Source organism: Sipha flava, unplaced genomic scaffold (genome assembly GCF_003268045.1).
Source record: "Sipha flava isolate LNK unplaced genomic scaffold, YSA_version1 324_pilon_pilon, whole genome shotgun sequence".
NCBI lineage: Eukaryota > Metazoa > Arthropoda > Insecta > Hemiptera > Aphididae > Sipha > Sipha flava.
This window is the reverse complement of record NW_020273009.1, coordinates 1110153-1182241: the sequence shown is the minus strand read 5'-3', so window position 1 is coordinate 1182241 and position 72089 is coordinate 1110153. Positions and strand designations below refer to the sequence as shown.

The following is a 72089-nucleotide window of genomic DNA, read 5'->3' as shown; positions in this document are numbered from 1 at the left end:
ACATAACATATACCTACATAAAAAAAAATGTTTTCACTACTATTATTTCCGTATATTTTAGTGTTGACTCTTTGTTTTTTTCATTGTAGTAAAAATAAGGAGCTGCAAAAATAAAAATAAATATACCGTAAATGTGAAATGTAGTTAATATATAAATAAAAATTGTTATTATAAATATTTATAACAATATCGTTTTGTTTGAAATACTAAAATAATTTTATAATAAATATATAAAAAATAATTAAAAATCTTACAATGTGTTGCAATCAAACTACAATCATCCTATATAATCTCGTGTTGCGTTTTAATCAATAAATAATTAATACTTAACTATGGTTTATTTAATATAGATTACGATCGTTAGTTTGTTGTAAATTTTCAAACCTCATCCCCTCCTAATCGTGTTTTTATTGATTCGATTTTTCCTATACAATTTTGTGCACTTGCGCGGTTCTCTTTTGTGCAGCACTGCCTGTAAATGTCAAAATCAATTTTATTTTTTATCACTAAAGAGAAAAATCATTTTTAAGTAATTAGTCATATTACTTCTTTGCGTTTGGCTGTAGTAATTTATTCATAGTCGTAAAGTAAAAAAAAAAACATTGCCAAACAATGGGGTTAGCTCCCTCGTGGCATACGAGGACAAAAGAAAATGTCATATGTTCCCTAGTCCCAGAGACCTGTCATGTAGCGCAGTTTAGGTGGAGGCAGACCTAAAAAATAATTTGTACAACACTTAATGGCTCATCGGTTTTGCATAATGCACAACGACACCCCGATTTACAGCATAATGGATTTGGAAAATAATATATAGGTGATATATATTTATACGAAAATCATGTTATTGTATACACTAATGATATATTTTATGTCCATAATAAGTAATGACTAATGAGATGCATAAATTATTATAAAAACAATATATATTTACAGTATAAATGTACGTATATATTCATGCAAATTCCATGTCAACAGTTTACGGTGAAATGTAATCTAAAAAATACAACCTTTTTAATCGGAAGTCAGAAAATGTTATGAGAAAACGTAATTTTACTTAGGTATATTTATTTTATATCCCTTACATGTATAGCCATATAGGTGTTATATTTGTTTTTCTAATAAATTAAATTACAACGATTTTTTTTTGTATCACCGTTCAATATTAATTAAAAAACTCTAGTCTTATAGTCTGTCGACTCGACAGCAATAAAAATAAAAAATAAAAAGCTCGAAATAATAAATGTATAGTAATAAATAAATAACATTTTGATTCAGGGTCATATTTTTGATTTTTCCGCACAGGGACATCACTTTTTTCCACTTCTCATCCCTAAAGTTTTATAAGACTTATTGATAATACTTTTCGGTTTAAATTTCTCATCCTCATACAAATCAAGATTAAAACAATATCTATAACTCGATAAAATAATTTTAAATAGATATAAATTTCATATTACTTTTAAATATTAATAAAAATAATATCAAATTTCAATGTCTAAAGTTATTATATTCAGAAATGGAATATTGTTTAACTTTCACTTTGTTTTCCTTTATAAACCTTATAATTTGTTTTAATTGCCATTATTCATAATTTATATACTATTATTCCCTTAATAAATCAATTTTATAATGTTAGTATTTTATTTTATTTAAATTTTAATATTTTTATTTTACTATTTTTATTTTTTTTATTTAGTTATTTTTATTAAATATCTTTAAATCATTTTAATAAAGGTTTTTTGAAAATAACTAATTATACTTCAAATGCATACATTTATTTGTATACGTTTTAATTATATGCTACTAAATAATTTGAATAATTTTACAGTATTACATTTATATCTCATATAATTTTATTTATTATCAATAAATAATTTTCCATTTATAAAAAAAAAAATTGATTTTTATTTAAAATCACCTTAAAAATGTTTCCACCTCCATTAATATTTCAAAGAGAGATATTACCTCCCCGAACCACACCTTAAATATGACCCAGGTTTGATTACTAGTAAATATTCATAGAAATATAATTATTGTAATTTATTATAATAAATGTAAATATATTCTAGCTGAGTTACCCAGATTTACCCGGAATATAATGTTCAAGTTTAGATTTGAACAATTACTAATATTAAAAATGTTGAGTTGAAAAAACATACTATCGTCGTATATTCTAATGACATTATTTTTATACTATTTTAATTTACATATACCTCAATGGGTAATCAATATATCCAATAAAATAAAATATTTCCTAGGTTATCAAAAAGTGGAAAAATATATTCATTCAGTCCAAAACTATCTAAAATGTTTGAAATACTCTTTCTTAGACATTTAAAGTGTTCGAAGAACCACTATGTCAAATTTTAAGTTTGTTGGTTTTGTCGTTTTGGAGATGTAGTTATCGATGAGTAATATTTGAATTATATAAATAAATAGATTTAATATAATTGTTTTTATATCTGTATAAGTATGTATCGTATCCATATCGCGTTGTTTTCCATCTTGCGAAATGGACAACGGTTATATCGATTTCACGAAATAGAAATGCGATAACAATTCAATTACTATTCAATTTGCGTGGTAAATTTCTTGAAATGGACAACAGCGCAATAATAATGCAATATAAACAATAACAAGCGTTAACATAACCTACATCACAATTTTGATCAATGAATATAGTTATTTTACTATTTAATATATCTTAGTTCTAGTTACTCGATTTAAAGAAAATATAAAGTATCATAATGTATCAAAACACTAATTAAACTGTTGCAGAATATTTAATACTACATTAGTGTTTAAACATACGTGCATATATAAAATAAATAATACTACTGTCCACGTTGATATGATTATAAAATCGTCTATTATTAATTACGAAGTAAAATAAGGCAGTGTTACGATTAGTGATGAGAAAAATCATGATTTTCCAAATTTCAAAAATCGAAATTTTTTTCTAAATTAAAATTTCGGATTATAAAAATTGAATTAGATTTTTTTTTATGTATGACTCTTAATAAAGTTTTAATAAATACACGTATTTTGCAATTAATTAATTTTTTAATTTGAACACTTAAGTCCACAATGTTAAATCCAAAATTCGAATAATGTTTATTAGTTTCAATAATGACTCAATATTGTCTACAATTATGCGTTAAATATAGTAAGTATACAATTATAGATACATGAGTGTTGAAAAAGCAATTCAAAGTTGTATGTCTTTAGTATGACTTATACTAACCATACAATGTTTTATATAAATTTTTTGAATTTTATTATTAATAATATATTTATGCACTAAGACTTTAAGTTAAAATAATTTTTTTATACACCAAACTTTTAGAATTGTTCATAAAATTTAACAGAAAAACCATAGAATTCAGTTTTTAGGTCACATCTTCTATTTCTAAAATACGATAGTGCCCACGGTAAATCTCCGATCTTCTGGTCACCTTGGACAGCTCTGAGTAGATCAAAACATGACTGATAAAGATTAAATTTATTTTAAACCAAAAATTTAACTTACGTATTTAATGCATGTAAATTGTAAATTGTTTGACAGCAGGACTTATAGAACATGATTCGACAGTTTACGATTGCGATCGTTTACCCGCGATGTTAGTGAGAACATATTATTCATGACATTATTGAAAAATTATATTGTTATCGTTTTCCGTTAGACAGGAGTCTCTCTTCTCTCTCTCTCTCTCTCTCTCTCTTTCCTCTCTACGTTCAGTGACAGCAAGGGTGTATTGATACGTATACGTGGGTATACGCTATATCCCCTTCAGCAGATTTTCGATTTTCAGTGTATACCTAATTTAAAATATTATTTTAGGGGTAAACGCTTTTAAAATAACTCAAAAACCAAAAAAAAAAAGAAAAAAATAGTTTATTGGAAAAAATTGTTATAAACTATAAAGATTGAATGAAATGTTAATCTGTAAAAGATTACATTGTACGTTATGTTTAATGTATTTTAGTAAATAACATTTTGAATAATAGATGTTATTAAATATAATATGGAGTACGGACATTCAGTCCATGGTTCTTAAATGTGCATCGTGCGATTTAAAACGCGCAGCAAATGTGTATCTTGTGATTTTGTATTTTATAGTCTCATTAGAAGTCATAAACGTGTAAGGAATTCGTTTAATTTATTCGAACGTAGAGAGGAGAAAAAACTATCAAGTGAAGCAAGAACATTTTTTTGGGATTAACATCCTTATTTTTTTAGTACGTATAAATACATTTACCAATACACGACTGGATGACAGTGTGGTCAACGAGCATGCCAGGAAGAGTTTATTTGACACGATCAAATATTTCCTCCTTTCTCCATAAAGTAGCGCGCATATATACGCAAGCGTCTTCCCCGTCGTACCGGTAACCATCCCTCATCCCCCGATCACCGTCGCAGACGCGCGCTCGAATCGGAAACGTGATTTTCCGCGTATTCACCCTAATCCATCGTCGACGGTCACGGCGACGTGTCCAAGCGCAAATACACAACTCTGTACACACGGCTCGGGTTCGGCGGCGGCTAATTGTAATTCTATTGGTAAACATTCACGTGCACAACTCGCGGGAGGGTGTACACATACACACTATACATTTATGCTTATACGTATATATTTCAGAATGTACCGTATACCCGGTACGCTATACGCGGTACATTATAATATATGTAAGCGTACACGTGCGGACTATGTGACGTGCATGCACCCTTCCACTGTCCCACCCCGTACTTCGTCTTTTGCGTTCGTGATGCGCGCACGGACCGATGGTGGTGGCTGTTGTGCCCTTCGTGGTGGTGGTGGTGGTGGCTGTGATATCCGGTTAGGTCACGTGTGAGGGGATGCGTGTGTGCGTGTGTACGAATCGTGCGATGCGTATCGTATTATGTCATTACTATGCACAGCATTTGCCGGTCACGTGTCCGCAAAAAAAAAAATGAAAAACAAAAACAAAATAAAACCTAGATACGATGTTTTTTACACGTCGTTTTCCCGCCTCGATGAGTAGCACGCGCGTATGTTGCACGCGTCATCGGACTGTGTACGCATTTTGGTAGACTTAAGCTTAAGCCGCGGTTCCTCGAACGGAATCCACTGTGCACCGCGATCATCAAAATGTTTGTTTGATTACATCGGCGCTTAGGAATCGTAGTCTATTTACATCTGTACGTATGTTTACATCATGTGTACGGATTATGAGCTATAACAGAAATCGGAATTGAGTATAATACTGATGTTCGTGAAGTCGCTCTCTCCTCTCCCAAGTTGTTTAAAAATTTTGCCATTTTTTGGCCCGCCAAAACGTTTTTTAACGATATTTGCAAGAATTTAGATTTACAAACTGTTTAAACCAATTTACGATTACTTGCAATTAATATTGAAGCGATCGGGTTAAGTCGGGTGACTACGTGAAGTTGGCCTTCAAAACGGTTTTTAATGAAATTTTTAAAACTAATTTGTAATTATTGGCAGCATTTTGAAATGATTCATTCATTAAGAGGGGGAAGGGGGCAACTTCACAAATATGTAATACTGAGTACGGGCTACCTTTCTAGATAGTCCTGATTTTTTTTAGAACCCAATAGAAATAAGCAATTATAACAATATATAACAATTATATTAACAATTAAAATTAGTTTTACCTTGATGTAATATATTTCTATACATTACGGAAATTAGTTAATTAGGTGGTATACTTCAAATATCTAATAGTATTATATATACGTACAATCTACACTGAAATACATTATTCTACTGTTATTACTTTTACCTATATATTTTTAAATGGATTGTTTAATTATGAAAATAATAACATCTGATAAAATTGTTAATGATCATACAAAATTGCAGTTATTTTTACTAAATTTATATTCACGACGCAAATTTGCTTACGAATGTATCATTTTCGTATGGAATTTATTATAACATTATAATTAATATTGTTTTTTTTTAAACTATATTAAAATATATTTGACCGTATTTAAATCAAACAAAACTCAGGTCCATAATAAATCAGATACTTTTATGTGCATTTTTCAACGAATATTAAACATTATGTATAGTAATATTTGAATATATTTACTTTTGCGACACCTAATTTCATGGAGGGTTTGTTGAAAGTTTTCGCCCTTAAAATTTTGACGAGAAAAAAAATCGCGTTCTTCACTAAACTCGTTATTCACCCCGCGTCACCACCGCCGCGGTGGTGCGCGTGTGACGACGATGATGACGCTATAGTTTTGTATTGTGACCGAATTGCATTATTCATCAAATGTCCGTTTTTCGGCCGCGGAAAAAAAATAGAAGCGGTATAAAAAAAAATATTTATATATATATATATATAAACAAAAAGGCAGACAGGTCGCTCAAAGGCAATAATTCATGAGCTGCTACTGCTCCCACGAACACTGTGTCAGAATAAACAAAACACCGGCGGCAGCACATCCTTCTATCCTTCTCCCGCTACACCGTTGCTCCTCCTGCTGCAGGTCTCTATAGTCATCGCGCCGTCGTCATATTTCGCCGGGGCCGGCTTATGCGTTGTTATTATATACATTATACGTATACCGTTGTTTTATATATATATATATGTATACATAGAGAGACAGAGAGAAAAGGATAGATACAATATATACATGAACCAGGACCACCACCAAAGGTCCCTCGTCTCTATTGATATGGTAATGGTCTTCTCTCCCGCGCGTACGTATGTTATTACATACAATATATTATAGCATATCATATTATATACGGTTTATACAGAAACTGGCTGCTGCACCATTATACTCGTATAATCACGCCCACCGCCGGACTCGATGCCCGGTCACACATAATGTGATACACTGTAAACAACAGTTGTTAAATTTACTTTTTTTATATATATATATATATATATACTTAAGTACACGTAAGCTTACATAACGAAATACATAGTATATAATTGCCGGCCTATACGAAAGAGCCTGCACGAAAATTATCGGTAAAGGCGTCTTCTTTCCTTGCAAACATAATTTTTTTTATTTTTTATGCTGTTTATAAGGTTTGCCATCGCAACACGATATACCTATATTATGTCATCAGTAGGTTAAACATTTCATTTTAATTATACTATGTACATGTTGAAAAAACTTCTTTTGCACGATTTACAATTAAAAATACTTAAAATTTGAAATGATCCACAATTGATATTTATAAATAAAATTAACATCAAGTTAATTTATTTTATGATTGGTAATCATCCTTCGGTAAACTCATTACGTATGCATTGTGTACCTACAACTGATGGAAAGCATTAAATAAACGTATTAAAGTTTGATCACGTATAAAATCAATTATCGTATGTACATAAATTTGGTTGAATTCCAATAATTTTCTCCAAGTATGTAATCCATCTATAATAATGTTCACAGAGTACAATTTAATCGTTTAATTTTTTTTTTTTATCCATTTTCCATTTTATTCTGTGTACTGCATAAAAACAATGGAAATAAATACGTTTGCTGTTTAATCAACATATTAGAAACTACATAATGTTCGAAGTAGAATTTAATTAAATGATAATAATTTTATTTATTAATAAATGATAATTATAGTTAAAATATTCTTCCCCTGAATATTAAATACATATCGATGTTATTATTTATCTTGTATAATGTATTAGTCATCATTTGATACAAAAAATTTATATTTAGTGTTTTAAACTAATTTAAATATCTACTTGTTTATTTTAAACTGCTCTTACCACTATGAACAAATAATAAATACACGAACATTTAACTTTGTTGATTAACCTATTAGGTTTTAATAATTTGTCACATACGTAAAAAAAAGTAACTCCCAAGCATTTTAGTACGTTTTCTTTCCAAACCGACTATTTATTTAAGTCTGCGTACACAAAGCGATAATTTATAGATTAATTTTTTTTGCAAAGTCTAAATATTATCCAAACCTATTGTAGAACCAAATCAGTTATTGTGAAAATGTCATCACAAAAGGGACAAAATCCATTAAGCCCGGACCAGTATAACCCATTTGTTTTGTATTATTATTATTATTTTTATTATTACTTCTAGCATCAACTATTTGGTAGATCGTCAGTGAATGGATCGATTAAATTCAACTTTGTCATAATCAAACTGTCGTTATTGCAATAGTGCTCGTTTACATTATATAAAGGCTTACCAATTGGCAGACGGCAGTTTACATAGCACAAAAATAGTTATTACAAAATATAGATACGTTGAAATTGAAAAATTGATTTCTCTTTCAAAAATATGCTGAAAAATGATTATTAATTATAATGAATAAATCGATAAATTGAATAAAATTGAAATAAAAATCTGTGGTATGATACTACATTTTGGTAAATATTCATAAACCCAATGTAATTGTATTTCAGTAATCAAATTCATCATATCCTTAAAATTATTAAATGAAATTTAAATAAAACAATATCTCAATAGCTGTCGAGAGTTATTTTAAATTTTAAAATAAAATAAAATATTTTACTTGCAATATTTTTAACCATTCAAAAATACTTTTAATAATATGTATAAGTAAATTTGTATTAGGTGTACCAATATACCATTATATAATAGTCAGTGGGTAATTCTACAGTTCAACTGATCGAGTTATTGAAAACTTGTCAGTATCGAGTTATAATATAATTTTCAAAACTAAAATAAACTTCAAAGGTTTAAAACAACCTTACATGATATTAACTTATATTCCATTCTTGCTTTCAAATGGGTTTTATAGAATCATCAATCAAACGGTACTCAAAATATAGAAAAAGAAACGACCCTTCAATAAGTCAGGTATATAATATGACTTAAGTTAACTTTAATTCGTTTTAAATTGACAAAAACGATTATGTTTGAATTTTAACAAAACATTTCATCGTTATGTAACGCATAACGTACTGCCACTAACAAAATTTCATCAATTTTGTCTTAAATATGAAAAATATTCATTTTTTTAGATTGAACATACTTGGTTCTTAGATTATTTTTACATTGGTTGTATTACTTTGATCGCCTCTTTTATCAGTTTCCTTTGAGGAAAATGTCGATGCGTATATTAACGTGCATAACCAAAATTTCAAACCAAATACTCAAAACATTCTTCATCCAGGTTTTTAGTCTCGAATCAAAATATAAATTTTACAATATAATTTTTTCGACAAATATTTTACACGTACCTAGTAAATCTTCACCGAAATTTGAAAGTTATTTATCGATGGATGTTAATACTTCAATTTTCTGAGAAGTTATTTTAATCTCAATGAAAAAAATCTGCAAATTATATTTATTTATGATTATAGTTATATGTACGAACACACCTATTGTTTAATGAATATTCACGATATACATAATATTCAGTACATTATATTTTACGCGGAACATTGCTTGGAACCATTTTTTGAATACCTACGATGCTTAGTGCTTTCAATTTTCAATTTCAGATGTATACGAAAATCACAAAAAAGGCCTTACACTTAAGATTTGTATTTACTGGGCTTTTTAGGATTGTATACAACATTCGGAACAGTATAAAAAATTTAAATAGTAAAGAAGTACGTATTATATACATACTGAACTCTACGTAGGTAAACCGCAATCACTGTACGATGAGAAAGAATTCCGCACGGTGGTTAACAGGCAATTTAGTTTTAACGAGAAAATCGAATTTTAAAGAGGGTCGATGCGATATACTATGTACCATAGATTACGTACTTAATAATGATAATATGATGACGACTTGAACAGGATTCGAACGAGAGTTTTTGAATAGTAATAACACGATACCGACGTGATGTGAGAAGAAAACCGAATGAATTACAGAACCAACTGTCTATAAGGTCTTAAACGCGGTAATTATTGCTTATAATATGTATGTTAATGTGGTGGCGGCCGGTCGTAAAACCGCGCGAGAAATTACATTGTATGTTTATGTGTGTGAGTGTATATATTATTATTATTATTATTATAACGTGCGAGGGGTGTTTCTCTATTGTCACCAAGGGTCCAAAAGGCATAAATAATAGCTAGATGTCCACCCCCCCCCACCAAACCACCTCCAAAAAGTCTATTAGGACTTGGTCGGCGGGTGGGTATGTGTGAGGGAGCCGGATATATATGAGTTATAGATCTTATTAAATCGGTAACGACCTTTCCCCTGCCACCGCCGCCGTTTCACTCGTATCCGAAAGACGAGTCGGCGGGCGCGATGGCGTATGTTGTGGTTAAACAAACAAATAGCGTATGTCGGTTGGGGAAAAAAATGTATAACTGGTATAATGTAAACATTAAACATCTGATGCGCGATATTATAGCAACCGGCGACGAGACAACAATACGGGGCCCGGGAGCGAACGTTGTTTGATCATTTGCGACTGTGATTCAGCGATAAATACACGCATACGTAATATCTACTATACATATACCGAATTCTACGGACTTGATCATGTCAACCGGTTCGAACGTGGGATTTAACCCGCAGGAATCGTCGGAAACGACAGTAAAACCCAAAGGTACATTGGTGGTTAAAAATACAGAAATAATTCACGCAACATATATGTATATAAATAATCACTCCAATCAGTGGTGGTCACTGTAGAATAGACTCGTGAAGCAGATTTTTTTTTCTAACTCATCCAAAATATACAGAGAAAATTATTCAACATAAATTTTCCTCAACGTAGAAACTTGTTTATTGAGAAAAATCTTTAATTTCACATCAATACTTTCTATTTTGCAGAATTTAATTTTTATTATTAAATTTAAGTGTATTATACGACGAGGTTGCTACAAATAATTATATAATTATAATATACTAATAATTTAATAAACTTAATAGACCATTCGTGAGTGCGTTGTAAAATATAACCTATCCTAACCTAGCATTGATTATATTAATAAATAACAATTATTAAACTAAAATCCTTATCTATTAGACTTTTTATATTAGTACTACCAATTGTATGTATTTGTATGTACGTAAATCTAACTTATTTATCGCAATCTTGGTCTTCCTCTGTGATTTTTTCCATCGATTACTCTTTCAAAGATTAGTAATAATAAGCTGCTATTACTTAAAATATGACCTATTAATGCATTTTTCCTTTTCTGTATACTCTTCCACATTGATTTCCTCTCAGATAATTTTTCTAAATCTTCTTCATTAGTGATTCTATCAGTCCAAATTTTTTTTACTTTTTTTTCATCCTCCTGTAACACCACATTTTGAATGCCTCTATTCTTCTCATTTTTCTCTTAAAATAGTCCATGTTTCTCATCCATATAATATTATGCTCCAGATGTACGTTTTTAGTAAATTTTTTCTGTCAAGTCTTTTTGAAACAAAAAGGCTTATTTTTTTTAAATGCCACTTTAGCTTGGCATATTCTCTTTATAATTTTGTTTTTGCGTCTTCCATCTGAGCTTATAGTGCTACCCAAATAGTCTTCTACTTGTTCTGTAGTTTCATCATAATTGTATTTTATTCTTGTTCTTATGTTGTTTTATTTCCTATTTCATTTAAAATCTAGAAATATGTTTATGAAAAATACAATAAAAATCATAAACAACATTTATTTTTGATGTATAAACAATTTTGAAATTTTTCAATAATCTCCTGAAAACAGTTATTAATAGATATTTTAAAACATTACCGATGCTATAGCGGCTGACATAAAAAAACCTGCATATGAACCATGCCGTAATATACAAGGTATACAAGTTATGTGTTTAAACGTAGAACAATAATGATGGGAGCGATATGTTTTCAAAGAGGTAGCAAACAGAATGTTATATGGCACCCATGCAGCGTATTAAATGTAACTTTTGATTTACGACCTATTTGAAGCCTTCGATTTATCTTCAATTTACTTTCAGTCTCGAAGATTACACGTTTTAATTTAAAAAATTATCCCGGTAATTTTACGACGTTCAATCTTTTATCTGTACTCGTAATTATTTACCGATAACATTAAACGTACTCAAATAATACAAGTATTTATAATACCTATACACAGAAGTAATTTAGTCTGTTTACATACATTGTTTAGTATTATCAGGTCCATAACATCCTGTAAATATTTTACACGGGTAAACATAAAACATGGAATCACGTTGTACATGCCTCCAGACGCTCGCTCTCGGGGAATATCACGTTCGTCTAGGTCACAGCGTGAAAACGCGCATCGCAGAAGAGTATTGCGATGGGGTTCGGCTAATTTTCGCCGAGGTGCACCCGAAGCACCGGATTTTATCGTTAAACGCAAGATATCCAATTAAAACTATGCGCGTTTATCGTTTTCCTTGAGATGCGTACTAGTGATGGAAATTCAAATTCACCAATAATTCGGATTTCGAATTTCGGACTAAAAAACCGCTTTATGAATTTCAATATCCAAATTTCGAGTATTTTTTATCGTGGAACTCTGTATTCTAATTAAGATATTAATCTATTAAAAAATATGCGTGGGTTATAAAAACTTTATCATAAGCTGAACGGGAAAAAAAAAACTACAAATTCAATTTTTTGAAATCCGAAGTTCGAATTCAGAATAAAATCCGCATCTCGGATTTTGGATTGCCAGGATCCGGATTCTTTCCATTGCTAGTGCGCACCGGCTAATCATTACGCGGAACACCACGCTGGTGTAAAACGATCGTTCTATCACCGCTTACCACTATCTCGGCGGAATCCGGGTGGGGACCGACGAACATGGATGACGTGGAAAACGTTCGATTTTCAGTCGTGTGGTGCACCAGGCAGATAGCTCTGGACCGGAACGACCGGGAATCGTACGTGAAGCTGACGGTCCGGGAGCTGATAGTGTACGGCGTGTTCCTCGTGATCTTCGTCGCCTGTAAGTGTTGCCTGTACCGGCCCGCGGCGCTTTTGATTTATACTAACCGTCGCTGCCCTCGCCGCCTGCAGCCTTTTCCGGTCTGCACTCGTATGCGGCATTCGTGGTCAACAGGGAGGTGTCTTCGTTGTTCATCGACTCGAGCTTCACCACGTCCGCGGAGGACGCGGACGACGCCGACGACGTGACGATCAAATTCGACGGCATCATCACCATGGAACACTTCTGGAAGGTAGGCAGGCCGGTGCGCCCAGCGACATCCCTAGATACCCTTTTGTGGGGGTGCCGGACGTTGAGACTCCTTGCGTTTTTTTCTCGTCCGTACGTTTTCCCGGTGTGATATAGATGAGCGAACAACTTAACAGTTTAAAGAAAAACAAAAGAAAAAAAAAAGACATGAAGGTGAAGACCATCCCCTCCCCCGAGAATGCTTCCGGGTGCACGCGCTTCGAACGCTTTTCGCGAACACCGTGCGGCCGCTGCCCATCGCAGATTGCGCACCCCGGCGATCCGGTGGCGCCGAACAACAGAAGAACCGCCGCGGCAAGTACCACGTTTCGATAGCACCCGCCACCGACCGTACGCCACAGATATACCCATCCAAAAATCCCGTATTGACGTATCGCGTACGTTACGTAAACGTTTGTTTATTTGCCAGTCGCATGTGACATCCATCTGCCCACATGTATTTTCGTTCTTGGTGGTACTTCGGTACTTCGGAGGGATTGGCGCCACTGGACGGTGTATACGATAAAATAATATCGCGCACCCTTTAACATATACAAATGGTGGCATTTTCGGGATAAATCCCCTCCCCCCCAAGAACTAAAAAAAAATTTGCTAACGATTAGAGTGAAAAATATGTACATCATAAATATTTTAACGTGTATATAAAATGTAGTATTTGTCAATCACGATGGAATCGCGAAAACATTACTCTTCCGTCGGAGGAGGTAAAAGGATAAATGTTTGATATTGACATAAAACATTTTTAATCCACTCCCCCCAGTAAGATAATTTAATGTATGACACTGTGTATATATATATATATAATGTATGAGTGTGTATGTATTTAATAGTCATTGTGACGTGGTTTCGGTTTCAGTACTTTTACAACGTCCTGTGCGACAAACTGTACGAGACGCCCTTGGCCGGCAATGAAAACGGCTCCGAAATACTTCGCGAGAACAAATTTCTGTTCAGGCCCAGAGCAAGACAGGTACGTACGATCACGCAATTTTTAACATGCCCCTAGACGTGGCCCACAACAGAATTATAGTACACTGAACGAAAAATCCTGATCGTATTAAAAAAAAAACTAGAATGGTTTGACAATTATCTTGTTGCTGTTCAGCCGACAAGATATTTGTCAAACCAATAAATGTAAACAAATAGTCTGTAAAATTAATAACTATTATTTTCAAATGAAAATATAAAATCTTGTAATAACGGCAATATTTTTATCATCATAATTGTAATTAATTATTACGAACAATTTTATTGTTAAATTAACAACTGAAAATTATTAATGAGTCATTATTAAGGGGATTGGAAGTGGTGATTTTCTTTCTTTGTCTAATATACGTGCAGCATAGCAATTTAGACGTTTTCTAGTTCCAACGTACCGATCGATCTATTGATGCGATAAGGAATCTAAAAACAGATTTGCATTCGTCGTACCATATAGGTATTTGATAAAGTAAAAATTTTTATGATAAGGTGTTAGAAAATAAAAAAAATAAATTTAAGTTTAATAAGTTAATAAATATATAAATATAAATATAATTGTAATAAAAAAAAAATATTTATAACGTCTTAATTAGTTAGTAAATATGTTTTATATACTAATGAAATACCTCAAATCTAATTCCTTTTCAGTATAAATAATAAATAAAATGTTCAGCTTTGTTAAGTAAAAAATGATTATTATTGAAAAAATAAAATTTGATGTTGATAAAAAGTTGATTTATATTAAAACTAATTATTGCTTAAATCAGAAAGATTTGAACTGATTTTAAGTGAGGTTTATTAAATGGAGATGTTACACCAAAAAAGTATTTTTCAATGAATACAGTAAGTATAATACAGTAATAACAGTAAGTGACTGATATGGGGATTCCAAATCAAACAAGTGGAAAATTTTGTAACATTCTTCGATAGATCTTTGATATAGAACGCACTTAGTATTTTGTATTCGCGATTTTGGCATGCGGCACATACGTATACACCAGGAGCCGGCAAGTCTAGTGACTATTGGCGTACGGAAGATAAAAAAAATAAAATAACACAGTTCAGATTATAAATATATATATATTTTTTTTTTTTTTTGAGACAACATTAATCTAAGTTGGCTCAATAAAATAAAATATTAATTAATTTTTTTTTTCTTAATCATTAAAAAGGTCACTTAAAAAATGTGATCATTATATTCAAAGAAGATGTGATAACTGTCCAGTTATGTGTTAGTTAATTACTAATTAATTATCGCGATTCACCATTTGCCGTTTGTTGGTGTGTATAAGTACTATATCCACGTACGTGGTTATACTCGGTGGCATGGCGAACTCAAACATTTTGGGAGGCAAGTACATTTTGTCGGTACCCTTCAAAAAACTGAATTGATGGCTGCCTCTCGATTACCCACATCGCCACGCCACTGGTTACACACGCTCTGCCACCAACGTGAACACAATATCAATATGCGCGCGCGCTTGTTTTCGCCTGTTTGCTTGTGTGCACGCACTTGATTCTCAACGGAACCGTAACGGGAAACACAACAATTATCTAATAGCATTACGTCGGTTTTAAGGAGTAAACCCATCAGGATTTAAGCCGTGTACGATAGAGGATTACGTGTGGCTCTACACGGGATTGCCGCTGTGAATACAATAGTGTACCCGTACCGCATCGTATTCTCGTTGCGCGCGAGCGTACGTCCGGGGGCTTAAATCGTGAGTTTTTTTTTTATATTTTTATACACGACCCATAGCAATCGTACCGTATTGTTTTACCGGTCGATTACAATACGTATTAACGTTATACGCTATTATTATATCAATCGTTATTAATACTATGATTGTTCGGAAAAGTCGCGCGCTCGTGTTATGATATCGGAGTTCACGGTAAATTCACGTCGCGCGCGGTGTGTGCAAATATCAAATCGCACGTTCGTAACGTAACACGTGGTCCATAATACTGTCGTCATAGGTAAGAGTCGAAGAAGGTCATTGCGAAATCAGAAACCAATTCAAAGGTTTGTTCCGTGAATGCTATGCGCCGTACGAAATTCGATATGAAGACAAATCGAGTTTTGGACCAAAAAAAGGAACCCAGTAAGTTTTTTTTTTTTTAAACTTTCGTCGTAACGTAGTACGACTCGTCTGTTCACGTGTGATAAATGGTTTTTGGACCTTTGCTCGGTACTTTAAAATCAGAGATCTAAAGTTCTATCTGTGTTGTGTTTACTTCTAGTGAAGTTTTACCGAAATATTCTTCTCTTCGATCGTTTATATTAATAGTTTCACTGAATCTAGTCTAATAATCATGGACGCATATATATATATATATATATATATATATATATATGGAGACAAAACTTCGCTAGTTTTGACTTTTCAAAATAGAAAATCATTAGCAATAAGAAAAAAAATGGTTCGACATTTGGGCAAAATTTTATACGATCAATAATTGTGATGCAATACAAAGTTAAAACACAATAGATTATTTTTCTGAATATTTTAAATTTGTGCACACATTTCTCATTATTTTGTTTCTCATGCGATAAGTCCCATTACGTTTTCGTATATAGATGGTCGTACTCAAAGGATTCGGAAACTCAAGGCGTTTATTACGAAGGCGAAATCGCGTACTACGGAGCCGGAGGATATTATTTCGATTTCCCGAAGAACAAAGCCGACGCCAAAGCGTTCATTCAAGATCTCGAATACAATACGTGGTTGAACCGTGGTACCAGAGCAGTGTTTGTGGATTTTGCTATTTATAATTGCAACATTAATGTGCTTTGCGCTGTCAAGTACGAAACTATTTCTTAAGATATTTTAATTAAATTTTTTGTTTTATCTTTTTCATACCAAACAAAAATGTGTTCTTCAGTAAGATGCTAAAGATTAATTTGTCCTCGTAGGAATGTACACGTTCCTGGCGTTTGGCATTTTTCCATCTCTATTGTTTGCATTTGGTGATTTTTTTGCCCATGTTGTCACCGTTCCATGTGATATATAAAGCTTTTGAAATATTATAATTGTGTTAAATGTGTACAAATTATAAAAAAAGCAACGAGAAAAATATGTGTATGCATATTTTATATTATTGTATGTATAAAGAACATAATCATGTACAAATAAATTAAATATGTATCGTTTTGGATGTCTTTTAAGTTTCTCGATGAATTTTCAAAAAATGTTCGTTTCATAACAAATACATTTAGTGTTCATTAAATCCATTTCTAAACAACAGTATGTCCCCCCTCCCCTAGCGTAAACACCTTGCCCGGGAAGCACAAGCAATCTTCACGGAATATTAGAATTTTTTTAATATTTATGTAACCAGGGAAAAAAGATAAAATATTATACATGAACAGATTATTTTTTATTTTTTTTATTAATAGATACCTCTTAAAACTATATATTAAAATATAAAAATAAGGTTTTTCAACTTTATAACTTCATTTGCACCTATTTAAATCAAAAAAAAAAAAAATAAAATAAATAAGATGTTGCTTTACATATGCAGAGATTTCAAAACATACTACTTACGTGAATTCGGTGATTTCTTAGATGAATTTTAATTTTATATAGCATACATAGTTCTCCATCAACGTGTATGTAATTCCTATAACGTATTTGTAGGTTAGGTATCTTGCATTATTTCAAGAATTCAGATAAATAAAAAAAATAAATAAATAAATAAATGCCTCATTAAAATGATAAACATTTTGTCGTCATTCCAAATTAATTGAAAAAATAACATACATAGATCTTTTGCGGTATATATGAATAAATATTACAAAATATAAGTTTTTTAATTTTTCGTAAATCATATATTCAATGCTTGAAGTTAAATAATAAAAGTGATCCATTTCGCAACAGTCTACATATTATTGTTAGCATAAACATTTTACCCTCACAAATTATACCGATTTTATAAGACTGACGAAATGATAATAAATGCGTTAATCAAAAAAATAAACCTAACTGTTTGTCACAACGGTAAAATATAATACAATACTGGTCCAATACATTATAGACGTGTGATTGATATAATGTCGATTCACGTTAGGATGTAAAAGATACATTTTTTTTCACGTTGAAAAAAAAATAAGAGAAAATTCGTAAATTCTACACATCGTATCATCAGTATCATCAGTATAGAATACTGTGTATGCGATATAATTTACATATAATCCTAGACGAATTTACTCATACGATTGGTTGGTATTATCTTAAAGGTTAGTGTTCGAGTTTCCAGCGTCGGGCGGTATCGTACCATCGTATTCGTTTCGGACGGTCAAGTTGTACAGGTACGCGGTGGCCGACACGATACTCTCGCTGGTCGGAATGTGTACGGTCGTCATGTTCATCGTATATTTCACATTGGAAGAAATACTTGAAATCTCGTACTTTCGACTGCGATACTTTACCAAGTTCTGGAACGACGTCGATTTCGGTATCTTGCTCGTAAGTCGTTTATATTTACGGGCGTTAGACCAATCGTATCACCTCGTTAAGCATAATTTTAACTCTGAACTTGGCCATGAATTTCAAAGTTTATATCTGAGTTCTGGTAATAGATTTGTAAATCTTCAGGAATCGAGTGTTAAAATACCACGTGAAATTGGCCCACTCGTCTGTTGTGGGACAGAAATTGAATTGGATTTGAAGTGTTTTTGGTGAACTGGCAAATTCTTAGAAAATCGTTTACATATAAATTTGGAATTATTAGTGATAATACGGTGGGCCAAATTCGTGGATTGCAGTCGTACTGCAACTCTCGACAAAACCCATATAAACCTTCGAGTTAATCGAAATCGCATTTAATAATGTGAAAAAGTAATAATTTCCTCCCCCCCCCCTGTCGAGAAACGTACAATTATTAAGACATCTAAATGAGATGTGGACATTATTCATTTCTAATCAACGTCTGCTGCAGTTGGGATGGTGCAATTTCGGGTTGGCGTTAGTCATCGCGCTGAAGGAACGACCATCGTCGAAGCTCGAAGACACGATGTCCGCGCCCGAGGAGGGCTACAAAGTCGTCGAATACCTGGTGGCCAGACACGAGCTCCTTGGGCAGTTAACGGCTTACATGTTTTTCTTGGTCTGCATCAAAGTCATCAAGTACACCGATTTAAACAAATCGATGACCATCATATACTTGAGCGTCGGACGGGTAAAAACACGACGAAACAGTCGATATATTAATTATAAATCATTCAAATAGTAAACTGCAAGAAAAAACTGAATTTTCGAAAGACAATAGGGGTAGTTGTTAAAACGAATCCAAACTCCCTAAGTGCTCCGAAGTCTTCCTGCAACCCTTCTTTCTGTCCCTCTTACTGTTTTTCCTAGTTCCAAAAACCCGGTTCTGATATTACTATAACGATCGTTACATCATAATTAGCTTATGCGCAGAAGCGTGTTTACGAGAGGGGCTGGGTGGGCGCTGGTATCCTCCGATGAACTATGCCTCCAATAAAATCACACCAGGATAAAAAAAAAAAGTACGGTTTGTACCGAGTATCGATAGTAGAGTAGTATTATGTTTTAACTCGCCAATGGTTATAATTGTTGGTCTTAATTAAAAAATATTCCTATCATGGCGAGTTATTTAATTAACATAAAAAATAAATATTTCTTCGTGTCTAAAAATAAAAAATAAAATTAGGTATCACAATTTAAAAAAATGTTAAGTCCCCTCGGCCATCATAGTCTGTCGCATAGTGAAACACGAGTAGGATTTATAGCAGGACAAAATATGATAGTTATTTTTTTTACATAATCATTTGTTCATGCTGTATTCACTACAAAAAAGTTAATAAAATCTGATATTCAGATTTACACAAAGATTAACAACATATATTACTGAAACTAAACATAATAAACTAATATTCTTTGGAGTAATTTCAACTTAATTTATACCTAGTTACTACAATTCTATAAGGTATCAGAATCATAATTCATTTTATCATAATTTGAGAAATGTTCTGAATCTTCAAAGTTTTATAAATATAAAATAGTCTTTAAAATTTTCATTTAATAAGCTCAATACAAAACTTTTTTCGATATCAAAATACATTTTTGAAGTCATTACAGGATCCAAAGTTATAAGAAGCATATGTATTAGATCTTTATTGTTATCAATTCTCGAGGTTTTTCATGTGCGGTATCGCCTGAATCTAAAATAATATTTATTCTTGGCTTCTTGAGACTCCTCAGATTACATTCCCAAAAGTGAGCTAATATTGCTTTACATCCATGAATCAATTATTTATACAAATAAAAAAAATTTATATTAAACATCACATGTTAGATAATAAAATAATACCACAACTCACAAGCTTAACTTTTAATTATTTATTATTTATATGTATACAAAACAGTCTTAACATTCATAACTGTAACAAAATTAAAAATTAATAATTTCTAACCTTGCTAACCTACAGTTTTTAGTCAATAAAACAGTAACAAATATACACAAAATAATAATATATATGTATTATCATTGATTAGGTATAAATACTATTACTAGTATTTATAATCAATGGTATTAACAACTAAATAAATATATATATATATATATATATATATATATATATTTATGCAACTGAAGGGTAACTTTTAGTTTTATATTTATTTATTATAGTTATTTATTTGAGTTTTTAGAAAAAATATTTATTTTACATGTTTCAACATATTTTGGAGATTAGAGAATATTATACTATTTTTCAAATTTTAAAATGTGTTGTTGTCTGTAGCAGTGGCGTAGATACAATTTTTTTCTGGGGGGGGTTGTTTAAGAGTAAGTTTTTAAGTGTTCTTAGTATATCTTAAAACGAGGTCATATGTAATAATATTACATTTAAAATGGTATTATTATTATGTCCCGTATTTAATGAAAATTATTTTGTTACTCAATTTTTTATATATACCTAATCATAGTAAAATCAAAATATTTTACTATAATATGTAAATATTAATAAATAATAATCAAATATCAATAAAAAAAATTTGTGTGGGGAGGGTGGAAACCCCTTACACCCTCCCCGTAACTACGCCACTGGTCTGTAGAAAAAATCATATTTGTTCAATTCATAAATTTGGACTTAAATATCACAGAAAAAAACATAATATGAAAAATGGATTAAAATAAAAACAATAATAATTATTTTATTTTATTATTTACAATATGATCACTTGACATAAATTTGTTGTTTTATTAAAAATGTTGTGATTTTTTTTAATTTTACATATGAAAAAACTATATGTAAATGTATGCTATCTTGATTTTTTTACTGGACACATTTTTTTTTTTTTTTTTGTTACATAAAATATGTAATACCTATTTTCAGTAAATAGGTACATTTTTACAAGTGTAAATAACAATTAAAACAACATTTAATATAAATGAAAAAATATACATTATATTTATAATATTATACATAATTAAATAATTAGCATACTTAGGAATATTTGAAGAAAATAAAATATTCCTTGGATTTAAGCATTTTTCAAACAAATTTTACCAATTTTTAAGGGAATATTTAGGGAATATTTTCAGGTTTTTTCCGTGCATATATTATACTTTAAAAACCCTGAGAATGCGCCTTTTAATTATAACTTAAAAACTTACCCTTTTATTGTAACTTGTTTACACCATAACTATACCGCCAAAAACAGAAAACAAATATTTTTAACTTACAATTTGCTGTAATGTGCGAACAAATGCAAATTAAAAAAAAAAAAAAAAAAACTTACAATTATTAAATGCTGCTGTCCATCATATATCACTACAGTTTTGGAACAGCCATTTTAATAGTAAACTATGCGTTGGTGTCGAGTGTCGGACACAGGGTGACCTATGTTTACGGTCCGTGTACGTGTTAAAATGTTAATTGTTATATACACGAGCGACCTAACCGGGTATCTGTTAACGATTAGACACAGCATCTGTTAAATTAACCCACGATTACGAGAATATTATACTTATTTCTTACATATCGCATTATATTATTTCATTATTAATATTTTTTTTTCGAAGTATTAACTTTTTCTTCCACTTGTTCAAATATATTAATCAATAATAAATTTCTTATTATGATATATTATGTACTTAACGTGATAATTACTAACGCCGTTTAGTGTTACATTCCCTCCGACTTTGGAGATTTAAATTAAAGGAGACGCATAATCTTACTATAAGAAGCAGGACTCCGTCCTCTTCCGTCCCCCTACACTTTAACCACTGGCTTATATGTGTACCTTTTGTACACACTATGTATTCTATGTTGATTGCAATAAGCATCATTGTGTTTTTACGTTTCAGTGCTTCAAAATCGTCGCGGGATACCTGGTGATAATGGCTATCGTCGTAACTGCGTTCGCCGTACTCGGATATTGCGCGTTCGGCGCACAGGTACATTTGTAATGTTATGATAATTATACGTACACGAGAAATAATTGAAATAATAATAATAGTCAAATCTTATTCGCGTTGAGGAATTCATTTCGGAGTTCATGAAATGCTTTGGATTTCTTATTAGTTTTCATCCGTTCCCGAAACCGCGGAATCCTCGGAAACATCTACACCACGTTTTACATTGCAATTGTGTAATTTTTCGGGTCGAAGACGTTCAAAATTAATTTCGCGTTGCACGTTTCACAATTATTTTAACGTTCAACTAACGGAATGCAATTATTACGTGTGATATTCATAATAATTATTTGCGTTTTATACTCGTTTATTATCCATCGCCATCGATTGTTTCCAAAAACTATCGACTATAAGTGTTTAAAATTAAAAATAAGTTACATTTTTATTTATTTTTCGTACAGTTGATCTAAAAACGGATTTTTCCGTCTGAATAAAGTTCATAAAATTGAATACCATTACAAAATAGACGTAACACACACATACACATACACGCGTGTGTAGGTGTATATTAGAGATGTTAAACTAATGGTGTCGACTTTTTTTTCGTCTCAGGTAAAAGGATTCTCCACCGTAAACGATTCTCTCTTGTCCGCGCTCAGAATACTGATGAGAGACTTCGACTTCCGGTCACTCGAACACGTGGACCAATCGTTCACTACGTTTTTCTTTGTCTTGTTTACGTGCATGGTGATTTTCGTTCTCTTAGTAAGTACATCCAGCCAATAACTCTCTCTCTCTCTCTCTCTCTCTCTTTCGTGACATGCCTACTTGTTATTGTTTAATCTGTGTTACACTCGTGTCAGTCTTAAACTTAAGTTAATGCATGATTAATATATTAATTTCGATCCCGATTCGTATCAGGATTTCTAACGTTAGTTTAATTAAACATATACACACTCATAAAAAAATAAAAAAATTCCTTAAAAATATATAAAATACGTTTCATAATATATGTAAATATTAATTAATAACGTATATTGTGAATTGTGATCGATTCCGAAGCGTTATATATACGCGTACAGGGTTATCATCAAAGACATTGATTTTAATTGCATACAGACAATGCTGGTAGCGATAGTGTTTCACGCTTATTTCGACGTGGACGTCGAAGAATTGTTGGCCGAACGGAAGGTCTACGTTTTTGATAAGATATCCGAGTTTGTAGACCACATGCTGCTGAGAGTGGGTTTGAAGGAATGGTCGACGAAACGCAAAAACGACCGGCTCAAGAGTGAACTCGACCAGCACATCACGTACCAAGACATTTACAAGATACTGAAACGGTACGGATACATCTTACAGTGTTATTATATTTCAACGTCTCATGGTATGATTGATATGGAATTATGTGTACGTGCTGTTGTTTCAGTTGTCGTTATACAGACTCCCAAGTGGAAGAGATCCTCAACAAGTACGGTATCCGGCCGCAAAATGCGGTGCACGAGGACGAGGCTAGGCAGATGTTCCGAGACGTACTGCAAAATCAACCGGGAACGAGTATGTTACACACGATGTACAATGATTCCCCCCCCCACAAAAAAAAAATTAAACTACAACGTAGCAAGTATCGTATGGACGGTTCTCAGTCCATACTGGGGCAAACAACAACGATTCGAGTAGACGAGAATTTCGGGTTTCAGGAGGGTGGAACGCTTTGACGGGATTTTCCTCTTCAACTCATCAAAATTTCACAAATTACAATATTTGAATTTTGATGGAAATTCAAGTATTATTTCGGACTATTTATTCGGTTTACTGTTACAAACACGCATTGTTTTCGCATTCGAATTTAAAGATGTGTCTGTTATACAAAATATACACTGAATTATTCATCTTTATTTAAATTTTACCTTCTTAAATTACTTAAAAAATGGCTTTTATCGTACACCAAACCCAACCGAATAAAGTCTAAGGATTATGTCCATCAAGTTAGCACCGGCACATTTTGCTAGAGTTATCCAAATGGTATCAACAATTTGCTAGACATTTGCTCAATTTTGCTAGGGCTCCTGTTGTCTCTTGGAAGGTTCTATAATTTAGCAACAGTAATGGTACGCTGTCCGACTTGCAAATTAAATCTTAATGATTCTCTTCCATTGGTGAAATTATCGGGAGTATTTGGTGTAAAATTCACAGAGACCCCCAGTTTTAGAGGGCTCCAAGATATCTTCTGATATTATCTTTTTCCCTTACAATATTCCTATTATAAACTATAATATACACATATTATATTATTTGTATTAATATAATAATAATAAATAATAATATAAGTCTGGAATTTTCAAATAGGCCCCTTATCATCAAATTGCGCCTTTTTCTGCACACTCCATTTAGAGGAAAAAAATCTGTATTCTATCTAATATTCTCTTTGATTGTCCTTCCTTACCTACCAAACGCAATATCCTTATTAGTTTCTCAATAACACATTCAATACTTTCAGCATTCTAAATTTCAAAATTTGCTCTCATTCTAATTATTTTCTTCATTCGCAGGGCTAGTTTCTGTATATAATTTTTTATTATTTTAATATTCTCATGTCATATGTTTTATCTATTGTATTTTAATTAATTAATCGATGTATTTTATCATAATTATCGAGCTTAATAGTATTTCTAAAAGCTCTATAAATACAAAAATAACTTTATAGGTAGAACAAAACAAAAAAGTTATTATGTAGATAATAACTTATCATTTTAAACCGGTATAATTTATTTACGAATTAAATTTATTCGATTGCACAAAAAATAACACGTTTTTAAATAATTGCCAATGAAAAATAATTGGGTACCCTTGCAACTTCTGCGTTTATGATGTGAAAACTATCTATCATAGACGCGTTCAAAATAAAATCGTACAACTCGATGAAGTCGATGTTCGTTTATGTTATTAATGTTATTAAATTAATTATATCAAGTAACAATAATAATAGAATATAAATGGTATATTATTGTTAATTTTTCATCTCGTCGATTTCGGGGCAAAAATAAATAACCAATACTGAAAATGAACTAGCAATACCGCCGATCAAGTCAATTATAATGATGTCGACTATGCATCGATACCATGGCGTTAAACGTGTTAAATATTTTGAGTTAAATAATATAGTTAACTTTCAGTAATATTACTTAAATTATGAAAAAGCTCTTGGCGCCCCAGTGTTCATGGCACCCGGTACACACGCACCTCTCGCACCCCACTAAGCACGGTCCTATGTCTATAGTTTGCTTATACACATCGTATGTAATTGAATACACCTTGATAAATATTATTTTTTGTAAAATCATTAATATTTTTGTAAATATGAAACAATTTATTAATAAAACGATTTGTTTATTGTAAACATATGCTATATAATGCAATATCTTTTTTTAAGCATCATTAGATCTATAATACTATCATACTTCTCCCATTTTAAATTTCTGGTTTAAAAACTAAAAATATTGATTAAGATTTCAGGTTGACAAAAATAACAATTATATAATTAAAATTATACATAACTTTGAACTATACACCAAACATTATACAATCAATTCGAAGACTGTACAAATATGAAGTACATAAATTAAAAATAAATAAAAAATCAATTATTCAAATTTTCTTATCGATATTAGTTTTTGTCAAATTGTACATACTTTAACTGTCAATCTCCCAACATTGTGCAATCGTAATAAAGGCATATTTTTTAAGACTGGAAACCTGAGCTAGTGCTGATATTAACTTTTGGAACCTATTAAGAAGAAGACAAGGATTCTAGCAAAATCTATCAAATTCAGCTGAATAATTTGACATATTTTTTTTAAAATTCGGATAATATACCGGTGCTGAGACCAAATTTGGAACATGCCCCTTAGACGGCTGGGGCTTTAGCAAAATCTAGAAAATTCAACTGAATAATTTGACATCTTGTTATTGAAAATCGGACATAGTGCCGGTGCGCTCAGAAAGGTGGCACCAGCATATTTGTCCGTGGATTTCTAAAGTTTAGGGGCCTTAGAAAAATCCAAAAATGCCATAGCAAAATCTAGTAAACTTTTTTATACCATTTACCTAACTCCAGCATAATGTTCCGCTGCCAACTAGATGGACATGTAATGGTTTTATTTCCAGAAGATCGTTCGTAAAAATGTTGATAGGAAACAATATAGGTTAAGTGTTTTATATATTTCATTTTAGCGTGCGTGGAAGATCCTTATTACTATCAAAATTTCAATCACCTTTGGTCACCATGAATCTAAATAATTTGTCATTTATTTTTTCTGTATAGGTAAGATGGACGAGGCAAAAAATACCTCTAATCCATCGGATGTCGAATGGTATAGTTATCTCAGATGTATTGAGGTGAACTAGTTTATACGATATAACCCATATTTCAGGTTGGTCAAAAGAATGAATCAACTCCAAAGTTCATTGGATGAAGTTCATCAGAAAATCGACATCGTCATAGCTCGTCTTGACGCGATCCGAGTTCAGTTGCCGCGTAATTACGCTGAACAAGCGCAAGAGGAAACTTCCTAATTATAAATAATCAAGTTGTTCTTACCTGTCGACCTAAATAAAAATGAATTACAGTCAGACCCGATCTCTGGGGTCTAATATTTTGTTTTTGTAACTGATAAACTAACAAAAGAAATATATATATATATCATAATGTATAACATAATTTTATAAAACAAAATATTAAACACATCGGTAAACATAATAATGAGTTTGTAGCTTACCTAAGTGTCAACAATTTAACTTTTCGTAGCACTAAAATCATATATAAAATAATTTTTTTTATTTCTGAGTGCTCCGTATCGTAAACATAGAAGTCGCAGTTTTATTATAACTGCTTGGTCGATTTAATAAATCGATAAAAAAAGAAAACAAATTATAACATTTTTTATTCGTATAACGAAGTGTACACAACAATAATATAAAATATAATATGAACCGATTAAGAAAAAAAAGAGCATTAAGAAGTATGACAAGTTCGGTAACACTTATTTAAAAACCAAAAATATTTCAGTTTTATCGTTCAGAACTACTAAAGTAGTTATGACACATCGTATAAAATAAATCACAGAAGTTGATATCTTTGGGCCCTGATATCCGAAACCATTTTCTTCAAAGCTCTCAAAAACCGATCGGCGTTAGCCTTGCTGAACACCATCGGTGGTTTAAGCTTAATGACATTCACGTCAGGTCCATCACTGCTGACCAAAATTCCTTCTTCGTCCTTCATTCTGAAACACAAGTTTAGTTTGCAAAATTAAAAAACTCTCTGGCATTTATGCTTTATATGATACTTTATCACGGCAAACTGTTTGTATAATTGTTAAGCTTTTTAACAAACCGCCACATAGAAACGCAATATTTTAAATATTCACCTGTTCACGACCTCTCGAGTTTCAACTGTCGCCGGCGTTTTAGTTTTTCGATCTTTTATCAGTTCGACGCCTATAAATAATCCGACGCCGCGAACGTCGCCGATAACGTCAGGAAACTTCCCTTGCATACACTTCAATTCAGATAAAATGTACTCACCGACATCTTTCGCGTTTTCCATCATATTTTCGTTATCCACTACGTTCATTACGGAAATAGCAATAGCGCATGATACGGGATTTCCGCCATACTGTAAAACGGCAAGTTTTTCGCATTTAATTTATATTAGCAACCGTGCACGATTTAATTCAATTAATATTCTATACAAAAAAGCGCACAATATTATGGCCAGTAGAAATGTTGAAAAAGCTATATCTATAGCTTATATTTCTTCTATATCATTGAACGCACATCTAACCATTTTTAAGGCGTGTATTACGTTTTTGTATGCGACAAAATATTATTAATATTTATACTTCAGCAAACACGAATATTAAATATATTATATTAACCTTTGGTACTTTTACAGTGATTAGTAAGCTGTTTCTAGTTTAATTAATTAATATTTTTATCTATGAGATTATATATTGCAAAAATATTATTTGAACACAATTAAAATTTATTGATATACTTTTAAATACGTCAGCAATCGTCGAAATATGTATATTTTGTATTCAACTAACCTTGAAATACCTTCCCCTCTACCTCAAAAGTATATGAAAAATAAACCGACCGCTCTGTATATATATATATACACACACAAAAATTCACTGAAACCAATGCACATGCACCACATTTATATACAGAGAGATAGCTAAACATTTCAAACACAAATACAATTTCATAGAATGGTACAGAGTATAATTGTATAAAATTATAATTAAAATAAGCAAAACTAATGTTGATTGATTCGCATTTAACAATAATTACCGTGTTGAAATATTGAATACCAGTAGCTTCAAAGCTACGAGCCACCGCTTCTGTTGTGATGACGGCAGCTACTGGATGACCGTTTCCCATTGGTTTTCCAACAGTCACAATATCGGGAAGCACGTCCGATCCGTCGAGTTGGAATGCCCAGTAGTGCGTCCCTGATCGACCGAATCCAACTTGTACCTCGTCCGCAATACACACTCCGCCGGCTTCTCTTACATACCTTTAATCATACAGTTCAATACAGCCGTCAACAAATGTTTACAGTATGAAATAACATCCGAAATCGTATTTTGAAAATAATTACGTTACATATTTCTAATTGTTGATCATTTTTAAAATTTTAGATTTTGAGTCAAACAAGGAATGCATTAATTCTATCAATGATATAATATGTACAATAACATATTCATTGAAACTTATATACTACAATATTAAATAAAAATTAAAATTATGTATATTCAATTATTTATACATTATAATTTATTAAATAATTTATAAGATCTTACATATACATTTTATTGAGATAGGTTTCAAAAGTATTGTAGTCGTCCCCTGAAAAAAGGTCTGCACGCGCTTATGAACATACCGGTATATAATAAAAACTTCCTAAAACATATCTCTTACTAGTTGATGAACAAATTTATCTTAATTTAAAAAAATTTTATGAACGTTTGAGTATTGCTTTTTTTTTTTACGATAAAAATCATGGACATCCACTATATTTTTGTAGTTAAGAATTAATAAAACTCAATTTTTATACTAAACATAAATTATAATTAATAATTATAATATAAATAATAAATAAAAATAAAAATAATAAAAATAAAAAATAATTATAATAGCTAAATAAATAATAATATTGGAAAGTTTCAACAATTTTATAAGCATTAAAAAATATAATTTTGATGAAAGAAGATATTTAAATGAATTTCACTTAAACAATAATAGTTATTTATTTATTATCCTAGGACTGTTAATTATTGTAGGTAACTTGAAACACCTACTGAGAACTTATATTAACATTTTAAAACATTTATAGTTTCAAAATATTTTATGAAAATTTGTGCTATTTACAGCACTTAACATTTTCAATTTTCCCAAAACATTTTATAGGTCCTTTTCTTTTCTGCAAAGTTAGAATACTATAAGTCCAACCTACTCTATTAAGAAATTTAGTTCTACGATAATAATTATCGTTAGAAATATAAACAAATCCAATTGACTCCTTTCACTCAGAATGATTTTTTTGAAGAGCGATGGTACAAATGATTTTAGTTTAAAAGACCAATAAAACATATCAATCACTCGTCCCTGAATCTCACCCGACCTAGGATTTCACCCATTTTTAATATAAATATCATTACATAAAATTGCTTACTTATAAACATTTCGTAGATAATTATGAGGTAAAATAATCTGACCACCGCAACTTTGTAAACTTTCGGCGATATAAGCACACACTTTTTGACCCCGTTGTTCAATCACATTCTCGTCAATTAATTTTTTTACCTCCAAAGCATACAATTTTCCCATGTCCTCTTCGGGATGGTCTTCAGCTCTTATTTTACCTCTATACACATCCGGAACCGGAGCCTATAAAAATAATTATTAAAAATGAAACCATCATCAGTTTGAACAATACTAGAAAGTCTCCAGTTGAGACATACACAGATACAGGATATTTGGAAATCGTATATAATTTTACTTAAAAAAAATCAGTATTTTAATATTTTTAAAAAATGTAAAACTTAAGCTAGTAAAAAAAAAGTATCATATAGTTATTAGTTATATAGTACATTATATTGTTTCAAGAAATTTCGCAATAATTTAAATACTGAGCCCTTATTGAATGAATATTACTAAATTTAACTTTTTCGATGTATTAGTTATAAGTAGGGCTAGGATTTATATGCAATAAAAAACGATTAAATATGCATTTGGCTTATTGAAAATATGCAAAAATATGCAATAAAAATATGCTTAAATAAACCAAATAAATATTATTTAAAAAACACGTTTTCTATAAATTTTTTGTAAATACCAATTAATAAAAACAAATATATTAAACATTTAAATATAAAAACATTTAATAAATTCTAAAATCTTAAGATCTCTAAAATACTAATTGATATAAAATTGATAAAGCTACTCGAATGAATTACATGAAACAATTACATGATGTTTTAAATTTTCAAAAATGATCGATCTTCTGTTTGACCTTAGTATGTTTTTATATTTGCTAAAATTCCGTTCGACATCACACGACGTTATTTTTGCATATCTAAATTTTGTAACTTCCCCAGGAGATAGATTTGGAAAATCTTCATCTACATTGTTGCCATTTAAAATATTACGTATCGTAGACAAAGCTTTTAGCCCGATATTTTTTTCTAACACTTTTTTATATTTTTTGTCGATTTTTTCAACGATCGGTCCTTTGTTTTGGCCAAGTTTAGATTTGGTGTTTTCAACGATTTCCAAATTCTCATCGAGTAAAAGTGATGCATTTTCTAATTTCAAAATAGATTGAGTGATAAAGCCAAAGTTAATTTTTATATAAGCTAAATCATTTTGTATAGTTCTATTTTCAAATAAAGCTATAGCATTCTTTATGGATTTTGCAGTATTTTCGTCTAAAGACAAAAGCACCGATTTTATGGAATTAAAATTATCAGCATAATATGATGTGGCTTCTAGCCAAGTTCCCCATCGGGTAAGTATTGGCTGTGGAGGTAAAGGTAATTCTGGAAACAATTCTCGAAATTTTAAGATAAAATTACATTTGGGTATTTTTGTACTGCGATAAAATGAATTGTAATGAAATATACTATAAAACATGCACTTTTTGTGTTTTTATAGTCAAAATGTATAAAAATATTAATTTTGTTCAAAATATGCAAAAATATGTATTTTGTCCAAAATATGCAAAAATACCACCATTTACCCCAGCTAGAGCTAATTCGTGGACATTACTTACAAAATAAGTAATCAGAAGTTGCATAAAAAATATACAAATGCATATAAATCCTAGCCTTAGTCATAAGTTTGGCAATTTATATTTATCTAGTCATGAATCTACTCTAATTATAGTTCTGAAAAATCAAATCCACAATTTCATAGTAACAAATTTTAAAAATGTATTAATTTACATAATACTAAAATACATTTTGTCTCTGGTATTATTATTTTTCAAATCATTACAAATAAACGTCAACAATAAATATTAAGTTCAAAATAGGTACATACCACGTGTACATGATCTGGCTTTTTCGGTGCTCCCGGCAAATTCAGTTTGTATGGTGAAATGTCAATAAGAGAAGTTAAGTGACCATGGTAAGCACTAAAAAATATAAATATTAATTATAATATTGCACTCTGCAGTCAAACTATAATATTTAAGCATAATACATATGAATATTACAGTTCAAAAATTAACAAAAAGTTAAATAACATTTTTTGCCATTCTACCACGGATTTATTATTTTAATAAAGAAAACAAAGTATCCATAATATATTTATTCTGAATAAATTCATCTCACCACAAATGGTCAAACAACTTACGACTTATCGGTGCAATATTAATCACAAGATTCGCTAAAAAGGCACACATTTCATACATATGGTTATTGACATTTTAATTGCTCAAATCCCTTTATAAAAATCTTGAATCTTGAATCTCTCTGTATCAAAGAAATTTTCTATAAAATCTATGGATAATACAACAATTGTATGTACAATTTTGATTTTGATTTTAACATTTGTTCGACTTGTTCATTATACTATTGTAAATTGTAGAAAAGCAAATGACATTAAAAAAATGAAAAACTAAACAAATATTTATGCAAAGAAGAAACAGAAAAAAATATAATAGTGGTTTTTAATAAATAACTTTAAAAGTAAAAACCACTAGATAATCAAATAACCATAAAAAAAACAAATCCATAATAATATAACATAATAATAACATAATATAACATTATTTTTTAAACCAATTATGTTGTTAAAAGATTTTATTAAAACCAATATGTATATACTACATGGCCGTATCCAGCATTAATTTTTTCGAAGAGGGAACGTTTAATCATTTATTTTATAGTATATGATCATATGACATGTTCCATTTTATATTTATCTATCAATAAACAACTGCATATAAACAAACCAATTAACATTTTTACTATTTGTACATCTCATAACTGTAATAAAGAATTGAAACATCGGTTCTTTTTTTCAATCAACATACCGCAAAATTAGGTCAAACTTCGTAAGCATATTTTCTACACAATAATATATACTTCATACAAATTTTTTTCATACTCAATGAAAATAGTTTTACGGTCAATGATTAATATATAATACTATTTTAACTGTCCTAAGTAAAGTCATCCTATTTTTGACAATTTTAACGAACGAATTGTCGTAAAAATCAGCGCAAGCTGGGCGGGATTCTGAGAAAGATTTACTCACTGATCTAATGTGATGATATCTGTGTTTCCAGTGTGTTGGCGAGCCAGCCGAATAGCCAGATCATTAGCTTCGGAACCGGAATTGACAAAGAAACAAACAGACAACGATTCCGGCATTTTCGACACGATTTTCTCCGCGCATATTACTAGGTTGTCGTGCAAAAATCGACTGTTGGTGTTCAACTGTTGCATTTGTTCCACACCCGCTTTCACTACATCCGGATGACAATGGCCCACTATAAAAAAAAATAAAAGATTTTCGATAAAAAAACAATTCAAATTATTAATATTGTTCAAGTGATTACTGAATTCAATATATTTATTATTCATATATAGGTAATATGGAAAAATATATAATATAATCAGTATATGAATAAGTATATAAATAAATAACCAGTTTTAGTTTTTTAATGCACATTATTTTTTCCTTAAATGTTAGAAGTTTTAACAATTCAGTGATTCCACTGAAGATATTGTACACCAACAAACCAGATAAGTATGAGTAAAATAAATATAATTTCCATCATAATTTGATAATTATAGTAATAATAAACAATAATAAATCGCGAATAGAAGAAAAATCGAAGTATTAAAAATTTAAATCAGTAATTTTTATCTTATACAAAACTTTTCTTTGATTTAAGTTTATATTAAATATGTAATACTAATATTCCGGTGTAATGAGATTTTAAAGCATGAAAACAAAGATTCCTACCTTGATCCTACTCTTCAATTATTTTCGTTATTACATTTATACTAAAACCTGGTTAGCATAAACTATTAAATACATCATTGGTATTGTATTTAAATATAAAAAAAATACTTATAGGTACTGCATATCTGTATATTCAATTCATTTTTCTTAACTCGAAATTCACATAAATATAATTTTAGAATTTTAATTTTTAACTGTAAAATATGTATAAAATGTCAAGACCATAAAATTGACCAATAAAAAACGGATCTGAGGAGTAATTAACAGTTATACCACCTTTACCCCTTCTTTAATACACCAGTGAATAACCAAAACGTAATTATGGTTATAAGAACAATTATTTGTGTCCAAGCATTGGTCAACAAAATAGAAATAGTTAAATGTAGACGACCACAGTATATGTTACTGTGCATAGTAATTGTTAGTTACCTACATAACAAGTTAGTTACCAAATAATTATTATTCATAACATAAACACATCGTTTTAATACAGTTCATCTAATGTTGTTAGAAGGAATTAAAAAACAATTATGAACAAATATAGAAAAAATTATTACAATATCTAATTAATATTTTAACGTCCAAAATAGTTATTTGATTTAAGTTATCAAGTCTACAATAATTTATCAACTATGGAAAATTATTAATTTTTTTATTATTTTCATATTAGGAAAGAAAAAAATTAAGACAAAAGAATAAACTTTTAATTGTTAGATAATATGAATTGATTACCTATATACTAAGTTTAATTGATTACTAAGGTACTAAACAACGATTAAAATGATACCAAATGAAGTATGAAAAACAAAATAAACTTAACGAAAACAGATCTTCAATACTTGACTATCTATTCCTCTCAATACTTTTCCTACTTTAAAATGGATAATTGTAAAACAGAATGCATATAGACGTGGTACAACGTTCAGGTACCGCTGTAAAACTGTATAAATTAATTTTACTTGTGATGTAAGTAAATAAAAATCGTAAATACCTGAATATAAATTGTACACTACGTAAGTTATCAACTATCCCACATTCTACAATGGTTGCATACAATCAAAGTATTTTAATACCTACAGCGATATTTCATTATCTACAGAAATAATACATTAATTCATACAATCAAAACAACAACAACTCACATTTTATTACATTTTATACAACTCCAAAATGAAACCAGAAGGATATCAATCAGAGAAGTTTTATTCTAATAATAAATATAAATTTAATTATGAAATAACAAAAAAAAAAAACAACGTCCTAATTTCTTGTGATATGGTACAACACATATTTTATCTGAGTATGACTGAAATAATTTCCAAATTAACTAAATCAATTAATATATTATTCTGAGAGATATACATAATTTATTAATAAACAAGTAATAATTGCTGCATAACACTTTATTGTTCCTTGTAGAATAGGATCCAGGGCCGTGTTAAGGGGGGTCAAAGGAGGCAATTGCCCCCGGGCGCCGTGGTTTTTTAAAAGTAAGGGGGCGCCCTTATCTTCACTTAATATGCTACCTGTGCCCAGTAGCCCCGTAAAAAAAATTTTGCCCTGAGGCGCTGAAATGTTTGACACGGCTCTGATAGGATCTATAATATAAATTCTATATAATAATTTATAATTATTATTATTATATTTATTGATATAGATGATAATAACTAAACTAATACAGAATCAAGAAACACTGTCAAAGAATAACCAAAATAATTTCAACTCCTTGGTAATAACATAAATGATTAAGTACCTACTAAATTGGATAGATTAACCTATTAAAAAAAAAAAAGATCCTAGAACCTAATGAGTACAGAGTGAGGAATAGTTTTTGAATCTAGTACCAAATTTAAGGCACATGATGTGGATTCATTATTTTTTTTAAATAGTTCATAATACTATACTAACGGGTAAATTGTTTTTTCGATTTTTTTTCTCCTGTTTTCATTTTACTTTAATATAATCAAAATACTATTATTGATATAAAAATCGTTTAAAATGAATGTAATAAAATTACAAATTTTAGATATTTTTAAACGATTTTTAGAGTTAGAACAATAACTATGTTCATTATTTAAAATATATAGTCAAGCCACCTTGAGTACGAATGGTACATCAAATTGAACCATCACTCAATATTATGTGGTAATACGGAGTACCACGTTTTAGGAATCATTACATATAAACGCGTATGGAAAAGGAAAATTATTACCTGTATCGCGAAAACATTTTGTAACAATAGCATACATTTTTTTAATTACGATTACTCTATTCGTCTATTTGTATAACATGCAATTATCCGTTTTACCTAATTAGTAATGGTTATGAAAACATAAATTCGAACACGTGTCAGCTATCCAGCGACAATTATTGTTGAACAAAACATAACTATTGCTATTGAAGACCAATAAATTGAAATTAATTAATTAATTCGAGTTGTTTGTTTTCAAATAGATACTTATTCGACAATTAAAAATCATTTTTCAAAATTATATAACATCATTCGACGAATGTCAATTGATTCTCATGAGTAGAAATAAAATGTATACATATATTATAATATATAAATTTTACAAAACCCAAAAAGTACGTTGTAGACAGGCCCGTATTTAGGGGGGAACACAGGTAGACACATGCCCGGGGGCGTCAAGTCTCAGAGGCGGCAAAATATTTTAGCAAAATTAATTTTAAAAATGATGTACTTAATGAAAAAAATAATAAGACAATAAAAAAAAGAAAATAGTATGTTTTATTACGTTATAATTTGTAAATTAAAAAAAAATTGTATTTTTATTATATTATAATTTGTTAATTAAAAAAAGTATTAAACGATTTTCATTTAAAAGTTAGATTTTAATATAAAAAATTTCGATTATGGACGAAATAATAAGTGTTATATTATTATTATTTATTTTAGAGGGCTAAATTATAAGCCCGGGGGCACAACATTTTTAAATACGAGCCTGGTTGTAGATCACATATCCAACCGATCCCAAAAACTACATACATATTATGTACAATATTAGTTTGCAACAAATATCGTTTCGAATCTTGTGTAAATTACAACAGCATAGGTACATACTCGTATACAAACATAAAAAATACAATTATAATTAATTCTGTTTTTACTAGGCCCGTAAGCAAAATCCATTCGTAGATATCATAAGATCACCCAAGTGCCAAACAAATTACGTAATTTTAAAACCACTGTAGGACCGCTCATATAGATATAGATTTAAGCCATACCGTGGGCTACGTTATTGATGCAGTCCAAGTATTCTCTTCCGTCTTGGTCGTACAAATACTGTGCTTGGCCGCGCACGATTTTCAAAGGACTCTTCTTATAAAACAATTCGCAAGATTTCCTAAAAAACATATACATAAACAAACCTATTTTTCATAGGAGACACACATTTTGATACATATATAATATTTTCTATAGTCGGAGCTAAGATGTACTAAGATAAAAGAAAAAATTATTAATTTTTCGTTATGAAACCCTGAATGACAATCGCTTGAGCAATAAACACTGTCGCCTTTCGGATGAAAATAATTAGTTAAGATTAGAATGAATGACAAAAATAGTAAGTAATAAACAAAATAAAAAAAAAAAACAATTAAATTAAATTTTAAAAAATACTATCGCTAATGCCCAATACCACAACAAACATGTAACTTCATTATTTGTATAAACATTTCAGCAATAATATAATAAGTAATATATTGTAGCGTTTCAAAATCTGTGGTAAGCAAAAAACTCATAAGTGATATGCAAAAAAATTTCGTTCTCTATACATGTTTGATGTTACATAAGTGGTTTGTGAACATTTTTAAAGCTGGTACTAGGATATAAAGAGGTTGAGAACCATTACTGAACTGCATGTGATAAAAATTATGTTAAAAATAATAATAACGGACTTTTGCCGAATAATTTAAAAAAATTACATGATATAAAATAAATGTGGGCACAAGGTAGGTACAGCAAAAATTAAAAATTAAATATTAACCATAATGTTAAACAGATAGGCGTGTGCACGGGGGGTGCTAAGCAGGGGCGGCTCCAATTGGGAGGGGCTTGGGGCAAAAATACATATTATAATATGGACTATCATACGACACGTACAAATATGTAGATAGAGCCATAGAGGTATGAAGATTAAAAGGAGTTTCTCCACACTTCGGAGACTAAAAACCTCGATTCGTTCAAAGATGACTGAAGATACGACTATCAGCATTATGTCTAATAATGTATGTCATAAAGTAGATATTCTAGATCAAATAGATTATGTTATTGATATATTTGCCTATTTTATAAATAGACAACTTGAATTTGTGTTGTAAAAATTGTTGTTTTCTTTTTGTTATAAGATTCTGTAAAATTATAACTTGCCCCCCCCCCCTAACCAAAGTTCTGGTGCCCCTGGTGCTAGATATGCCTAGATACTCCACGAAATGTTGTAAATAAGGTCCTAAAATGTAAATTTAAAAAAGTAAAAGTAAGGGATCTATATTTTAACTGATTTTGCTCAAAAAATGTAATGTTATTTATTCCAAAATATTTAGTAAAAAATTAATAAAGTTTCGTAATCAAAAAAATAAAACAAAATGTTCTAAATATTCGTGCAAAAACTTATGATTATATAACATCTACAATAGTCAACAAAAGTACATATCATGAATAATTGAAGCTATCTGAAAAAAATATATGTGATTCAAGGAAAACATAATCATTAGGACTAATATACTACAAAATTAAATAAAAAATTAAAGTTATGTTTACTTAACATTATTTACATCATAATTTATTAAATATACCTACACTTTTTTTTAAGATAGAGCCCAAAAATATGGTAGGCATCCCTTGAAATACAAGTCTACACACAGCATAGTGGTGGAGAACTCACTGGGATACCGTATAATTTTTGATGACAAAAAAATTGTTTCCAAATATAAAAGGTCAACAAAATAACTTGTTTCATACTTCAATTTTAATTTTACTAATAAGAATCCATTCGATATCACAACGAGTTACGTCAAAGAAGTAAAGGAAAAAACTATTTTTTTTTGTTGTTATCATTGACATGTACCAACACCCAATATTAAGTCAAAATATTCACATTGTGAATTAATTACGAGTATAGTTGTTATGTAGATTTGACATTTTAAAAACCGTTCATACAAATAAATAGGTAAACACATTTTAAAATAATATGTAAATTCTCTTGATTTATAAATCACAGTGAAATAACCATATCTATATAACTATACCTACCTATATTAATTCATTGAACAATTAAACAATATCAATGATAATTATTAATTATATTACTTATAAAGAATACGTGAAGATCGTTGAATATTTATTTATAGATACGAAAAAATTGGATCTTGGTCAAAAATAATTGAATAAATTAAAAATAGAACTTACCCAACATATTTGTTACGTAGATCAATTGTTTGAGTAAAAGTAAGTTTTTTAATTTCCATAATTGTTTGAGTAACGGTAAGTAATAAAATACCAACAAAATAAACAACAGCAGAGATCTAACACAGTTCCGCTCGCGAGCGTTTTAATACTAAACTATAAGTAGTAAGTGCATAAATTAGAAATACAAACATACTCATAGGTTTACAAAATTGTGACGGAGTGGATGACCTTCATAACATAATCAAAACAAGTTATCTACACGATTGTCTATATATATATATGTATATATGTGTGTGTAAATGGGTTTACAATCACAAAATAATAGTATAAATCTGTTAATTGATGGTAATATTAAATATTTATTTAATCATGTATTTAAAAAAATATATATTGTTTAATATTTTAACCTGCGTGGTTATGTGGATAGACTCGATAATATTATTAATAATAATAATAATAATAATAATAATAATAATAATAATAATAATAGTATTAATAATAATCATATTAATAAATATCATAATTATAAAAAAAAGCTAAAACATTTAAAATACTGAGTGGTAGACATGATAATTATAATAATTAAAAATATTAATTTAAGGTCAAGTGGAGTTGATAATTTTTCTTCGAGCACATCACTTTCAGTTTTACAAAAAAAAATTTACAATTATGTAAAGTATAGGTATAACTTTTTCATTGTAATTAATAATAATAAGGCATTGGTGGAAAAATATGTAAGTTACACTTACAACTCCACTTTACCATAAAAACATGGCTTATTCATACACCTAAACATAGATCACAAAAATTTCCAATCATTTGTTTTTTTTTTCTTAGACCTTGATAAAATGATAACAAAAATCATAATTATAATAACTAAAAAATGATTAAATATAAGAGTTTCATTATTTATAACAAATGCTGATATCAAATTATATTATTATTACTATTATACAGAGTGTATAACGGAATATTTAATATGCAGGTACAGTGTTATTTTTATATATACCTATTCAAACCAAAAAAATATATATTTTAAAATGATTAGATAGCATGGAAAAATGTAAATTATCACTTGTTGAACACTCCATACAACTGATGGAGTAAAATATTAATAATGACTGAATAAAAAAAAAAAAAATCTAACTTAAAAAAATGTCTTTTGATAAACATAATAAATATAATGTAATGATAATAAAAAAAAGGAAATAATCATCTGAAATATTGTAGCCATTTAAAATCAACATTCAATATTTTAACAATTAAGAATAAAACTGAAGCTTTATAAATGGCCATATCTACAATTATGCTAGCACAATAATTTTATTCGATGAACAAAAATATAATATAATTATACTAATTATTAGTTATAGTTTCTATAGTTTATAATAAATAATACGTGTGTACATGATAAATTGGAAATGGAAGTTTAATTTATACTACCCCAATAATATATAAATAAAAAAGAAAAACAAAGAAAAAATAAAGTAAAGAATAACTACTTTTAGAAATATTACTTAAAAGAAACAAAAACACAACTTAATTTAACTCTTATCTTAATTTTTAAGGGGAATGTAAAACTAAAAAATATACTTTTTTGTATTTAATTTAAAAAAATTGAATAAAAAACTTTTTAATATTTTAACATGAATTATTTTTATTCTTAATTTTGCTCAAATATATTGTGTTTTTGTTAAACTATATAAAACAATAAAAATAAATATTTTATTATCTATATACTATATAGAATAGAATATTTCTAATAAATAAAATTCCAACTTAATACTTTAATATTTTCTATGTAATTCAGTTACAAATTATACTTCTAATTTATTATGACACTTTCAAAATAATTATCATATTACGTTATACAAAAAAAAAAAAAAAAATTAAAAATATGTTCAAATTACAAAATTTGTTTAATATGCATAAATATATCTGTTCATCATGTGTACCAATATAATTTTAACAAAACAAAAATAAATAAATAAGTTAATTAAAAACTAAACCAATTGAAATAATACACATTATAAGATTTTTTCAATGTAACTAGCCTTATCACATTTTTATTTTGTCTTTTTACACTTTAACTAGAAATAATTTAAAGATGACACTTTCTATAAAAAAATAATATTTTTTGAAGCTAAAACCACTAAGAAAATAAATGTGATACAATAATACTACTCAGGTATTTTATATTATATCAATAACATGTAAAAATATCTTGCATGCATGCACATGTACATAATATGTACTTGTACCCATTGTTTTATGGTATTTTAATTTTCCATGATTCTTCTTGTATTCGATTAAAACAGTCCGCTAGGAATGTAAACTGTATCAACAGTTAATGAATAAATAAACATATTAATATAATTTATTTTTAACAAATATACTTACATAGGGAGTATGTAGTTTAACACACTTAGGACTTTTCTCTTCGCGTTGAAATTGAAAACTAAATAATCCATTCAACTCATCAATCTCCCAGCATTTAATAGTTTTCCAAGTGAATTCAACAATTTGATTCTGTTAAATAAAAATTTATTATATATGTTATTGACATTAATTTCAATTATTTTATACAGTGTTATTATAATAATAAAATAACTTCTTGATAAAAAAATAAAAATCAGTAAGAGTATATTATTGTTTTTCTTATATTTAAATATATTTTAATACAGTAAAAATTTATTATAATGATAACGTCCAAGGAATCTAACATTTAAAAAAATTAGTTTTTTGTTTCAAAATGTTAGTTTTATGTTTTCTTCATTATTTTTATAATACCTTGGATTTTACATAAAAACTTTTGAATAATTACTAATATATCACTGATTATCATTTTAAAAAATTTTTTAACGATTTTTAAAATGCCATATTAATTTTTTTTTTTTAATTGTAAATAACTTTTGTTTGCTCACTTTTACCAAATAAACATGCCATGGATATACAAATAATAATGTTGTACATGGCAAAATACTTAAACTATATTAAGATTTGTTTAATGTTTTGTGTTGTCATGAAAAATCTATATATTGTATTATTTATTATTTGACTAATTACACATAAATTATATGAGTGACTTGTTAATATAAACGAAATATATATTTCCAAATTCACCAAAAAAAAAAAAAAGTCATGAGTAATAACATTTTAAAATAATGCTGTTTTATAAATTAGACACCACATATTGTATAAAAATCAAAATACATCACTATTAGTATTTATAAAAATATACTTAATTTTCCAATACATCAATCAGTAATGATAAAAATATCAACTTTTTTAGACTAATTATCCATTTAATAAAAATCCATAAGGTATTACAATTTAATGATTTGTAACTTTATACATCATCATTTTCAGAAATTTTTTCTGAACATTAATGAATCTCTTGGTGTTAATATTCTTATTGCCTATATAGCTAACAACTATTTTAGGTAAATATTAAACATTTTTCAATAGCCATTTCTTGATTGAAAATTTAATATCAATAATCTTAATGGATCTTAATTTTAATAAATATTTTAACTACTCAGAAGTCTAACAATTTGCTCTTTTCTTAATAGTAGCATAAGAGAGAAAAATGTAATCAAGATATATCAGATTAAGCTGTAACTATTTTATGTTATAATTTTCTATTATTTTATATAATAGAAAAATCATCACTTATCATTTATATATATATATATATATAATTGCAATTGAATTGATGATTGCAAAAACATCACGAATCACATATTTATTGAAATTGAGTTATTAATAGACATATACTAATCATGTGTTTCTATGCATTGAGTATAAGAACACCGATTATTATTATTTGTTTATCTGATAAAAAAAATATAACTAAAAACTTTTTTTATATTCAATGCATAGAAACATATGACCAGTATATGTTTTTACTAATATCTCAATTTCATAAAATATAAGGCTCGTGGCATTTCTACGATCATCAATTTAATTAATTTAAATTTATTAGTAAAACAATATTTAATTTTTTATTTAAATTCATAGAATAACATTACAATCCATAGATAAAATAAGTTATTACCTTATACTTAAGATAAGTTATTTAATAATTATACTTTGCAGGTGCAAACGCAGAGAGGGGTTTAAGGAGTTCATCCCTCCTCCAAATGTCAGAAAAAAAATCTTATAAAAAATTATCTGACCTACCACTCTTTAACAATAAAAGGATATTTTTGATTGAAATTGTATATTCATAAATTGTGTATTTTTATTAAACTAAATTTTCAACACTGAAGAAATAAAGGTTTAACATTTATAAATATAATATAATTAATAATGTAATAATAAATATTACCTCAAGTGTACCATCTTCAGTACATGCTATAAGTCTAAGACCTAAAAATCCAACTGCTGCCATCACATGACCAGTCTTTCGGGAGTCACATGGACAATGTGGAAAAATTACTTCACCATAACCAGGTAGTTCTTTAGCCATTTTTAAATACTATTAATTATAAAAAATAAATTAAAATTCATCAAGACAATTAAAAATAAATATATACTTAAATATTTAACTCTTACGATTAATGAATCTGATAAAAAAAAATTGTTCGTATACTATTCAATATGTTTACTAGACATTTTTTTAAAGATAAACACTAATATGTGGACTAATTATATGAATAAAAAAAAAAAAATTATTTTTACTTTTTATGCTACTAGATTGTTTGTCGGATAAAGAATATTTTTAAATAAAATATTGGACATAAAATTAAGAAAAATAAAATAAATAATTACTATATAGAATTCTTTAAATATTAAATTTTTTTAATTGTTGTATTTCCTAAATCTTAATTAATAATGTGCACTAACTTATTGCAATTTATTTATCAGTACATACAAAATATTTTAAGTTTTAAATAATGCTAATATAATTTAATGTTGCCGCACAGTTAAGTATATATTATTATTTTTTAAAAGTTGCTAGGATAATAAAGATTTTATAATAAATAATTACATCTAGTTTTTTGGAAGAATCTTGTAAGGCTTTCAGTTCATATAAACGGTCCCCTACAATGATATGATTACGATCTACTTCATCAATAGTACTCCAGAAAATAAATGTTGCAGCTAAAGTATTTGATGCTATAAGTTGCATTTCAATAGTAGGATTAAATAGCCATCGTTTTATACATAAACAGCTAGCACTAGCCGTCCGATAGTTTTGAACATAAAGTTGATGAGCTATTTCATGTGGTTGAATTTTTCTTTCTAAAAAAATTAAATATAAATATACTTAATTAAATAGTAGTACAAATAAAAATGTAAAGTTATATAAAAAAAAATTAGTTCAATGTAATTTAAATCTTACAAATATATAATAAGTAATTTTGTTAAAGAATACTTACCAAAATTATACTCAACAATTTCAAATAGGTAAAAATAAGGTACTATATTTTCTCCCATTTGTATTTTATCTACAATACTATTGTAAACACTTTCAGCTGTTGCATTTTTTTTGGTTCTAATAATTACTATTTCTCGATCAGGTAATATTATTTTTAAATCCACTATTGAGTCAATATTCTATACACAAAAATTATATTTATATAAAACAATATACTCAAAAATTATCAAATAAAGACTTTTACCTGTATGTTACCAGAATCAGCCAGGAAATCTTGCATAATTTCACTTTCAGCGATGACACGAACAGCACAAACTTTTTCTAAATATAATTCCAAACCTCTTCTTCTTGAATCAAGTTGTTGTTCACTTAAACTATAAAGAATAACATTATATAAAACCTAATACCAAATAAAATTGTATAATTATTTAAATTAGTCCTTACGTAAATGGCCATTTTCCAGGGAGTTTTGGAAAACTATACCCTATAAACTCTCTTTTGAGATTAACATGTAGATTGGAGAATTCACTATAACGTTTTGAACACAAATGACGACCAGCCATATATATATTAAATACCTAAATAATAATAATTATAAAATATCTTGCTACATGTTCATTGCTAAGCTATTATTTTAATGAAGGATAAAAGATTTTACTTTTGCAGTCCTCAAAAAAAAAGGGAGAAAAATCACTTATAATTATACTATATATAATAATAAAATAAAATTTGTATACTTATAACTGGTACAATTTAAAATTAGATAAAGTGAAATTTAAAAAACAATGAATAATGCTTCCCATTCAGTTTTTATGTTGTCATTTATAAATACTATATTTATCATAAATACAAATCATACAAACTTGGTAATTACATATCAAGTACCAATGATTCATTTAAAATATTGACTTAATATAAGTAATAAGTATATACACTGAGAGTTACTTAAGAGAATAGTTATATAAAATTATTTCTATATAATAGTAACTAAAAAATAAACTTTTACTTAGAAGCAATTCAATAAAACATATAAAGGGGAGCACAAAACCATAAAAAAAAAAAACTTGAAGCAGTTTTCAATAAATAATACAAATCAGCAATTTTTTATTTGAAAGGAATTGTTAAAATTCAATTATTAATATTAATTTATACCATATACAAACATTTACGATAAAATAATATTAAAAAATTTGTTTTGTAAGAAATATTATGTTTCAATTTAAGGTAAAAGAATCAATATATTTATAGGTATTTCATAAATTGAAAATTATTGACAAATTACAGTTGAGTTAAATTTTTATCTTACAATTTTCAGACTAGTTAATAAAATTGTGCAAATACATATATGCATTCATTAATTGAAGAGCAATAATACACTAAAAAAACAACTATAAATTCTTACCACATATTTGTCTCCATCTTTATCAACTGTATGATAATCTGGTACAGAAATGGGCAATGATCTTTTATCACTGTAGTCTATATAATTATATGTTGATTGATCTTCACTTGGTTCTAATCTCTCAGCTTCCTATATATATATAAAAAAAAAATAGATATTCAAAAAGTATTTTTAAGTATATAAATATGTTATAAGCATTACCATACAAAGTTAAAATATATGTATGTTTAATTTATTAATATTATTCAAATATTCTGTGTTCATAATAATATTTTTATAAATTTAAAAAATAATATACAGAGAAAAAAATTATCATAAAGTAAAATTAAATAAATCAATCTAAATGGTGAAAATTGTAATACAAAATTATGTTCATAAAAATAATATATATGCAATTTCAATTCAAGTATGATTTTTATGAATCAAACACATGGATTTTATATATTTTGTTCCATCAATTATACATTCAATAATTAGATTTAAAAAGACAGTTGAAGACTAAATAACTAAACTATTTTTCTTTAAGTTACACAAAATGTACGCATAAAATGATTAATTTATTTTTTTAATTTTATACATCCAAAATGGAAATATTTAGGGAATCAAAAATCTGTTTTATTAAAATTCTAGTTTAATTTTTTTTTTTTGTCTTAAATATTTGATGCAAGTATAATATAATAATCCTGATAATTATTGAATCCACATACATAATAATTATTTATTTAATAACATTTTATGTAAATTTTAAATTAAAAATTTAAAATATGATAAAACTAAAAAATATTCAGGTTGTTTTTTTACGATAGAGATCATATAGTTGAAAACATAATATTTTTAATTTATCTAGTATACTATGTTATTAATTATTTCTTTAAAAATTGTATTTTTAAACTAATTAACTTTATGCTGACTGTAGATTTTAATTGTAAATTATCTAATTCAAGATAAAATCTATTGTAATAAAATTAGCTATTTAGTGTATGTTTTGCATAGAATGAAATTATAATTTTTACATCAAATTCAAAACAATAACTTAGTCCAAATATTATTTGGCAAACAACAATAATTTAAACATAAATAATACATAATGAATACAGAACATACCTGAGGTGTAACAGATATTACTGTCAATGTCAATACATCACCGCCCGATTTTATTAAATCGACGACTTGTTTATGTGTAGATCCTTCAACATTCACATTATTTCTAAATACCAAACACAATATTAATACATTTAATCATAAAACGGCATTCTCTAGTAAACATTAAAAAAAAACCTAAGCTCTATAACAAAATAACCCACAATACAATTAAACTGATAGGTAAGAAAAATCAAAACAAAACAGCAATATTCAAAAACTTACACTTCGAGTATACGGTCTCCTTTGCGGATCCCAGCGTCGTACGCTGCTCCACCTTCAAGCACCGCGCTAACGTGCTGTAAAGGAGCGTAGAGTTGGCCATTAATGCTCTTCAACTGGCCTCCCTCGCTGACTTGACCACGGACGTTAAATCCGAAGCCAGTGACACTCTTGGTTATAGTGACTTCTCGAGGACCCGCCGGTACTTTCGACGACATTGTCCATCAACACTCCATCACCTAAATGATTAATAAGAACATGTGACGTATGGCCCGGGAACGAAAATTATTTTCATATATTTTCAAAATCGCTGATGGATCAAGGAACATTATCACTTACCGTCACGATAACACCACCGCCACTATCAATAATATCAGTGTTTTGCACGATATAAGTTTATCTGTCTACCTACATTACTACGACTCGGATTTCTCAACTAGAAGTGTTGACAATATGCCACATTATATTAAATTAATTTGTTTTTTCGTTCGCTCACCACCACTAATTGTCTTTGATTAAATTATCGAAACTATAAAAAATATATTTAAACATACTGAATAGATTTATATATAGTAGGTACACATTATATTTGGAGTTTTACAAAAATTTTTAATAATAATATGTATAACGCGCGCAATTGGAGGAAAATTTAAATATAATCCGACGAAAAAATAAGCAGCAACTAGGCGTCTGTTATTATATCAAATAGAATTAGTTTTTAATTTGTGGTGGTTTTTTGTTTATATTACAGTTTAAGTATAGAATCAGTTAGTTTGTGAAATAACTAGATAATTTATAAAATAAGTAAAACCTGTAGGTAATGTATATAATCTAGTTATTTTATACATTCCCTAGCACCACTTCGTTAATGTATCAAATTGATATATTCATGCATGTACAATATCGCTATTATACTACCCATTATATTAATAAATTAGATGAAACTACCGTTCTTGTTATCGGTGACCAGTAGCGTAACTGGAAAAAAACCTAGGAGGGGCAATATAATATATTTATTATTACCAAAACCCTGACACCTCTCCCCCTCACCAGTTAAAATATATTTTTATTGTATGTATTTTATACACTATATCTAATTGTTTGATTTTACATAAGTCTTTTAACTAATTTTATGGTTTAGATAAACATAAATTGTAGGTAGCATCTACTAGATACCAATATTCATAAGAGTTCATTAATAAAGGTTATAATAAAGGTAATAAGGTGCTATTTATACTGTTGGATTATCTGGGGGGAGGGGCAAAATTATACATTTATCTCTCAAAAAATGGTCAGAGGGGGCACTTGCCCCCCCAAAAAAAAAAAATCACCCCAATGTCGGTGACTACAGTGTTCATGTACGTTTATCGTGTAGATAAAATTATCGTTGTATATGTATTATTATTAAGATTGTCAATAATATTGGTAAGGTTTAAAGTTTAGTAATAGTCTAACAATCACACGCGTTTAGTGTTGGTTCGCTTGTCTCTACAATAGCCTTTGCATGTACAAATAAATAATTAATTAAATTTAAAATAAACACAATTTTATAATATATTTTAAATTTTAATGTATTTCATATTTTAACATATATCAAACTAAAATTTTATAAAATAACTAGATATTCTATAAAATAATTTGTTAAAGTATAACTCTCATGTATGATTACATACTTTAACTGACATTCATAGGTACCTAATTCATGAACTACCTAGTTATTTTATAAAATAACGGTATTCAATACTTTAACTATAACATATACAATACTTTTGCGAATCCATCCATTTATACTAAGTTTGAGATTATATATTTCATTGTTTATCATTTCAACCAGTTATTCATAAGAGGTTTTTGAAAAACGTCCATTATTGATTATAGTAGATTATACAATGTAACTTTTACATTTACAGTAGTACAGTATACTGTAACTATAGTTACATTTAAATCTTAGTTAATAATTTTAGTTAAATATTGGAGTAAAGCATTTTTATGACTAACGTATATAACTATAAACTATTAATTATAATTTATAATTTATTAACATAAGCGTACATAGGTATCCCGTCGGATTTTACTCATAGATATTTCAGATATTTGTATTTATCGTACACTCTAAATCCTACAGACTTGATACAAACGATTTAGATAATAAGTTAATAGTTGAAATTAAACTAAATTACCAATTGATGTAGGTAGTTTAAATTTAAAATTCGACTACCTATGGATAATTTTTTCCAACACTACATAATATTATAGTCGTTTTTTAAATAAACAGATAAACAAATGACATACTGTAAAAAATAATTAAAAAAATTTAAAACACAGAACGCATATCTATACTGTCAATATATATAGTACCTATATGTATATGTTTGTGCAGGCGTGTACACAAAAAAATATTTTGAAGGGGTTTTAGGTTGTACATTTTCATACTTTTATAATCTAAACATACCACTTTTACTCTACAAAAACATATTTAATAATTTTCTTGAATTTCGTTGGAGGGGAGGTTTGAACCCCTAAAACCCCCACTTGTGTGGGTTTGTGTGTCTTATAAGTAAAATTACAAAGGTATCCGAGTGTATAACCGTAACGTATAAATTGCGATATCGCCAAATATTTATAAATAACTCTTAGCAATTATCATTTTATGTTCATCACTGTGTTACACGGATAAATTTCATAAAGTATATATTAACAGGTACTTGAAATAAGGAATAATAGTTTTTGTAACAATCATAACTATAGTAACTATAGGTCTATACGCTATGTACTGTGATTAGATATACATGTTTTTATATACAGTTAATTCACTTTTTATACTTTATAAGACATTTAAGATTAAATTAATAATATACATACCAACATAGGTATATTGACAATTACTGTGAATATAAACTAGGGACTTCAAGAGACTAATATATTTTTACGTAAAACAAATTTCAACAAATTTTCTATACTTAACCATTTAGGTAAAAAATAAACTATTTTTCACAAAATTACGACCGTGTATAAAAACACTCATCAAAATAGATTTTAAATAAACTTATAAGGAACATATGATAGAATTTTAGGAAGTTTTATTTTAGTTCGGGCAATTTAATACACTATGTTATACCTATATTATAATTTATATTTATTTGATTTAAAATGAATAATACAATTTATTTTTTTACAATTAAAAGCACCTAAACTATAGTTTAAAAACAAATCAAACTATTTATTAAACACATAAATAATATTAAATGAGTGAAAATAATAAAGAACCATCATTTATACATTAAGAGAATATTCTAATTAAAATAATAATAAATTTTCTTCTTTAATTATTTATAATTATATAAGAAGATGCCTATTAATGCCTATTTTGCGGTTATAAAGCTCACACATCTTAATAATTTAAAGGTCAAGAAGTCTCTAACCCTAAACTAATAATTTACGGTTCAATCATATTTGAATTGTTTAATGATTAATTTTAAATTAACCACTAGAAAAAAATTTAATGTTTTAGTTTTTGTTTATATATATATATACCTATGTACACAATTAAAACTATTATTATTTTGAATAAAAATTATAATGTATAGGTAAAATTGTTTATATATATTTATATTTATACTAAAACTTGTAGTTATGATTTTTAAAACATATTCCTATAGATTATTGGTTTAAGTAACACAAGATATTAATAGCCAAGAATCTAAAGCTAAGCTAAAGAATGTTATTTGAATATTTTATTAATTTACTAAAATTTACTTCAGATAAAAATTTTTATATAAAGAAATAATTCAATCAATATGAACGATTGAAATATACACTAATCACGCTAACACGTATAACCATACTTAACTACAGACGTATAAGCAAAAAAAATACTTTATTTTTGGGATAATTGAACCCTTACCCCCCCCCCCCTTATGTGCACGCTAGCCTACCTAGTATTAATTATAGAAGTCATTCATATTTTCAGTACTGAAAAATATCAGTTGATAAGTTCTAAATATTTATATTTTTGTTAATATAATCAGCTAATCAATTTTATTTTACTTACATGTTAGAAAACTTAGAAATAAAAATCGTGTATAGAGCATAAAATATACAGCACTTATAAACACTGTCCTAAGACTTACAAAAAACTTAAATATAAAAAAAGTACATCTCATGTACTAAATATTAATAATATAGGTATGAAATAAAAACAATAGAAAAAATCATAACCGTATTACGTAGAACATTTATACAACTATTTTAATTAATTTACAAATTTTATATCTTTGATTATATTTAAATTTAAAATGACAATTGATTTTTTATAAATTTAATAATACACCGTATAAAATGTTATACTTTATTACCTTGTTAAGTATATGCTTGAAATTTATTTTTCCAAAAGTATAAATAAAATGTGAACGATAATTCTAACATCAGTATTTGGTTAGTATATTAATAATAATTGCATACCTACATATACCACCGACCTTAATAACCATTAAATATATTATGTATATTTTATAGATAAATACATAGTTTATAATCTAATTTATTCAAATAACCTACAAAAATGTAATATGCCTAAGTCGATTGTCAAAATATAAAGAACATTAATTTATTTTACATGTAACAAAACTATTTTAGAAAACCAAATTTTGTTTTGTTTCATGGCTTAATATATTTTTTTAAATGCCAATCTCAGTATTTTTTGAAATTATGGCATCTTGCCATTTACAATAAACTATTTTTATTCTTTTGCATATATTATATTATAGTTATTTTTTAATTTATATTGGCTTTACATTTATTGAATAAATGCCAAGTTTTTTAAGCGCTTCAATTATAAATTGAAACCATTAAAAATAAAATTATTATTCTTATAGTTATTTTATAAATTTTTTCTATAAACTAAGATTATTTTACAATTTACAAAACTTCAAAAATGTATAATTAAATAACTTACACAATTTTAGATATTATAAAATGTGTATACAAGCCACATAGTACATACAAATTCAATAAGTTACAACTATTTTTAACACATTGTTTTAACTTTTAAATTTACAGCAGATACAATGAAATCTTTAATTAATACTAAGTATGAAGCAATGAATAAGTCGATATAGTTTAGCCAGGCAACCAGTAGTTAAAGTGAAAGGAGACGGAAGAGGACGGTGTCCTCTTTCTTATTTAAGGTAAAATTATGCGTCCTCTTTAATTTAAATCTCCCAAGTCCAGGGGAACTTAACACTAAACAGCGTTAATAATTATCACTTAAAGTACATAATATTTAACTACATGAAATTTATTAATGATTAATATACTTGAACAAGTGGAAGAAAATGTTAAGACTTCGAAGGAAAAATATAAGTAATTAAATAATATAAGCCACATTAGTATTAGTTTATATGTTTTATTTATTCAATAACAAAATTTTGTATTTTTATTTAACACTCTAAAGTATTTAATAATACACTTAAGTTTAGAGGGTGTCATACGTAAGACATCTGTTTACTTTTTTCCATCAGCTACGCACACTATATGAATACACTCGTAAAAATAATTTCATAGTATTTGAAATAATTTATTTTAAATATAATTTAATTAACTATAAGATTACTTTATAGTCTTAGAATGGTTATCAGTCAAATTAAAATATAAATATACTTATTCAGTAGCGAACTAGTTTGATATGACACTATTCTACAGCATAATATTTTGGAACCAAATTACAAGATATGGACTGTTAGCTATTTATTATTGTTTAAAAATATATGATGCATTGTAGCGGCCGCTATAGCTTTTACTAACATCGATATTATTACATAATAATTATCAAAATAATCAATATAAACAATATATCAATACATCAGAATAATAATATACATTGTTGTTTCTAGAAACGATATCGCCGTATCAGAGTTATTCTGTCATAAGCAGTAGCAAATCTATAAATAAATCCAAATTGGATAAATTGCCGTGTCCGTGCAAAGTGGTTAAGATAGTAGGGATGACGTACCCATAGTTATTAAAATTAAAAATGTACTTCATTTAATTTCGGAAAATGTATTGGGTTCAGTAATATAACAACCGTTAACTTATTAAATGTATATATTATTGATTTTTACATTCTTTAGTATTTTATTAAAAAAAAAAAAAATACAATAAATTGTATTATTGTAATGGAAAATTTCCGTACATAATCCGTACTTAGTTTAGCGTCATTTGGTCGCGGTAAAATGAGCACGCGTCCAATGGCATAGCGTGGGTATCGACTGCCCGGGATGAAAGACAATTTTGCCGCCCTTTTAATTAGGTATTTCAATTTAAAGTATACTATATATTATATACATTTATTCTAGAGAACTTTTCGGCAAGAACCGTCATCATTATTTTAAATTATACAGTTTAAATTTTAAATAAAAAAGTTTATTTGTTTTACAATCACGTTTATTAATACAAAAATTCATACTTCAACCATTGATATAACAGGTACAAAGGAATAGGCGCCACTAGGGGGGAATTAGCTAGGGGGATTAGCCCCCCCCATAAATATTCCATGTTATACATGGCATACTGCATACAGCATACTTAACTCATAAAAGTGTCACATACAAAAAAACACATTGCAGTAAATCCAACTAAAATGCCTGTATTAACATGGTATATAAGAGTAGGGGTGATCTACAGATTATTTTAAATTTTGATAGAAGTGCTGTAGCCCTTCCAGATATTTTACCTTAGTTGCGCCTATGTACAAAGGTATTATTTAATCATGCGATCATCGAGATGAATCCTAATTTTAAGCAGGTAATAGAATCTACTTATAGATACTTATACTTATTATAACTATCTTATTCCGCCCCAATTTCTTTTATTCTTTTCATTTTTTATGCTAAAATAAAAAAAAAAAATTGTAATGATAAAAGTTAGAGTTACAAAAGAAACTATCGAACATTTCAAAAACTAGGTATATTTTACATGACACAAAAATCTGAAAACCGTAAATATTTGTTCGGAACCCTGGATATGCGAGTGCAAAACTTGTACATGGCCGGATTTTAATAAATTAAAGCTTGAATAACATATCAGACAGTCCAACATACAATTACATAAATAAAATATTTAATACTCACACAGTTGAATGCAGGTAAACAATATTAATAAAATGATATTGAAAATGCTGTTACAGATTAATCTCACGGTAAGGTTAATCAGTAAACTTTTACTCTTTCACGTATATGGTAAATATATTATTTCAAATATATATATATATATACTTTTTTTTTTATTTAATTATTAAATAAGTTAAATAATTTTTACTATAAAGTATGTGTTAAATCAAAAATGGAAAAATATATTAGTTTATAACCATTTTATTCATCAAATAGAAAAGAATAGCAATGACAAAATTATTTGAAAATGTAATGACTATAAGAAGTTAAATTGGCGTGGTCGTGTTCACAGAAAAGGTGACAGTGTCATTAAATACACTGATCATACTCATGTACCAGATGCCACAAAAATAAAATTCAAAGAGTTACTCAATGAGGTAAATGAAGTAGCTAAAACATCACAATTAACCACGCATACAATTCTTGGAGTAGTTATAATTTACAGTTAGCCAGTGTGGTAGCTCGTTTACCAGTTATGTGTTCAAGTCTACCCAATACGGATAATGTCAACGGTGTAGGAACATTGCGCCCAGGGTTAAATCTTAAGATAGGTATAAAATGAGAATAGGTACTTACATAGAATAATAATAAAGTATGAATGTTGCGGAAATGAAAATGCTATGAGTGGAGTGACAAAAGATAATAGAATAAGGAACGAATATGCAGTGGCGTAATTGTGGGAGGAAAGGGGAGGCAAATGCCCCCTCTGACCATTTTTTGAGAGATAAAGGTATAATTTTGCCCCTCCCCAAATAATCCAAAAGTACAAATAGCACCTTTTATTAATGAATTCTTATGGATATTATTTAACAATAATGGTACCTAGTACATGCTACCTACAATTTATGTTTATCTAAACCATAAAATGAGTTAAAAGACTTATGTAAAATCAAACAATTAGATATAGTGTATAAAATACATACAATAAAAATATATTTTAAATGGTGAGGGGGAGAGGTGTCAGGGTTTTGATAATAATAAATATATTATATTGCCCCTCCTGGGTTTTTTCCCAGTTACGTCACTGCGAATATGTGAGTAATATTAGTGTAGCATCTATAATGGATAAAAGAGAAAATAGACTGAGATATTTGGGCATGTGATGAAAAAAATGCAGTAGGAGTTATTATGAACGTTAAAGAGAACTGAGGAAGAGGAAGATCAAGAAATGGATGGTTGTATATGATTGAGAATGATATGAGGACCATTGGTGTGTGCGTAGAGAATGTAAAAAATCGAGACGATGGAGGTTTAGGACAAGAGTGGTCCACCCCAAATAGTTGAGAACAATGCGAATGATAGGAAGACGTAAACTACCACCAATCAACCAATTAAAACGATTTATACAATGTATAAGAAACAAAATAGTTCAGCATCACTAATCCTGCAACATGAACTAATTTTAGTATTCCGGATGTATAAAAGAAAACTGTAAGTGGTGAAAACTTTTTTTATATGATAGCTATGATGAATATTATGATGATAAATGAATTGTATGTTTTCAATCCTAAACAATTTAATACTATTACAAAATAGCCACTATTGGTTTGCCGATGGCACATTTTCATGCGCTCCAAAATTATTCGCTCAATTATACTCAATTTATAGTAGGTACTATAAATACAAATTTGATGCCATTAGTTAACGTTATCTTGTCCGATAAATTTAAAGATACATGTCGTAGAATGTTTGTAGCATTAAATTCGATTAAATTTAAATCAAAACTTTTTATGTGAAATTTTGAAAAGATCACCATAATGCTGTGATACAAGTTTACTCAGACACACAAATCAAACGTTGTTTTTCACTTAGGTAAATATTTTTGGCGTCATATTAAAAGTTTGAGTCTCCAGAAAAAATATTCAGAAGATTCAGAAGATATTTTACTATTTGGTGATAATACATTTAGAAATTATATTCATATATTTAGATCATTAAATCTATATATTTTTTTTTTTTTAATTAATAATAATAGTGCGAAATTATATTGTATTTTATTTTATACATTAACTTCACGCTTTTTAATCTGTACTATTTTTGTTTACGCAATTTAATTGCTCACGAGCAATTTACCTCGTCATTATGCGTATTCATTTAACCACTACCAAATTATGTGGAACCCCCGTATTTAAATGGTCTAAGAAATAATCGATGGAAACGATAGTCTTAAAAAGAGAAAAACAAATTTTATAAGTTTAAAATGTACACCATAATAATAATTAATAAATATAAATTGTATTCTTTAAAAAAATTAGTAAAATTAAAAGTAAAAAAAACGCCTATGATCACATCACAACAAATTGAAATGTGCAATTTACCACAGCCAAAAATGCAAATTTTGAAAATATTATAACAAAAACTATTGTTATTCACAAATATTGTTTGCTCTGTCTTTTTTTTAAAATGTAAAAGTATTTACTTCAGTTATCAAAAAAATTTTAAAATAGGTAGCTATAGTGGATTTAGTTAATGAATAGAAAATGTAAGTGTTCATTTCTTTGCGAGTGAAGTGAGCAGTTTTTTCTGGTTAAAAAATTAAAAAAATATACCCTCCTCCCTAAACCAAAATGATACCTCTGGAAAATTGTTAAAAGCTGTTTATTACTGTAATATACTGGATCAGATACCTCTTAATCCTCCTTTGTATTTATTTATTGAACTTAAAAAGTATATATTATATCATTATCAAATTAGAGTGCTTTTAAAGCATAATAAAATAGAATATCGATACTTAGTAGTACAAGAAAGAAAAAGAAAATTAAGAATTATTGATAAATTGATGAACTGTAATATATTTCCCAATTCAACTGTTAAAATTTTTAACTTTAAAATATGTCATAGTTATAGTACTTATTTTTTGAATAATAACTACCTATTTATTAATATTTTAGTAAAATATGAAATATTAAATTTTCTGAATGACTTAATTTGCCATGGTAGTTGAGTTCATATTGTTACGCGTGGGTTAAACAGAGAGTATGGCCGCCTATTATTAAAAAATTTCTTAAAATATCAATTGATTTTTAATTTTATAATCAAATAAAAGTGATATCAGAGGTCAGAATATACCATTTTAATTACCAGCTGATTTGTCAATGATCAATAAAACATTTTAATAAAACATTCAACAAATCATTTTTTCATAATATACAGTATAAAATATGTGTATGCAATAATATACGTTATCTATCATAAATTACACAACGCTATTAAAATAATAGAAGAGTTATTTATTAATAAATATAAGATTAAACGGTGTTTACGGATGTACTCAATTTATATAAAACTGTTTCGTTTTTCAATAAATTACGTGATTTTCATAATATTTATATGGTGTATAGCACTTTAATACTTACATAATAGTAGATTTAGTAAAATAATAAATAATTAATTCCAGGCATAATGAATGTCTCATATGAATTATTGCCTACAACCTAAAATGTGCAATACATAAAAAAATAATCTAAAATATTTACTTTTCAAATAGATCCAACAAAAAAAATAGAAATTCAATAAAAAAAATTGTAAAATAATTTTTAAGAAACCCATTTAGTAAGAGATTTTTTGAGTAATTTATAATTATTTTTAATTTAAAATGCTTGAAAATGACAACTATCATATTTTCAGCAAAGATCGCCTCGTGATTATGATTTTATGCACATACTTATTTATTTAGTCACAAATAAAAGTACCTAGTTAATTGAATTTTTTTTTAGAAATTCAAAATTTACAAATTATGTTCTTTTTTAAAGCTAACCGAGAAATAAAAATAATTTTGATTATTTTTCAAAATAACCAGACATCATCATAATTTAGAAAATGACAAATACCTCTAAGACGAAATTACTCCTATCGTTCAGCTGCTAAAAAAAAAAATATATTCAAATGACTTATTAATTTTGAAAGCTGAATAGTTATGATATCGGCGGTATTCATAATTATTACAACCGATAAAAAAATGCTGATTCATAATAATTATTGAACAATAATTTATATTTTGTACTTTGAAACTGAATATAAAACAACGAATTGTGTTAAGTAGTTTCTAAGTATTTATGATATTAGATAGGTTTAAATAATTATGGTTTAAAAATAAAACCATTTTCAAATAAGAACTCTTAGTTTACTAAATGTTATAATAAAAAAAAGTTTAACAAAGTAACTGCCGACATCTACTAAAAATAATTTTGTTCACATGTTCATATAATAATACATTGATCAAAGACAAGCATAATCAACTTAATATACTTGTTTTCCCTACACACAGTGGAATTAAGAGCACACATAAACCAAAAATCTAACATTATGACGTATCTCTATAACATAGTATCTCTATAAAATATTATATAAACATTAATTATAAAAAATTATTATAATAGTTATGATAATTAAAAGTATAATAATAATAATCGGCGAAGGCATTATTTTCAAACCGGTATCTTTTCCTTTTGACAATAATGTTAGTTTACAAACGCTACGGAAAAATGAATGAATACCTAGCTATATAAACATTTATTTACACTTTATACACCCGCGTGATACCGACGAATTATTAGCGTAGATAACGGAATCTATTATCTATGCAGATCGTGAAAATAAATATAGCAGGCAAATCAGCTGAACAGCATAATAAATAATAATAATAATAATAATGATAAGCAGCGTTCATTGCGATTTTGTTGATAACAACCCATGATCGTTATAGGATATAGGTATTAAAATTTAACGACTAATGAGTAGATAACGAGCATGGATTTATAATATATAATATATTATACATCTATCGTAGCGAGCAACGACCAACAATCACTGCTATAGTAATACAAGACTACGTACGCAACAACGATTGAAAATAATGTACTCCATGACGAAGCACCATATTAAACGTATATAATTTAGAGTCGTAAATAATAATGGTTTATATGGATATTATTTTTATATATTGTTGTTAATTAGAAATATTCTACTACCATTTCGAAACAAAACCATACGTACTGAGTTTAAACTGACTAAATACGTCATATTGTACATACTTACAAGTAAACTATGTCCGTATTATATAGTGACTCACTATACCACTGCTGACCTGCACTTGTAAATTACTTAACACACTTCTGATATAAAATTAAACATGCCTTATTTGCGAGTTCTCCAGTAATAAAATATTACAACACACGACAAATAAAAATTGCCGTTTCCGAACAGTCGGCCGTAAAAAAAATATTACAATTTCATCGTACTCCAATTACGTACTAATACGTAGATACGATGTCCACAACAATACACGTTATTCCTTATGTGTGTAAGAAAGTAAATAAACTAATAAAAATAAATACAGACGAATCTCGACAATGATAGAATGACGCGGGAATGTTATTAAAAATGAAAAAATGAAAACAGCGAAAAGAAAAATAGTGTCAAGTAATCTCTAGAAGATCGACGTAGTGTTTGATTGCGGAGCAGGAAGTGTAACTTAATATAAGCCGGTTAATAAACTCTGAAACGTAGATAACCGATTGATTAGTCTTATAATAGTGACATGTGTTTATGTTAGTCACTATATGTGCGTGTTGTGTGTAACAAAAAAATTGTAACAATAATAACTAATAATACATTAATACGATATTCTATACAATACGTGTATCAATAATATTATGTTTTGTCATCGTTTCAGTATGAAAACAAAAACGCATTTCGCAGGGTAAACTTACCAAGGTCGAGTTATCGCGTCAATTTATTGTTATAGACTTAAAATCAACGACAGCAGACATACTGCCGGCTACTCGTTGATTATTGTTGCAATAACGAGCAAGGGTAACACGTTTGAAAAAAACAAAACAATTCAAATCTACTTGTAAACAAACATTGATAATACAAGTTTGATAACACACGGTTGTCGTTTTTCTGTCGTCGTTATCGTTTTGTGAATCTGTTGTAAACGGCTGCACTGATAAGTTGCACTGCACTACGCAACAGTATTTTTGAATCCTTTTTCTCCCATCGATGTCAGCTTGTTGGATTATAATTATAGGTACTGAACGTTAAAACGCGTTATGCCCACGAAAATATACTGGGTTGGTTAGATAACATAAAATCAACCTGCATCCTTACTTCATTGTAGTTCGCGAAAATACAAGATAATTACTTCATGAAATTTAAACGAATCTTGAATGACTGCAGGGCGTACATAAAAGATTTTTTAAATACTTATTTTTTGTCCTCTGTTTCCGTCATTCACCAACCACAAAAACCCAACAGTTAACCTAACCATAAGAAAGTCGAATAAGTCGTAATAAGATTTTTTCAAATCATGAAGTACCATTGAAAAGTACGGACAAGTAAGATTTATTAAGTGTTGTGTTCCCTTATCGTTCGACACATGTTAAAAAATTCACTTTTGAATGTGTATATACGTTGCATAATCTTATTTTGTAATAATGCGATGATCGGTGTAATAGCCGGTGTAATTAGCCGTTAAGCATTGAATTTGTATTGAATGCAGCCGGGAAACGGTTATGAGTAAACTTTGTCGGTAAACAATTGATAGAAATATTTAAAATACAATTTTTCAAACTCAAATCCATTATATAATCAGGACCCGTCAAAAATAAGTTATGACTATGAATTTATGATACTTTACTATAGAGTATAATATATTCACTGTTTTATATTTTATGCTAATATTAGATTATAAGTATTAATAATAATGTTATTCATTGAGTTATATTGCCATACAATTAGTTAGGCGTTGATATTTTTATACAACATAGTGTAGTTTGTTAAACTGAACATCGCCTATTTCACCAAAAAAAATTAATTCGTTATGGGTACATTTGCCCATTTTCAGTAAAATAAAAAGGTGAATTTTTTCCGACAAGTCATTTGCGTAAAATTTACCTGGTATAGTAATAATAAAGTTATATATTTTTTCTTAAATAATAATCAACTATACAATTTAATTTAAATCATAGTCGATAGTTAAAATAGTTATTAATAGTCAATAGTTATTTGTTTTTAAAATAAATATAATAAATAAAGATTTTTTAAAGGAATCATCCTTATCTTTAATTGTAATAAAATTTGACTATTTGTGTATATTCACAGGACTTAAATTTTACTTTTTATAATTATAAAAAAAAACGTTATTATATGTTACAGATAGGAGGGCATCCTTAAAATATTTGAATTAGACGAAATCGTTGATGGAAAATGTTTGTACATGTAAATATGGCGCAAATGGACTGTACCCAAAAAAAATTATTTTTTTTCTTAGTACAAATGGGTAACACCCGTTAGACTGTATACTGTGCAAACACAGTAGACTATAGTATTCTAGTCAGTATTCTATAGAATTCTATAATACATTCTAAAAGTTTTTTGAATTGTATAAAGTATTTTATGCCTACATTAATTTGCTACTTTCAAGTTAAAAAACCACAAAAAACATGTATAATTATTATTATTAACATATATATATATATATATTCAGCAATCATCTGTAATGATCAATATTCAATAAATGTCTTAAAATCAGACAATTATTATTTGATTTCTTTATAAATTATAATAAACTATATGTTATATAACACAATAATTATTTCTAGCATAATATAAAACATGAAATACTTGTTTAAAATAATAAATATAATTACGAAATAGATTGCCCCGAATATAGGAGAATAGGTACTCCAATAATAAGATAGATTTTTATTTTATTATATTTTTATATAGATGTTCATAATATACATATTTATCTTTTGTGATTAACCGGTCGGACATACTAACGCCAATAATGTTGTTAGTGGACTCGCCACATGCAGTATTATACCTAAATATTCTATATACCAAGACAACGGGTATTATACTACATGCTCTTTAAAATTTGAATAAATTATGTAACTCTCACAAGAAAAAAATCTTCAACATTTTCAAACCAATAACCTCGACAATTTAAATATTCACATTTATTAAAAAAAATACATATAATTGAAAATAAATATACAATAAAACATAATGTTATAATGTTTACTAACCATATGGTTTGGGTAAAACGTATTACACATTTATGAGACTTGGAATTAATTTTAATTAAAAAACCAATACATTTTATAATACATAATATACATTGATAGGGAAATAAATGCATAGTAGTTTATCAATACCCAATGTGTATAGGTGTATACGTTGTGGCGTATTAGATAATTGTTATTTGTACTTAATTAATAATAATTTATTAATATATTATTTAATTAAAAAATATTTCAAAATTAAACGAATTAAAATCTTTATATTTATATGTAAATAGTTAGTTTGTAGTTCCGTTCCGTTTTCTAAAAAAAAAAAGAAGTTGAAATAAGAGAATTGCTACATTTTTATAAATAGCCACAAAATAAAACACATCAAATTGGGGACGGTTTTGTACGAAAAATATTTTGAATTTGTAAATTCATAAATATTTTTCAAGCCCTTTGTGTAAACACATGGACATCAGGTGTTTAGATATAAAGGATTTTTTTCGACCCGAGCAGATTGTACGGTTTGGGTACCCGTGGAATTGTCCACCCGCACTTTCACCTTCGATTACCCTACCATACCGTACCTTTAGTATAAACCATAGTATACACGTATACATTTACCTACCAACACCAAGTGTCAGATCTGTACCCACCCGGAAATTATTATTAAACTGCCTATTGTACCAAAATTAATCTACAGCATTACGAATTTCCATTTTATTTTGTTTAATAAATAATAAAAACTGTAGCGTGTAGTAAATCGTTGACAATTATAAGGTGAATAAGAATTTAACAGATGAAAAAAAACCAATGTTTTACAAAAGAACTAATGATAATGTTTGGTTTTTCATGAATAGTTATTATTATTAGGCATACTCGTGTTTATGTCATAGTCAAGGGGCATAAGTGATCGTTCTTCAACCATCGATTCTTTTTTTTTTATACATAAGTTTAAAGTTGGTATATATTTATGTTTAAAAAGAGAAAATTAATAATTATAAGATTTGATTTTGATTCTGATATTGCTTTTAGTAGTTCTAAAAATCACTAATAATTGTCCATTAATTAATGACATTGAATTATAATTTATCGCGATACGGATGGAATTCCATTTCTCATAGTCGTATGACTTATGAATATAATTACATATATCAATATTAAATTTTGAAATGAAAAAAAACTACTGATTTTATAAGGTTTACTAAACCAATTCACTGGCGTATAACATGTGCATGTATGTTTATAATAATTCACGTTATACATTTTCAAGTCGACCGTCATCGAATAACCTGTTTTATTATTGTTTTTTTTTATTTACATTTTGATCCAAATTTTTACGAGGTCGTCGAGGTGGGGCGAACGATCGTCGCTGATTTGCTGAAAAACCATTAAACCCGTAGACGAACAAAATAAAATAAAATAATAACTCGGATATAGTCGTAATATATATCGAACTCACGTCTCACATAAAAACTCTAGATCCTCGTGTCTGGCTTACACGTACCGAATATTCTTTCGTTGACTAATGTGAGGGTAGTTTTTATTTGATTTCAGGTAAAAAGCAAATTCACAGGCTCGCAGTACACATTATGATTATATATATTTTAACATGTGTGATGTAAAGAAAAAACCTTTATATACCTGCTTTTGAACAATATTAAAACTGCTAAGTTTATATTTGTGTGAGTATGAGTGTGTGTGTGTGTGTGTGTGTGTGTGTGTGAAAAAGGTATAATACCATGAAAATAATATTAATAATATAATAACCGAAGTCGTTTGTGCGCAGCGGTGTGGGCACGAAAATGAATTATGAAAAAACGGCAGACGGATGGTGATCGGGTCGAAGGAGGTGGCTGGTAATCGTATTGTGGATGCAGCACGGCCGGTGCGGACTTCGGTGGTGAAAGGAGCACGGGTCGCGGGAGGAAAGAGCTGTGTGCTCGACTCGCGGCTGGTATCGTGGTGGCGGCGGCGGTGGGGAGAAAAAGCACTTGGCCGATTGAGAGATCAATACACCCTGAACGCGGTGGCGGCGAGCGGGACGAGGTGCTCGAGAGCCGGTTACGCGACCACGGTAACCATGGTCTCTCGCGCCCGTCACGGATGTTACAAGCGTACCGCACTTGCAACGTCACTGACATCGTGTCGGCCGATTGATGTTTTCGTTTGGAATTCCTGTCTGCCTCCGTCCTTGTCCAACTAAATATAGCGCGTATACACGGAGATCGTGCGCGCCGTATCTTTGTACAGTACACATACATTATCGTTTCATCTCCGTCTAATCCCCCGGCCGCCGTCTCCGCCACCGCCGTCGTTGTCTTCGTTGTCGTCGTTGTTTCGTGTGTATACTATTGTTTTTTTTATTTAATTTTTCATTATTATTATTATTATTACTATTATTATTATTATTATTATTATGTTGCCTGCCGCCACTCTGTTCGCTGCGTACCGTGTTAACACGATATTTTAATAAACATTTTGCGAACTCGCGAGTCTCATTCGTCGTTTTGAGAGACGCGGATCATCAACAGAATCCGGCCAGCCACATAGCCGCCTCGTCCGACTTAATATTAACTACCGTCGCCGTCGAATAACTCGTTAGAAACACATCGGGACGGCCATTGTGACTATTGAGTACCGTGCGCCCTTTTTTTTCCTTTAATTTTTTCCGTGACCGTGTAATGCGCGTGTGTGTGTGCGTGCGCGTCGTCTCGATATATATAAATAATAATAATAATATATATATGTAGAGAGATACGCGTGTGTATGTACATACATATGTACGTATCGTCGTTATACATATATAAATACGTATACATATTATTACGTTTTTGCTCGTTCGAAACGTAAACGGAAATAATCACCAGCCGATGGCGTAGGCAGCAAGTGTCATTAGCGCACAACAGTGCAGTGATCTTTCCAACGCTCTGGTCCACTAGCGAGAACCAAATCCGTACCATAATATCTTTGTGAGTACACTTGCCGAAAATTTTACTTAGTAAACTGTTGAAACTTATATATTTCGTGTTATTGTTTACACTTTGTAAATCATCAGTGTTACTTTCTTTCTAAAATTTTCCTTTTTATATAGGTTTTTATCTACAGTAATCGCTGTGATGAATTTAATACGCTGAGGTAAACCTTTTAGCGATGAGCCACAACATGGGTGGCATGGCCCCTTATGTCACGTAAGTAACTATTCGTGATTTTAACATATTCGCTTCAGGTACAAATGTGAATGTAATATTTCTTACAGGTTACCAAGAGGCCGTAATCAAATGCCATACTATAATCAATGTCAAGATATGCCACCACATATGCAAAGAGGCCACTGTTATCCAGATGATTTCAATAAAATGGGTGGACCCTGCTCGTATGTATAGTTTTATTATCTAATAAGTAAAGCTTTTAAAAGATAAATACCACCTTAAAATTATATTTTCAATTCAAAATTATACTTATCATTCTTACTATTTTTTAAATAAAATAACTTTGTTTGATTTGACTGTATTAGATGATATTCACCTTTAATACTTCCAAATTAATTTATTAAGGCTTAAAATATAATTTTATTTGTGAATCAATAGAACTTTTTTTTAGTTCTACTTTTATTCATGTTTCTTGGAGTTATAAATTATTATTCTCTATATTTCTATTTTATTTACTTTATTCAATATACAATTGTTCATGAAACAAGGGCCGATTAATTAAATAAGGTATTTGTGTTAAGTTAAAAAATATTATAAAAAAAACTAACATGGTATCAAAAGTTTCCCTCCATTAAAATGAATTTCAATTAGACTACTATTAAAATAATTTAATTTATACCTCCTTGATCATATTATTCATAGTATATTATAGTTTAACATTTAATTATACTATCCTTAGGATTTCAATCTTTAAAAATAGATAGTTCTTTATCTTATTATTGTCGTTAAGTTAATAAGTCTCTAGTTAAGTGAAATCAACATTCATATGGTACTGAAAAATGATATTTTAAAGGCTAGTACCTTGTGATTAATAATAATTTTAATATTTTATTTCTTACATCTATATTTCTAATTTCCATAAATAATTGGGTCCTTATATTATTATCTTTAATCAAATAAAATATCTTGATAAGTGATATATATCAAAATTGAAAAACTATAATGTGTATTTATTAATTTACTTTTATAGAATGTTGCCAATGGGTAATGAGTTTAAATCACCGATGATGACTCCAGATCCACCACCACCACCACCAGCAAAAAAGAAACGGCGTACTTCTAATGCTGCTACTGTGACTAATCATACACCTCAACCACCACCTCCATCACCTCAAGATTTACTACCACCTCCTTTAACAGGTTAAACACTAATGTATATTTCATTATGTAGTGTTAAAACTATAGAATTAGTTACGATTTTATTCCCCCATAACATTAGGTACTTAATTTTGCTGATCTTCAACTTATGAACCAAAATAATGTTTTACTCACTAAGGGTAAAGTATTTATTTATGGATGTAGAACGTTTGAAGAAAAAATAACATGGAAACTAAACATGGATCATGAGGGAAAATATGTAAGGAGTAAAGGCGTATAATATATGTACTTAAATATAAAATGTTCATTCAAATATTTTCCTATTTAGACTTCAACTTTAAATTATTTAAGCTGGATACTTTTCACTTCAAACATTTTCTATTAAATTTATAATTTATTCTGTTGTGAAGTCATAATATTAAATATATTTTATATTTTCTCAATGGTTGCATGTCAAATACATTGCATTGACTTCAAAATCCATTTAATGTTTCAACCTATTTTCCTTCAAACCTATCATATACTTAATTCCTTAACAAATTTAATTTGTTTTTTCATTAATTTTACTGTGGTCAATTCTTGATTTTTCAATTAGATTATAATACAATTATAGCTGTAAATATTTGACTTCATACATATTTTCATAAAAATTAATTTTATTAAATGCTTAACATTTTTTAAAATTAATTTAGAAATCCCACGGAACAGAAAATACCCACACTAATAATACAATTATTATATTTAAACTTCATATTACTTAATAAATACACTACTATTTTAATTTTTGGATAAGTACATATTATAAATATATAAAATTTATCTTATTGCAATGAAATGTTCAATTTATATTTTTATATATTAATGTTTGATTTTTATTGTTAATAATTAAAAGTTAAAGCACATTGTTTTTCCCCATTTTAAATAAAAAAAATTTACTTGAAATGAGATTTTTCTATTTTATTAAATGTATTAATACATTACAGATGGATGTTTTTCATCAAATAAATAAACAAAATCATCTATTTCAGTGCTTCCCAAACTTTCGACTTACGGCGTCCTTTTTGATCTAAGGTTTTTTCAGGGTGCCCTTTCCTAAGTCATAGCATGACTAATCATAAGGAAAATTTATTTAGTATGAAATCATACTGTAATTTATTTATGTTTGTAGCTACAATCAATAAAAAAGATTTCCATATATATTTATAGTCAAAATTAAAAAGAAAGGTCTTATTTTAAAAGTATTAATTCTTAACCTTTAATTTAAATTATGTTAACTAATTTAATTTATATATCTTTTTGATTTTAAAATATTTTTATTTTATTTTAGATGCATTAAATTAAAGTGTCTTAACCGGCATTAATAATGAATAAAAACTATTCCTATTGATATTTCTGTATAAAAATATATATAACGATTTAACAGTTGTTTATCAATTAGCTTATTAAAGTATACAATAAAAACCAATGATAATATAGAAATAGTCACTACTATGAGTCAAAATCATAATAAATATTAATTTTACCAATCTAAGAAAACTTATATAGTTTTTATTTATCAATTAACAAGATTATTAGTAAAAATCTATTTTAAATTTATTTATATTTAATTACTATTTATGTATAGAACTATGTATTCTCATACAATATTAAATGAAAATAAAATTTTTCTTATAATTTCTTGTATAAAAAATGTTATTATAATTTTAAAATTGTTCAACATATCCTGTTTTTTTTAGTATAAGAATAATAACATAATAATGTAAAATAATTCAAGTATATTTGGTCACCTTCTGAATAAATAGATAGTCTTGTATTTTTTTGATTCTATCACTGATTTTCACATACATTTTTTTCATATAAAAAGAAATGGTAAAATTCTGTGTTTTTTTTTTCAGGTAGTTCCTTTCCTTTTAAGTTTGAAAACTTGTTTCTAGTAAACTTCCAATAATTTTGTTTTATATAATTCATAGTATATTTTTCTAAAATATAAATAATGAAAATGAGGCTAAATTAAATCTAACTATGATTTTTTTTTGCAATATATTTATACTATTTAGTATTTATGCAAATAAGTGATAACCTAATATCCTAATAGAAACTAATGAGAAAATGTGGTTTCTGTTATAATACTCCAATTGGAATATTACTTAATAATTCTTATTTGATTTATCCAACAAATGCAATTCTAATAATATTGTAAAATAAATAGCTTATAAGTATACCATTTTTTTTAAATACTAAATGAAACTTAATACTTTTAAATATTAAGTTATTACTTAAGCCTCCATGACAAGAGGTGTTTTTCATAAATTTATATTATATATTTTTATTTGTTTTTATATTGTAAAAAGGCATAAATTACAACAAAAACATTTAAATTGTAAAAAACTTAATCAGTTCTGAAAAAAAAGCTGTGCCCATATAATACCAATTTTATAATTTTAGTCAAATTTCCTAACTTATTAATTTTTAAATCAGCATATTTTGTGTGTTCACCTGGTACCACTTGTCCGTGGAGGATTAAGTAATAAATTTTAATTACAAATTTAATTGTTTTCAAAAATAATTTGTATTGGTAGATTTACTTTTATAAATTAAATATTTCAATTTTATTAAGATATGATGAGGTAATAGTAATAATTTGGAATATTTTTGGTATTCGTAATCATCAAATGATGATTCATTAAATGCCAGTATAAATAAAAAAGTTAATACATTTTTTTTAATTAAATTTTAATTAATTTAATTAAATAAACACTTTTTGACTTAGTTTAATCAAACATTTTCAAATGAATGTCCTTTATTAATTATTTATACCATCCTATTCCGTTACTTTTGTACTTTGTCAATCATACATTTCAATTTGTTTAAGTTGCGTTAGTAATAATCATACTTTTAATAAATTATATTTTAATTTTATAGGTTATGGAGATACTATAGTTGCTTCTAACCCTTTTGACGATACTCCACCACAAGTAATGACAAGTCAAATGAACAGGCAAATGATGAACTCTCGACCTATGATGTCTGGTAGTCCTTGTCACCAAATGGGTGGCTCACCTATGAACTGTGGCCCTCCAATGGGTAGCCCAATGGGTGGACCATGTGGTAGTAGCCCTCATAGAAACCCAATGGTGTGTGGACCACCTATGATGAGCTGTGGTGCTCCAGGTAACAGTCCGCATGCCTTGTCAATGAATCGAAGTCCTTCTGCTATGGGTAGTCCTCATATGGTGCCAAATATGCGCGGCAATAGCCCTATGGAATGTGCTGCCATGGTAAAACCATCTTTAAATTGTGCTTCACCAATGGGTAGTCCTATACCTCAGAACACCAATATGAACATCCATCCACCAATGTCTAGTCCTATGACAATGGGTCCTTCACCACTTAACGGTCATCCTAACTCGGGACCTGGTGGTAGTCCCATGATGATGGGCCGTGGAGGTCCTTCACCTTTAACAAATAGTCCAATGTCTATGAACATGCCTGTAAGTTCAGCAGACATGAATGATATGAACCCACATATGTCAGTAGACAATAATGGGTGTCCAGTACGAGGTCCCCCTTGTCCGGGATCAAACAATATGCCATCTGTTTCTATGGCTTGTAGGCAGCCAATGTCAAATCAACAGTGCAATAGTATGCCAGGGCCCAGTAATATGATGAACTGTCCAAGAGGTATGCCTTGTCCTCAAATGATGCGGGGTCCACCTCAACCTTCTGAACAACATAGACTTATGCCTCCTATGATGCATCAATCTCAAATACCTAGTAGTCAACCATCAGGTGGTTATGGACCTGGACCTAATTCTAAGCCAATGCCAGTATCGGCTGGAAAGGTAAAATTGAAAATAATATTAAATCAACCTTTTATAGCAAATGACACATCATACTTTGATGAGTACATTCCATACTTTTTAGCCCATAACAGCTGTTTTTGCTTGTCACTTAAATGACGTATTTTGGTCAAAACCTTAAAAACAATACATTTAAATTTTTATGACAATCATACAGTTTTTTCAAAAATTTAACAATTAAAATATATTTTAATTTGTATTCAAATTACTATAAAAGTGGTTATGGATCAATAATTACAGATTTAATATAACTCATGCAGTTGAATTATATTTAATGATTATTAATTTACTTTATTTAATTACTTTAGATATACCCTCATGATCAACCAATGGTGTTCAACCCACAAAACCCTAATGCCCCACCAATATATCCATGTGGCAACTGTCATAAAGAAGTACATGACAATGACCAAGCTGTTTTATGTGAATCTGGTTGTAATTTTTGGTTTCATCGGTAAGTTTCATTTATTAAAAATAAAGTTTAATATTTTTAACATATTTGTTAAATCATTTTTTTTCAGGGTTTGTACCGGGTTGATGGAACCAGCGTTCCAACTACTTACAGCCGAAGTATACGCTGAATGGGTGTGTGACAAATGTCTTCAAACAAAAAATATACCTTTGGTTAAATACAAACCCTAACGAATATATTTTGACATCTTCCAGCACTGAACGATTTTAGCTTTCGTGCACTGAGCGTATCATTTGCAGTGTTTCAATTGATAGAGTACTTAATCTCAGTTGCAAACATTAATGAAATTTCAAATATTTATTATTATTCATATAATTTATATGAAATCAAAAATAATTATTTTTGAGCTATTGTCAGTTTATATATTTAGTATATATTTATATGTGGTGCATATATTTATATATATTTATTTTTTACTGATTATGACTGAGGTTCAAAATGATTAACACGTGGTGTATAAAAATTCCTCTATTGTACTCATCAGTATTTTAACTACTTGCATACATTGAGCGTTTTGCCATTTGATTATTATTTGGCATTTAAAAAAATCATTAAGTTCCTTCAAATATACAACAAATTGGGCCTTTTCCTTTTCAATTTACTAATGCATTATCTTATTGCCACTTTTTATCTTCTTTATTATATTT

At 28.4% G+C, this 72089-nt stretch overlaps 4 protein-coding genes across 9 annotated transcripts in view; 2 read left to right on the top strand and 2 right to left on the bottom strand.

Annotated features, from left to right (window-relative positions):
* Positions 1-12217: 12217 nt before the first annotated feature.
* Positions 12218-27190, top strand: LOC112686774 (polycystin-2-like). Of its 2 annotated transcripts, XM_025559194.1 has the most exons (13): positions 12218-12894; positions 12966-13126; positions 14000-14113; positions 16102-16226; positions 16703-16927; positions 18362-18590; positions 19063-19302; positions 22456-22545; positions 23116-23268; positions 23623-23846; positions 23933-24060; positions 26828-26876; positions 26937-27190. In XM_025559194.1, the coding sequence occupies exons 1-13, from the start codon at positions 12750-12752 to the stop codon at positions 27076-27078; spliced, it is 2025 nt and encodes a 674-aa protein (XP_025414979.1). In that variant the 5' UTR covers positions 12218-12749; the 3' UTR covers positions 27079-27190. The 2 variants fall into 2 exon arrangements, with proteins under 2 accessions (XP_025414979.1, XP_025414980.1); XM_025559195.1 differs by lacking the exon at positions 26828-26876 and having other exon boundaries at positions 26937-27049.
* Positions 27191-27443: 253 nt separating this feature from the next.
* Positions 27444-39640, bottom strand: LOC112686773 (alanine--glyoxylate aminotransferase 2-like). 3 transcript variants are annotated; one of them, XM_025559192.1, is made up of 9 exons: positions 39476-39640; positions 37294-37412; positions 33334-33568; positions 32113-32206; positions 30245-30459; positions 28861-29086; positions 28090-28180; positions 27933-28002; positions 27444-27788 (listed from the first exon to the last, which is right to left on the bottom strand). In XM_025559192.1, exons 1-9 carry the CDS (start codon positions 39532-39534, stop codon positions 27623-27625), a joined length of 1275 nt encoding a protein of 424 aa, XP_025414977.1. In that variant the 5' UTR covers positions 39535-39640; the 3' UTR covers positions 27444-27622. The 3 variants fall into 3 exon arrangements, with proteins under 3 accessions (XP_025414977.1, XP_025414976.1, XP_025414978.1); XM_025559191.1 differs by having other exon boundaries at positions 27445-27788; positions 27933-28180; XM_025559193.1 differs by lacking the exon at positions 37294-37412 and having other exon boundaries at positions 27445-27788; positions 27933-28180; positions 39476-39559.
* Positions 39641-41690: 2050 nt separating this feature from the next.
* On the bottom strand, positions 41691-60630 carry LOC112686775 (sorting nexin-27). Of its 3 annotated transcripts, XM_025559196.1 has the most exons (12): positions 60500-60630; positions 59826-60285; positions 47626-47861; positions 47365-47467; positions 46261-46389; positions 45303-45436; positions 45103-45232; positions 44860-45037; positions 44469-44722; positions 43806-43955; positions 41876-42004; positions 41691-41810 (listed from the first exon to the last, which is right to left on the bottom strand). In XM_025559196.1, the coding sequence occupies exons 3-12, from the start codon at positions 47838-47840 to the stop codon at positions 41745-41747; spliced, it is 1488 nt and encodes a 495-aa protein (XP_025414981.1). In that variant the 5' UTR covers positions 47841-47861; positions 59826-60285; positions 60500-60630; the 3' UTR covers positions 41691-41744. The 3 variants fall into 3 exon arrangements, with proteins under 3 accessions (XP_025414981.1, XP_025414982.1, XP_025414983.1); XM_025559197.1 differs by lacking the exon at positions 59826-60285; XM_025559198.1 differs by lacking the exons at positions 59826-60285; positions 60500-60630 and adding an exon at positions 47962-48151.
* A 4930-nt stretch (positions 60631-65560) lies between these two features.
* Positions 65561-72089, top strand: part of LOC112686777 (protein pygopus) — a 6815-nt gene continuing 286 nt past the window's right edge. Inside the window, exons 1-7 of the mRNA XM_025559199.1 lie at positions 65561-65772; positions 65895-65991; positions 66060-66176; positions 66983-67152; positions 70033-70952; positions 71279-71424; positions 71492-72089. The exon at positions 71492-72089 is cut by the window's right edge and continues 286 nt beyond it. Of these exons, the coding sequence (XP_025414984.1) occupies positions 65954-65991; positions 66060-66176; positions 66983-67152; positions 70033-70952; positions 71279-71424; positions 71492-71612 (1512 nt within the window). The 5' untranslated portion in view covers positions 65561-65772; positions 65895-65953 and the 3' untranslated portion in view covers positions 71613-72089. The remainder of the gene's footprint in view (positions 65773-65894; positions 65992-66059; positions 66177-66982; positions 67153-70032; positions 70953-71278; positions 71425-71491) is intronic.

Bases quoted from the DNA above. Each gene is read 5' to 3' on its own strand.
- LOC112686774 (XM_025559194.1), top strand. From the start codon at position 12,750: ATGGATGACGTGGAAAACGTTCGATTTTCAGTCGTGTGGTGCACCAGG. The intron at 23,269-23,622 runs GTAAGTACATCC...AATTGCATACAG, and splicing joins TGGTGATTTTCGTTCTCTTA to ACAATGCTGGTAGCGATAGT. The intron at 23,847-23,932 runs GTACGGATACAT...CTGTTGTTTCAG, and splicing joins ATTTACAAGATACTGAAACG to TTGTCGTTATACAGACTCCC.
- LOC112686773 (XM_025559191.1), bottom strand. From the start codon at position 39,534: ATGGAAATTAAAAAACTTACTTTTACTCAAACAATTGATCTACGTAAC. The intron at 30,460-32,112 runs GTATGTACCTAT...TTATTTTTATAG, and splicing joins AGCCAGATCATGTACACGTG to GCTCCGGTTCCGGATGTGTA. The intron at 27,789-27,932 runs GTGAATATTTAA...CTTGTGTTTCAG, and splicing joins ACTCGAGAGGTCGTGAACAG to AATGAAGGACGAAGAAGGAA.
- LOC112686775 (XM_025559196.1), bottom strand. From the start codon at position 47,840: ATGTCGTCGAAAGTACCGGCGGGTCCTCGAGAAGTCACTATAACCAAG. The intron at 46,390-47,364 runs GTATGTTCTGTA...ATATATATATAG, and splicing joins TAATATCTGTTACACCTCAG to GAAGCTGAGAGATTAGAACC. The intron at 45,038-45,102 runs GTAAAAGTCTTT...TTTTGTGTATAG, and splicing joins CTGATTCTGGTAACATACAG to AATATTGACTCAATAGTGGA.